The sequence below is a fragment of the Lithobates pipiens genome, unplaced genomic scaffold, assembly GCF_037356315.1.
Source record: "Lithobates pipiens isolate NorthernLeopardFrog02 unplaced genomic scaffold, aLitPip1_a1.2 Scaffold_3, whole genome shotgun sequence".
NCBI classification, from domain to species: Eukaryota; Metazoa; Chordata; class Amphibia; order Anura; family Ranidae; genus Lithobates; species Lithobates pipiens.
The window spans coordinates 124,219,665-124,291,753 of record NW_027507790.1 but is presented as its reverse complement, the minus strand read 5'-3'; the positions used below and the strand labels follow the sequence as shown (position 1 = coordinate 124,291,753).

At 42.9% G+C, this 72,089-nt stretch overlaps 1 protein-coding gene across 3 annotated transcripts; it reads right to left on the bottom strand.

Annotated features, from left to right (window-relative positions):
* Positions 1 to 12,804: 12,804 nt before the first annotated feature.
* FEM1C (fem-1 homolog C) lies at positions 12,805 to 53,559 on the bottom strand. 3 transcript variants are annotated; one of them, XM_077462251.1, is made up of 4 exons: positions 53,374 to 53,559; positions 47,259 to 47,569; positions 44,858 to 45,580; positions 12,805 to 17,269 (listed from the first exon to the last, which is right to left on the bottom strand). In XM_077462251.1, the coding sequence occupies exons 3-4, from the start codon at positions 45,399 to 45,401 to the stop codon at positions 15,960 to 15,962; spliced, it is 1,854 nt and encodes a 617-aa protein (XP_077318377.1). In that variant the 5' UTR covers positions 45,402 to 45,580; positions 47,259 to 47,569; positions 53,374 to 53,559; the 3' UTR covers positions 12,805 to 15,959. The 3 variants fall into 3 exon arrangements, with proteins under 3 accessions (XP_077318377.1, XP_077318376.1, XP_077318378.1); XM_077462250.1 differs by lacking the exon at positions 47,259 to 47,569; XM_077462252.1 differs by lacking the exon at positions 47,259 to 47,569 and having other exon boundaries at positions 44,858 to 45,447.
* Positions 53,560 to 72,089: the final 18,530 nt, after the last annotated feature.

Here is a 72,089-nt window from a genome sequence, read left to right as displayed (position 1 = left end):
GAGCCTCCTTGCCTCCGTGCCTCGCCGCCGTGCCTCGCCGCCATGCCTTGCCTCCGGTCCCGTCCCGTCCCGTGCCGTGCCGTGCCGTCCTGTGCCTTGCCTCCGTCCCGTGCCCTCTTCGTTCGGCGGCCATTGTAAAATTCAAAAGCTGCGCCGCCGCCTTCGCCTGTGATAGGCGGAACACTGAATTTCCCAGCAGCCTGTGTTCCGCCTATCACGTACATCGTATCATCCTCGTCCGTAGTACGAGGATGATACGAAGTCCGTGATAGGCGGAACACAGGCTGCTGGGAAATTCAGTGTTCCGCCTATCACAGGCGAAGGGGGAGCCGGAGGCGCGGCTTTTGAATCAGAATGGCCGCTGTCTGTCTGCTCGACACGCTGATCGAGCGGGCAGACAGCGATGACTCGAGTATAAGCCGAGGGGGGCACTTTCAGCCTCAAAAAAGAGGCTGAAAATCTCGGCTTATACTCGAGTATATACGGTATGTTTATTTTACTTATTCTCGGAAACCAGATACAGTATCTCACAAAAGTGAGTACGCCCCTCACATTTTTTGTAAATATTTTATATCTTTTCATGTGACAATACTGAAGAAATTACACTTTGCTTCAATGTTAAGTCGGTGTACAGCTTGTATAACAGTTTTAATTTGTTGTCCCCCCAAAATAACTCAACACACAGCTATTAATGTCTAAACCGCTGGCAACAAAAGTGAGTACACTCTTAAGTGAAAATGTCCAAATTGGGCCTAAAGCATCAATATTTAGTGTGGCCACCATTATTTTCCAGCACTACCTTAATCCTCTCGGGCATGGAGTTCACCAGTTTCACAGGTTGCCATTGGAGTCCTCTTCTACTCCTCCATGACGACATCACGGAGCTGGTGGATGTTAGAGACCTTGCACTCCTCCATTTTCTGTTTGAGGATGCTCCACAGATTCTCAATAGGTTTTAGGTCAGGAGACATGCTTGGCCAGTCCAACACCTTTACCCTCAGCCTCTATAGCAAGGCAGTGGTCATCTTAGAGGTGTGTTTGGGGTCATTATCATGTTGGAATACTGCCTTGTGGCCCAGTCTACACTTCAGTATGTCACAGTACATGTTGGAATTCATGGTTCCCTCATCAGACAACAGGACATGGTTCCAGTAATCCATGTCCTTAGTTTGCTTGTCTTCAGCCGACTTTCTTTTGCATCATCTGGAAGAGGCTTCCTTCTGGGACAACAGCCATGCAGACCAATGTCATGCAGTGTGTGGCGTATGGTCTGAGCACTAACAGGCTGACCCCCCCAACCCCTCAATCTCTGCAGCGATGCTGGCAGCACTCATATGTTTATTTCCCAAAGACAACCTCTGGCTATGATGCTGAGCACGTGCACTCAACTTCTTTAGGCGACCATGGTGAGGCCTGTTCTGAGTGGAACTTGTCCTGTTAAACCGCTGTATGGTCTTGGCAAACTTCTTATAGCCTATGCCATCTTTATGTAGAGCAATTCTTTTTTTTTTTGATCCTCAGAGAGTTCTTTGCCAAGAGGTGCCATGTTGAACTTCCAGTGACCAGTATAAGAGAGCAATAATAACAAATTTAACACACCTGCGACCTTGTAACACTAACGAGTCACATGACACCAGGGAGGGAAAATGGCTAATTGGGCCCAATTTGGACATTTTCACTTAGGTGTGTACTCACTTTTGTTGCAAGTGGTTTAGATATCAATGGCTGTGTGTGGAGTTAATTTAAGGCACAGCAAATTTACACTGTTATACAAGCTGTACACTCACTACTTTACATTGTAGCAAAGTGTCATTTATTCAGTGTTGTAACACAAAAATGTGAGGTGTACTACTTTTGTGAGATACTGCAAGTTCTTTATGTTGTATCGCTTGTTTTTGCAGTGTGTGTGTGTTGTGATTGCATAGACTAGTTGTAGCAGCTCCAGTGAGATTGTGTGGTTGAGCATCATGGGAAACGTAGTTCCAAAACATCTGGGGTGCCAAGGTTCACCATCACTGCTCTAGGATCTAATTCCCCTTGTGTTGAATGGTATTGTGACTATACTGGCTGCCGTCATGTTGTAAAACTTTGCACAAACTGTTGGCGCTATATTAATTTTATTTTATAATAAAAATTATTATTAGCAGAGGGCCTAAGACCTTACGGCAGCAGAACAACATGTAAAACAGTGTCTGCCGAGGGTGAAATATGGCCAACCATACCAAGACATCTCAACCCCCAAGAGACCTAGAGAGAAAAAAAAAAGGAACCAGGAGCTGTAGTGACCATGCAGTCAAGTAGATTGGCCCAGGCTGGTCTCACAAGGGGGCAAATTAGCTCCCAGTAACGGTCTTCCCCAGGCACTGAATAATAATAATAAATAAAATGGTCTCAGATCTGCCTGTAAAGATGAAGGTAGAAGAGTGCAAGGATGGAAATTAGCCCCACCAGAAAAAAAAGGAGGCGTATGGGGTAGGTGGACTGCAGATGAGAATCCTGAGCCTCCTTTCACCAGGTTCCAAGCAATGTGTTCTCACTGGGCAAAGAAAATACAATACCTGGCTAGCTTGGCATAAGGACTTCCTTTAATGTGTTTGCTGTTGGAGTATCTGCCCATTGCATGTGCTGTCCTGGAAAAAAAAATTTATATGCTATGTACAGGTTTTAGTGCCTGCATTATTGTGGAAATGGATTGTATCCTAGCAACAAGCTGCCCATATAACTTATGCTAATAGATGAAAGCCTATACAAGGTTTATAATGCATTTGTACCAGCCATCTGAATGTCACACATAATAAAAATGACAATTTGTTGATGTTGTAGAGATCGTATTAATTGAACTCGAGGTATCCCACCCTTTCACATGGGCAATTTGTGTGTTCTGCTTGCTACAGCCAAAGGATCTAAAGAAAATCCTTACAAAGGAAAACAGCCAACTTCTGTTTAGCCAAGCTGTCATATGCAGACATTAACCTGGTGCCTATAAAAACATACTGCCATATAACAACAAGCAGATGCAGTATTTATGGGCACATATGACAACTAGTACTTATATGTAAACTGGGTTAACCATTCAGGATTTATTATCTGGGACCTCTAAATATTCATCTACAACAGACTAGCATTCTTGCACCTGTAAAATCCTTCTGCATATGATTATTTCCCATTTCCAGATGTTCATGTCCAACTAAAGTGGATATAAAAAGTGTACACACCCCTGTTAAAATGTACGGTTTCTGTGAGGTAAAAAAAAAAAAAAGAGAAAAATCATTTTACAACTTTTTCCACCTTTAATGTGACCATAAACTGTACAACTAAGTTGAACAAACATATCTTTTAGGTGGAAGTAAAAATAAAATATTATGGTTGCATAAGTGTGCACACCCTTAAACTAATATTATTTTGAAGCACCTTTTGATTTTATTATAGGACTCTTTCTGGGTAAAAGTCTATCAGCATGGCACATCTTGACTTCTTTGCAAAAACACTCCAAATCTGTCAGATTTTGAGGGGGATCTCCTGTGCACAGCCCTCTACAGATCACCCCACAGATTTGCAATTGGATTCAGGTCTGGCCTCACACCTGGGCCATTCAAAAACTTTAATCTTCTTCTGCTGAAGCCACTAATTTGTCGATTTGGACGTATGTTTTGGGTCATTGCCATGCTGCAAGATGAAGTTCCTCTTCATGTTTAGCTTTCTAGCAGAAGCCTGAAGGTTTTGTGCCAATATTGACTGGTATTTGAAACAGTACAAGTCCCTCTACCTTGACTAAGGCCCCTGGTCCAGCTAAAGAAAAACCGCACCAAAGCATGATGCTGCCACCACCGTGCTGCACTGTATTTGCACCAAACATATATTTTCAAATTATAACCAAAAAGTTCAGCCTTGGTTTTAGACCATAACACATTTCCCCACATGCTTTCCAGAGACTTCAGATGCGTTTTTGCAAAATTTAGCCAGGCTTGGATATTTTTCTTCCCAAGAAAAGGCTTCAGTCTTGCCACTCTACCCCATAGCCCAGACATATGAAGAATATGGGAGATTTCTGTCACATATACCACAGAACCAGTACTTGCCAGATATTCCTGCAGCTCCTTTAGTGTTGCCGTAGGCCTCTTGGCAGCCCCCCTGACCAGTTTTCTTCTTGTCTTTTCATCAATTTTGGAGGGACGTCCAGTTCTTGGTAATGTCACTTTTTTTTTTATTTGTATTTTTTCCCTTTAATATACATGATACAAATTATCAAAACACTTCCATATTAAAGTATAAAATAGCAAATACCCCCTTCCCTTCCATCTTGATCTGTTGTCCTCATCCACTATCCACTTTAAACAGCTTCTCTCATACCCTGTGAATATTTATCTGACGTTTTATATCTATACCATCTTGCCCATGTTTCTCTATGTATTTTAGTCTTTCCCTGTTCCGCGCAGCTTAAATACTCCATATGATATTACCAATGTGGTCTAGTAGCTGTAGCAACTCTTTGATACTTGGCTTCTTAATGCACAGCCATTTTTTTCAAATAAGAGCTTTTGCTGCGTTGAGCAGGAATGGGACCAGTGTTTTTTTTATATTGTTTCACTGATTTAGTTGTTTCATGAAACAAACAGTTCCACGGGTGTTGGGGAATCCTTTCTCCTGTTATCGACTCCATGTACTCCAAGATATTTTTCCAATAGTCCTTTAGCTCTGGGCATTCCCACCATATATGGTATGTTGTACCTAGTTGTCCACAATTCCTCCAACACAGTGGAGACTTAGCTGGCTGAATTTTATTAATTCTATCTGGTGCCAGGTGCCAGCGCACCACACATTTGTAGTTTGCCTCTATCGAGGTTGTCTGATGTATAGTTATATATTGCATTTATAGTTTGCCTTTCATCCAGTTTTTTACCCATATCTTGTTCCTATTTTCCTATATAAGGTAAGATTCCCTGTACTTCTAAGCCCTTGTACACACGGTCGAGAGAATCCGTCGGAATGTGTCCTATCGGACCGCGTCGTCGGATAATCTGACTGTGTGTGGTATGCATCGGACTGATTCCGTCTGAATATCCGTCGGACCCAATTTTCCAACATGTCGGAAATATTTCCCGACCAACTGGGCCGATCGGACATACTCCGATCATGTGTAGAGAATTTTGATCGGATCAAGTGCCACGCATGCTCAGATCAAATTCCTACATCAAAGCTATTGGCTACTAGCCTGAATGTAGTCCCATCGTAACGAAATTACGTCATCACGTTCTAAAAGATCGGATTTTTCGCCAACTTTGTCCGACCGTGTGTATGCAACAGTTTCGGACAAGATCCGACGGACAAAATCCTACAGATTTGGTTGTGGAAATCTCCGACCGTGTGTACTGGGGCTAAGATGTATGAGATATTATCGGAATTAGATATCCCATGTCTTACAGGCTTTTTTGCATTACAAAGCTTTTCTAGTGCCGATAGGTCATTCTCTTCTCTAATTAGTTGGGGGATAGTGCTTACAAAATGTTTTAATTGGGAAAAACTCCCATTAATTTAAATGTGACCACCAGTGAATCATGTTTAGATCCTGTTTTGACCTAATTTTACCATAAGGTATGAGATCCTTTAATTGTGCATTACCCATTTGTTTTGCCATTCATGTCCCATTTCTTGGTGTAAAAAAAGTTGTGCTGAAAGTGAAATTAGTGGTGAATTATACTTCCAATTTTCTTTACGATGAAGTGTATCCCAGATTTTAAATACTATTTTAGTTATCTCATGAATATTTTTACTTGGTGTTCTGTATGTTGGTGGAATCCAAATCATTTTTTTTTTAGTTGTGTACCATAAAGTGTTTTCTCCATTTTTACCCATCATTTTTTTGTGTTTATATTTGCCCATTCAAGCAATCTTGCTAATATAATTGCCTTATACCTGCCCACATCTGGGAGTGACAACCCTCCTTTTATTTTTATTCTGTTGCTTATTCTGGGCTTTTTATTTTGCCATATATATTTAGAAAATATTACTTTAATTACTTTAAAAAAAAACCTCTGAGGGATTCCTATCAGGAGCATCTGGAGTTTATAGGTTATTTTTGGTAAAATCATAATTTTTAACATGTTTATTCATCATATCCAGGAAATTGACCTCATTACCAGGTTTTTTATATCGTTTTTAACTTAATTGAGTAATGAGATGAAATTGGCTTGGTATACCTGATCTATTTTAGGTGTTATTTTAATTCCTAAATATGTTATTTCATCTTTTTTCCAAGTGAAGGGGAATTATTGTTTTAGTAATTCTTCCTTTTTTTTTATTTATTCCAAAGTTTAAAATTACAGTTTTTATCAGGTTTATCTTGAAGTTCGACAGCACACCGTACTCCTTTAGCTCTTTTATTAAGTTGGGTAAGGACAGCCTTGGTTGGTCATACATAGGAGTATGTTGTCTGCATATTCTGCCACTTTATGTTCTTCCTCTCAGATTTTTACACCTCCTATGTCTATATTATTTCAAACTTTTGTTAATAGTGGTTCTAATGCCAATATGTACAATAGTGGTGAGAATGGCAATCCTTATCTTGTCCCGTTATACATCTCGAAAGCAGACGACATACTCTGATTGACCACCTCCCTAGCTGTAGGGTGCTTATAGAGGTTACAAACCCATCTCATGAATCTTGGTCCTAATCCTATACTCTGCAGGGATTCCATCATGATTCACCAATCGACTCAATTGAATGCCTTTTTGGCATCGATTGATATTAGAATAGTTGGGGAACCATATTCCTTCTCTCTATTCATTAGTAGCAACGTTCCGATACTATTATCTCTGCCTTCCTTTCCTGAGACGAACCCCGTTTGGTCAACATTTATTAAAGTATGGGAGAAATTTTTAAAATCTCGATGCCAGTATTTTTGCATCAGCGTTTAATAGTGCGATGGGGTGGGTAGTTAGAGCAACAGGTGGTATCTTTCCCTGCTTTTGAAATAAGTGTAATATTTGCCATTAGGGATTCTAATTTCCTCATTCTCCCCTAGTTTATTTATATAATTTCATAATTCTGGGACTAGTTGTTACTTATAGTATTTAATTGAAAAACCATCTGGGCCTGGACTTTTCCCCCCTGGTGTTTCCTTTAAAGCGTTATAAATTTCGTCAAAAGTAAATAGGTTTGTCTAATCTTACTGTGCTTTCCGCTGTTACTTTTGGTAAATTGACTTCTGCTAGATATTTCTGTATGTTAAATTTTCTAGTGGCTTCCTCTTCTAGTGTCTCTTTATTACTAGTTGCATATATTGCACTGTAGTATGATTCAAAAGCATTAGCGATCTCTGTTTTATACATCATTTCACCTTTCTCGCTTTTTACCTTTTCTATATAGTTTGCTGTTTTTCTCTTTTTACATAGTTTTGGTAAGTATTTCCCAGGCTTGTTCCCCCACATATACCTTTCTTTCGCCACATTTTTAAACGTCTTTCTGGTTTCCTGCTCCATCATATCATTTAGTTGACCTCTTTTTACCATAATCTCCTGTAGTGTCTTTGTATCTAACTGTGTTTTATGTTTTTGCTCTAAATTATTACTTCTTTTATTATATTTTTCATATTCATTTTCCGTTCTTTTTTTTCCCCAGCTCCAATAGAGATCAATTTCCCTCTAATATAGGCCTTGTGTGCCTCCCATATTGCTGACTTTGAGATTTCAGGTGTATTATTTATACTAAAGTTTTGTTCAATCTCGGTCTTTATAGTTCTTTCTACTTCCTCATCATCTAAAATGTGTTCATTCAGTCTCCAGAGCCCTTTTCTCAGTTCCATATCTCTAAATCTTCTTTTTAGTTACCAGAGCATGGTCAGAGACAGATTATGTCTAGCGCCGTCTCCGCTACATGCTCCGGCGTTTCATGATCGACAAAGATATAATCCAGCCTTGCACGTGTCGTGCACCGTGGAGTGATATGTATAATCCTTTTTCTTTAGGTGCATTGTTCTCCAAACATCTTATAGTTGTTGACTGTACTTTTTTTTTTTTTTTTTAATCGATCTTAGTTTGTTTTCTCAACATGATGCAGGAGACGTCGTATCAAGGCCGCAGTCCACTGTGAAGGATTAGATGTTCTTGCTTAAAGTCTGTTAGAGCATTTAGGATCCCACTTAAATTTTTGGATGTTTATTGGGGCAATATACATTTACTAATGTGTATCTAATTCCTTTTGAGCTTCCCTCTTAAAAACAAAAAACTGCCTTCTGGGTCAACCTTCCTATTTTCCAGTATGAAACTGATGTTTTTTGCGATTCCAATAGCAATACCTTTTGAATTTTTATTTGGGGAATCTGCATCGTACCAAGTTGAAATCGCACATGAAAACTGTTTTATATTTGAATCACGTCTTATATGAGTCTCCTGTAAGAAGACTATATCTGTGACGTATCTGTCTAGCTCTTTAACGATGATGTGTGTCTTTTTCCTGGGGAATTAAGTCCTCTTACATTATAAGTTATAACCTTAACGTCTTTCATTATTAGTCTTATTTAGGATATTTACTTTCACAGGTAGGTGAAAAACAGACAGATTTTATCTCCCCCTCCCTCCCTTTACGATCCCCATTACCTAACCCCCCCCTCCCTCCTTTGATGGAATCCTGACCCTCTGGTCTGGAGCACCTTTCTGGGGACCTCCATGTCCCTCTGGCCTGAGGTGGAGCTCCGTTTGGCAGCATCCAGACACATCGCACCTGGTACCGGTGACATGGAACCCAAGCCTGCCAGGAGTCTGGGTCTCTATGTCCCCCTGCTGTTTAAGTGATGCACTTATTAATTGGTGTTATATTATTATATCTCTAGCCCTTATCCCTCCCCATACCACCAGTCCTTCTTCCTTCGTGGGACAACAAAAAAAAAGTCATTTTTTTTAAAGCTGTTTTATAGTCCCAAATTCTTTCCTATGCCATCTTTGGTACAGGGATATCCAATCTTCTACAAAATTCCATAGTTTCTTCTATAAATCTCAGTCTTGCTGTCCGACCATTTTTCTTGCCGATTAGGCATGCCAGGAAACTCCAATTATATTGAACATCATTCTCTAGCAGGCATACTAATAGCGGTTTTAGTGCTCTTTTCCTTTTCGGTATTTCCTGTGCCAAATCTTGAAATATGTGGATTCGATTTGCCGCATGCACTAAGGGCGATTTCCTCCTTAGGTTTCTCCAGAGATGATTTTTATCTTCCCAGTTTTTGAAATCGCACAATAATGTCCCGTGGGTTCTCTTGCGGAAGTTCTTTTGCCTTTTTTATCCTATGGGCTCGCTCGATTTTTATTGAGTCGGTTTCTTCTTTATCCATCAAAGGATTACAAATCTTCTTTATAATTTCTATTAGATCTTCTTGATGAGAATTTTCAGGGACACCACATATCCTGATATTTTTTCTTCTGTCCCTGTTTTCCTGATCTTCAATTTTATAGGCTTGTTCCAGTTGTGCTTTTCAGTGATTTAATTTCTGCTTCTAGATTCTCAATATTTATTTTATTTCAGTTATTTTCTCCACATCTTCCACTCGTTCTAAAATATGGCCGAGACTTTTATGGATTTTTTCCATTTCAGTTTTCAAGGATTTTTCTAGAGCTGCAAACTCTCTCCTGTATTGATTTATTTTGTGGTTTTGTTTTGTGGTTTTGTTTTTTTTCCTTATCCCTAGCTTTCTCTTTTTTTCTCCTTGGTATCTACTTGACTGCTTCTGTTGGTTTGAAGTTTTTCAATTACTTGCTTCTCTATGTGTCCCGCTTGTGTTATATATTTGTTCACGGGGCCTGGGCTGGTGGTAAAACTTAAACGGGGTGATTTAGGGGTTGCCCCACCCCTCGCTGCTATCCCCCTCATTGTTCAAGAACTAACCAACCAACCAATCTCTTACTTTTTTTTTATATCAATCTATACAGGTTAGTATAGATCAGTGATGGCGAACCTTGGCACCCCAGATGTTTTGGAACTACATTTCCCATGGTGCTTATGCACTACGCAGTGTAGTGGAGCATCATGGGAAATCTTAATCTTAATTTCTCCTATAATCAGTTCCTGGTTGTAGACTTTAATTGGTTCTGTTGACGCAGTACTAAAAAGGGGGTAAAAAAGGTAATAGTTTTCTCCCACTTTCTTCTCAAAATCCACCCCCCCTCTCTCCTGCCGCTTTCCACTTCATCAGATTTTATGTCAGAGGCGAGTGAAGGCAGTATTTATATAATCCAAAAAAGATTATTATAGACTGCTAATGATGACTGCGTCCTTGTTTTCCCCCTCCTCGCCTTATCTTTTTTTTAAAAAAAGTTTACAAAAAAAGTTCACAGTACTGGAAAAGCTTCTTGAATCCTAATTGATATATTGTTATTAAACAGTGGTTTTTCAGTACCCAAAAAAAAAAAAAAAAAAAAAAAAAAAAAAAAAAACAGTTCTCCTTCATTCAACAATCTTCAGATCATTTCACTGTATCTTTTCACAGAACGTAGATGGACATGCTATGCTGCGAAACCAATGTCATGGTGTACACACTCCGCTGGAACTTCTGGAGTGTGTTTTCTTTGCTCGCTTGCCTTATGGCTACTCGCCGCACTTGCTTTACACTCTCCAGAGATGTAATCAGCTGTTCGCTGACTGAGGGGGGAGTTATCCAAGGAGATACTTGCGGGGGGCTAGTCTCGGCGCATCTGCTCTCTCTACTTACTGCCCCTCTCTCTCCAGGAGTGAACGCTGACCAGGGGAAGCCGGGGGGGGGGGAGGGATGCACGGCGTGCCACTCTCAGTTTGCCCGCTTTATCCACCCACTGTACTCCGGAGGCAACAAGTCAGCTGTTCCCTTTTCACTGCCTCACTGACAGGGGAAGCCGGTCTCCATTCACATCTGGCACTCTGTTATTTTTGGGTCAGGTGACCTACGAGGACCATCCACCGCTTAGGATTCAGCCCAGGGAATACGATCTCCGCTGCTCTCCACCACACTTGGGATACAGCTCCTTTCGTATGTTTCACTCTACGAATTAGGGTTTGCGGCTTGTATTATCTCCTCCACTGCAGGGTATATCAGGTGCCAGATTAGCGAGATGCAGGGGGGGGGGGGGCAACCACCAAGCGGTCTTAGTTCCTATGTCGGGCTGTATCAAGCTATTACAAGGACTATTGCAGGGAGCAAGACCCGGTTCTCTCCATGACCTGCTAGGTAAAGGAGGTACGCCATTACTAGGCTCCTCCCTCTCCTGGTAACGTCACTGTTGTGCCATATTTTCTCCACTTGATGACTGTGTTCAATGGCATTTCCAATGCAGTTGAAAATTCTTTTGTACCCTGCACCTGACTGATACCTTTTACCATTGAGATCCCGCTGATACTTTGGAAGCTCTGTGGATCATGACTTTTGCTGTGCGATGCACCTAAGAAAATGTCAAAGACCTACTAGAACAGCTGAACGTTATTTGGTGTTAATCAGAGACACTTTAAATTTTGGCAGAGGTGTTCTGACTCCTATTTAACATGAGTTTGAATGTGATTGCTTAATTCTCAACACAGCTAAAGCCCCAGTTAGAAAAGCGCACACACACACCACAACAACAATGAGGACAGAGGTAGTATATAAGGCCACTTTCAGAGTGAGGCATTTTTGTGCTAAAAATAGCACCTGTAAACCACCTCTTCTGCAGCCCAAGTGTGCCCTTGTAGGAGGAGGAGGAGGAGGAGGAGGAGGAGGAGGAGGAGGAGGAGGAGGAGGAGGAGGAGGAGGAGGAGGAGGAGGGAGTCCTGCAAGCAGCATCTTTGGGGTGGTGCAGGAACAATATACACTACACTCCTAAACTGCCCCTGCTATTGGCTAGCACTTTTAACCCTTTTTTGGCTACTAGGAAGGGGGTTAATAGTGCACCGCTTTACCGCCAACGCCCCAGGGTGAAAGCTTTGAAAGAACACAACAATCTCTGAAAAACAAAAAATTACTAATGCAATTATACATGCAATTGTTAGTAGTTGTCACAGCTTTGAGATAAAGCACAAGACCTCATTTAAAAAATATATATAAAATAAATGCATTACCATAGCAAGTTTAGGTTAATGCATAGAAATCTAAAATAAATAAAAAAATTACCACTAGAAGCAGAGTGGATAATAGGACTTTCTAGATCCAAGATATATTTTGTGCAATACTCATTGGTGTTTTATTGGACTACTGGAGCAGGAGACTAAGAACAATCTGTGGCTAGTCAGTAATGTAAGCATAGTTGGCTATAGGGAAAATAATTAGAGACACATGGGCAATGTATAAGGGATAATTGAGGAAATATGCAAACATGTACTATCACTGGATCAGGAACACCCGCCACTGATTGTGTGTACCTGAGTGTACATACAAAAAAAAAAAAAAAAATGCAGGAACAAAATTTTAATTTTCAGTTTTCCACTAGTAATATCCTCCATGTAGGAACTGCTATGTTTCCATTTACACCAATATTCAGCTACAGATGCAATTTCTGTCCAGGCAGGATCACCACATAATTAAACAAACTCAGCATCACCCCGATATTCACCCCTGAACGGTAGGAACTCTAGTCTTCTAAAGGGAGGCCTATCGCGCAGAAAGACTGATAGGAGCTGTCTTCTTTACCTCTGGTTCTTTTCCCTTACAAGGAAGATTGTGAAATCGCCATTAAACCTTCAAGAATTAGAAAATCTACATGTGAACTGTATTTAGTGGACATTTAACCAAAATATTTTATAATGTATACTGTACAAGATAGAGAATTAGGGACACAAACAAATCTATGTTAAATGATAATTTTCCAGAGTCGATATGAAAAAGGATTTATTATGACAGAAAGCCTCTTTCCAGGTGACCAAATATCTAAATGTAATATGTTATGTTACTGGGAATTACATGGTTAACATTGTCCAGACCAAAAAAAAAAAAAAAAAAAAACTGATACTTCAGTAATGGTGGCCTATGTGGTTATTATTTTGTTTTGTTTTGTTTTTTTAACTCTTGAAGTTTCAGGAACTTTGCTCTGCCTTTCTTTTCTGAATCTCCCTGCTTTCATACAAGGCCTGCGCATGACTGTAGCACAAGGGCACAGCTGGGAACACAGATGCAGAGATCTTGCTTGTGGTATCTACGATGTATACATATCTGAGCAAAATACAGTTGGGATACAACTTATGGCCGTGTCCGCCACACTGCACAGACAAGCAGATGCCACATTTAAATGCTGCCTCAGTAATGCAATTTCTATATCACCTCTCAACCATCAGTCTGCTCAAGGCACCATAAAGCCAGCCATATATGATGTATGGGCAAGATGAACTTGGGTACAACCAGCCTGCTGGATTTTACATGAGATTATCAATAGTGGCGAACACAATGGTTTTGTGGGAGGGATTCCCCCCGTCAACACTGTGTTGAAGGGGGGGGTATGGAAACAAGCAAAATTTCTTTCCTGCAACCAAAAAAAATGTACTCTCTGTCTATGGCTGACTTAAATCCACATCATCCCAGTTCACATAGCAGGGAGGTTTTAGAAGTTGAAATGAACCAGGTGCGATAGAGCCCAAACAAAAAGCATATTTTTTTTTTTTTTTACAGATAAAACAAAGAAAAAAAAAAACATGTCTTTTAGATGAGATTTTGTCCATTTGCCTGAAGATCTACTTCATTATTATGGAAGAGGTTTACAGAATATGGAGCCTGTATTGCAAACTTTCTGAAAATGCAAGTTTTTGGACCTTTATATTGACTCGCAGGTATCAACACTTCCTGAGTACATGACCCAGAACAAGTATATAGACCAGAAAAAAATATATATATTCAGAAGCCCTTATTTGCATACTTGTTCTCTGATAAAAAGTATTGAGCCAAGATAATCAGCATAATTGACCGGCCACTAACATTTACAGCGTGATATGTCAGCCCCCAGGTTTCACCACATGCTGGTAAAACTACTAGTTTTATTACAAGTCTAGGGAATTTGGGGAGGGGGGGGGGGGTCATGCAAAAAATTAATGTTTCTGAATATCAATTATTAAAGAGTTGTAAACAGCCAACACTAAATTCTGCCCAAGTAAGCAAGATTTTTTTTTCCCCCACTCAAGAGTTTTATTGTAAGACATTTGCAAGGCCAATAAAAATGTTATTCTGGAGCAACAGTAAAGTGCTGTGTTAAAATGAGTCACCTGAATCATATTCAAATTTCTTTCCGACTGGTCAAAACAAGAGAGCCCTTCCTGTTAAGGACAAAGAAGCATGATGGGTTGACTTGACAAATCAAAGTTATCTAGATGTATGGGCTCCACACACAAGGATGTTTTTTTTTCCCCGTTTCATAAAGATGTTTCCGCTTCTTTGAAAAAGAAAGGCATGTCGCTGATTAAGGAGGCATACCAACGCATGCATGTTACCTGAACAAATTACTGAAAAACAGAAAGAGCATAAATTAATACAAACTATAAGAAGCTCTGGCCTCAGTCCAACGTCCTACCCATTTATAAATCATACTACATATGCATTAGGATTGACCGATAATGCAGCATTCCACATATACTATTATGAATTTCAATTAAAAAGGACATTGTCAAACCTTCAGACCGATGTTAGTATTTTTTTGCACATTGGTGTAGTAATATATGTGTTTTATCACACTCTCCAAGGCTGCTTTTATTTAGTGCAGTTTTTTTCTACACTAATAATGCAGCGAGTTATAAAAAACAAAAGTGAAATGAAGGTGGCTGGCAACTGCAGAAAGAATAACCATTGTATAATGCAATTATGGACAAAGACACTATTACTTCTGGTTTTATATATGGAAGTCACTAGATTAGGATGGGGATGTTCAAATCTGTCCATATTAAAACGCTGCTCACTTTTGTTAAAAACCTCACAGCTCCAAGTTTAAAAAAGTATATTCTTGATAGTGTCCCTTTAAGAAAGGGCAATTAAAAACGTACCATTGGTCTAATTTATGTATGCCTGCAATGAGAAGTATTGGCAATAAAATGAAAGCAGAAAAGGGTAGCAGTTCTGAATGGAATCACGATTGCTATAGGGCCAAAACAGTTCTCATTTCTGACAGTTTGCTAAATGAGGCGGTATCCAAGGACAAAACGAGTAAGAGGATTTCTGCACACTCTTGTAATTTTAAGCATTAAATTTAATTCAAAGGATCTGAAGAGCCAGGATACTCAAAACCCACAAGATAACTTTTCTTGTATTTCTAGATCAAGGGAAGGCAGTTGTAAAGTGAAATGCTGTTTTGCCTGCAGAAGCCAGCAAAACTCTTACAAAATAGCCATGCTGTTTAGTGCAGAATGGAAACTGACTTGAAAACAAAACTACAAATCGTGTTCTAATTGGGCTGGCAAAATGCTGCATAGAAGTATGCTAACACACAACAGTCATGTCTAAGCCAGTGCATAGAGGAGATAAAGCACTTATGGTAATTGCAAACATTAACATGTTCATAAAGCTTTTACAAATTAGCAATGGTCCATAGAAAGATACCCATCGAAACATTGGGAGTGAAAGGCTTGAAGATTACAAGAGCGGAAATGGCCTGAACTCAGGTAAGAAAGAAAATCCACGAAACCAGCAAAATAGCAGGAAGCCACCAGAAAAAGGCATATAGAGGGAAAAAAAAAAAATAAAGTGTGCCACTCTCCCCTACTGAACAGGCAGAAAACAAACAAAAATGGAAACAGAATTTGGCAGATTGTACAAGTCGGGTGCAGAAAATACAATTTAAAAAGGACATAGAAAATCAAAATTTGATATATTTTCAGATTTAAATATGGGTAACAAATCCTTCCAGAGGAGATGATGCTGTGATGTCGGAGACAAGTGGATCATGACATTACCAGCTGAAGCATACCGATGTCTCCTATCAACAGTTCTTTATTAATAAGCCAACAGTCAAAGCGCACATCCTTCAGTTGTACTAGAGGTCCAGGCAAAGCATCATCTATGAAGCAAAACAAAGCTCTCCAGCTTCTCGGGAATTTGCTTTCTGTAGGTTATATTGTGTTTGACAATCACACGTGCAGCCAAACACTGCAGAGTGGTGTGATTGATGGGCTGGATTAAGTTCTTTGCCATTTCCTTCTCATCCAGCAAATCACAGGCAGTTTGGTTGTGCGAATTTGTAGAGTCAAAATGTGCCCCGGCTTTTATAAGCAGATTCATGATATCTGGGTGGTTGTTGAGAGCAGCAACGTGAAGTGGACTGTTCTGTTCAGAGTCTCGGACATTAACATCAGCACCACACTCCAACAAGATGGCGGTCACCTGAAGAGAAGGAAATTTGCAAACAGGGTAGCGGCCGACACAAGTGGTGTTCTTATCCACAGCCAGGTGAAGAGGGCTAAAGTTATTTTTACCTTTGGGTTGCAGCTTAAGGAACCTATAAATGTTCTGCTTTTTGAAGTGCTCTTGGTCCGGGCTGCAGGGCACTTTCTCCAGCAAACAGATCAAGTGCAAAATTATAGAAAGGGCCTTGTTCAACTGGACTTGGTCAGGAGGCATCAATGCTTGTCTGACCGCTCGGTCTATTTCCAGTACGCTTTTACACAGTATACCCATAAGGTCATCAAATGTTACTGTAGTACCAAGCAATCCTTTAGCTCGATCCTGAAGCATGAAGGAAAATAACTCAGCAAATGATAATAGGCTACTGGCTGTCATTGGACTTAAAGGATCCAGGTTGTTCTGCTGCATGTCCAAAGCATACTTCCACAGATTGATGCATCGCTTGAAGTTCCCAGAGTCAGCATAGACTGCACCCCGATATCTGATGTAATAAGATGTATCTGGATGTGAAGGGCCCAAAATTCGTTCTCTAATTAAAAGAGCTTGCATTCTCATCTCATCAGGGTCAGCAATAAGGTTATCTAGCTCTTCAGCAGTATTTACTTCCTTGGCATAATCATATGCCATAATTAATTCCTGTGGAACAGGCTTGCTAACAACGTTAGTCCTATCACTGTATCTCATATCCATAGCTCTCTTCCAATACTTTAAGGCACCAAGAAGGTCCCGTTTTTTATCAACAAATGTTGCTCCAAGAAGTTCAAGGGCATTGATACGCTCCCGCTTACTGGTCTGTGGGTGCTGAGTCAGGAAGTCCACAATGTTTGTGTGACCAGTTACACTGGCTGAGAGTAGCGGCGTCATTCCATAGCCATCCTTCTCCATTCTGGCTCCATATTTCAGAAGCATTTTCATGATTTCTAGGCTTCCAGATTCTGCACAGTCATGCAAGGCGGTGTTTCCTAAACAGGGAAAAATATAAACAAACAAAATTTATATTAAATGGTATAAACATATACAGATAAAGAAGCATGCACAACAGCAGTTACAGCTCACTTGGTAGATGGCCTGGTGTTAAATACATTCTAATGTATGCATGGAAACAGCAGTCTGCTACAGATAAGCTGGGTCTACACCTGTGTAGCAGAGATTTGAAAAGTGAAGAGAAATAGTGATCATCATACTATTGCCATAGAAGCAAACTATAAATCCCATTTACTTTAGGAAGTCAAAATCAATGTAGGCGGTAAGCAAATCTGTGGTTTGATTTCAAAGTAGATATATATATATATATATATATATATATATATATATATATATATATATATATATATATATATATACACACACACACACATACATATATATATATATATATATATATATATATATATACACATACATACATACATACATACATATATATACATACATACATACATACATACATATATATATATATATATATATATATATACACATACATACATACATATATATATATATATATATATATATATATATATATATATATATATATATATACACACATATATACATACACACACATATACACACACACAGGAATTCCAGCCACTACCTAATCTAAAAAATGCTGCCTCTCCTAACAGCTATTCTGTCTAACCTGTGCAAGAAAGATACTTGCCTATTTTCAGGGCTCTCTGCTTTGGTCATGTGATCTCCAGCGTCAGACAGTGCAGCTGCAGGGGAGAGGAGAGAGCGCTCAAAGGCTAGTAAACTTGGAGTGGTGATGTCACCCACAGGCTTACTGTGGCCCATCAATTGTTGGCGCTCCCTCCTGTCCTGATGCCACGCTGGCTGACAGAGGGGGCTGGATCACGTGACCAGATTGAGGGGGGTCTGAAAATAGGCAAGTATACAAATATTTCTTACACAGGTTAGTCAGAATTGTGTTGGGAAAAGGGAGGGGAGGCATTTTTATGAGTAGTTGGGTGGTGCCTGGAATTTCAGTTTATATTGATAGTCCTACAAAAAGTCCAAACTGATAAACTGAGCACATTGCAGCTCATAGATTCGTTTTCCTGTAACCTCCAGCCCCCATGCTTCACACTACAGTGCTGAAAATAGACAAAGAAGCAGCTAAGCAGGCGAATCCCAATTAACTGATCAGAGGTATTAAGATACTGATTCTTAAGTAAAGACTTCTTGCACAGAGGCGACAGCATGAGTCACTAATGTTTTCAGATCTGCTATGTACATATCCTCTTAGAAACGTATCAAGCTGTTTAATAGAAGGAAGAAAAAAAAACAACACACGCACACAAAAGTCCAACACCTCCTGATCTGTCCAGTTCAGGTTGGATAAGAAATGTATCTGTATGGGCCTTAAAGTGGTTGTAAAGCCTTACAAACCACTTTGACCTACATGTTAACCTAGATTAAGGCTTACCTATAGGTCCAAGAAATATCTCCTAAACCTACATGGTTTAGGAGATATTTACCAAAACACTGAGTGCGCCGCTGTCAAAGGCGATATGCCGCGTGTTCCTGCTCCCGTGCGCACGCGCGGGAGTGACGTCATCGCGGCTTCGTCGAATGACAGCGGCGGAGCAGCGAGACCCACCGAGAAGATGGATGCTCCGGACTACAGGGGACAGCGGTGACATCGCTGGGTCCTGTGTCAGGTAAGTGACACATAATGGGCTACTATGTGATGCATAGTAGTCCATTATGCTTTACCTTTGCAGGGAATCAAAGAGGAAGTAAACTCATCAGGGTTTACTTCCTCTAACCCTTTGTGCAGCAGGCCCTGGCTGACTGATCTAAACTAAATAGGATTCCCTGCTTATCTCCTACCCTAGTATAAACACATGGATACAAGGCAGAGTTCACCAAGAAAGTGGGCCTTTAAAGAGGAAGTAAACCCTAATGGGTTTACTTCTGTCTCCCTGCAAATGTAAAGCATAATGGGCTACTCTGACAGCTTGTTCCATTAAAAGGAAGCTGGAAAATAATCGCCACATCAATAAATGAAAATACTGATGCCTAAACATGCAGTGAGGTGAAAAATGTTTAGGTTTTAGAACTACTTGTTCCTCCAGATATTCTCTTACCTGCAGGCACAACACTTGTATTTCATGCAGACTTCAGCAGCAATTAGGGCAGTACTATAAATCAGAAACTAAATGCAAAATTTGCATCTCTCTGATCTGCTCACTTCCTAATGAAAAAGTATTTCAGTCTTTGAAAAAAAAAAAAAAAAAAGTCAAAAGAAACTTATTCTTAAAATGACTTGTGAAAGAAATATGGAGCTTTCCTACTCTACTTTCCAATGGCAGAAACCTTTAAAAGCTACTTACACTGCTACCAGAAGCATGAACATTTGGGAATTTGTATAATTCATTGCACACACAAATTTTAACATCCAATTCAGACTTTCCAAACCAAAATTTTCAAAGGGACAAACCCCAAAACATCTCTCGTACGTGAACAGAACTAGCAGCTTGAGTGATGTGACCCGTTTTCGTTTGAAACGTGGTACACGATCAGAATAAAAAATAAATAAAAATAAAAAGCCTGCCGTACAAGAGTTTTTGTACAATTAGTACCATCCTAAGTTTCAACTTGCTGTGAAACAATGAGATATATATATATATATATATATATACATATACACACACACACACATATACACATAGCCACCATAGGGCATAAAATGGCAGTCATTGCAAACTTTTATTTTCCACTGTATTTGTGCAACAATTTTTCAAACTTTTTTGGAAAAAACAGCAACATTAGCTCCGTTTTTTAATATAACGTGAAAGATGTTACACCGAATAGATACCCAACATGTCACGCTTTAAAATTGCACACATTGAATGTGTGCAACACATTCACGTGGTGTGACATGGCTCCCAAACAAAATTGACGTCCCCACAAAATAGAGCTTTCTTTTGGTGGTTAACACCTCTGCGTTTATTTTTTGCGCTATAAACAAAAAAAGAGCCAGTATTTTGAAAAAAAAAGCATTTACTTTTTGCTTTAATATCCCCAATATATAAAAAAACAAAAAAAAACAAACACACATTTTCCCTCAGTTTAGGCCTATACATATGCTTCTACATTTTTTTTTTTTTTTTAACCAAGATCGGGCAAGCGCTTGGTTTGCGCAAAAGTTAGTGTTTACACATCGATAATTATTGGGACCATTGTCATTTATACAGCAATCAGTGCTATACAAATGCACAGATTCCTGTGTAAATGACACTGGCAGTGAAGGGGTTAACCAGGTGGCAGTGAGGGGGTTAAGCGTGTCCTAGGGGCATGTTGCCAACTGTGGGGGGCGTGGCTGTGTTGTGCTCATCACTGATCTCTGCTCCAATCACAGGGAGCAGAGATCAGTGTCACTTGTTGCTAGGCAGAACAGGGAGATGCTGTTTACATCAGCATCTCCCCGTTCTTCCACTCCATGAGACAATCGCGGGTATCCCCGCGGCAATAGAATCCGCAGGACCCGTGACCGGAATCACGGAGCTTCCCGCTGGTGTGCCCCCGTAACCTCTTAAAGGGAAATGTACAGGTATGTGATTTTGCCTGTACGTGCCCTTCTGCCGACGTACATCGGCATGAGGCGGTCGAGAAGCAGTTAAAAATCTCCATAGGCTACTCTTGAATTTTTTCTTTTTTTTACAGGTTACATGTTTAGAGTTAGAGGTGGTTTAGTTCTAGAATTGTTGCTTGCGCTCTAACGCACGTGGCGATACCTCACATGTGTGGTTTGAACGGTGTTCACATATGTGAGACTAACGTGTGCGTTTGCTTTTGGAGCGTGACCTACCGGGGGACAGGGGAGTTTTAAATTTGTATTATTTTACTTTCTTTTATAACTTTTTTTGATCACTTTTATTCCTATTACAAGGAACGTAAACATTATAATAGGAATCATTCGTGACAGGTCCTCTTTATGGAGAGATGTGGGGTCAATAAGACCCTACATCTCTCCTCCAGGCTGAAAAGCATGAGATCAGAAAAAAATAAATAAAATCCACAATCTCATGCTTACCAGCCACAATCGCTGCTTTGTTTACAACAGGAGCCTGGACATGACATCATAATGTCACGGCCAGGCGTGCAAAGGTCATCTCTATGCTTGTCATCTGGCAGCAGCTGATTCTTTCTCCGGGTCCCCGATGGCACGGGACAGCCCGGAGAAGCACCGGACGGCGGTGGGAATGTCCCCTTCCGCCACCTCTAAGAACGATCAAGCGGCGGAACTGCCGCTATGATCATTCTTATTGCTGCACAGAATCGCCGGCTGAAAACAAGGATATCTGAATGATGCCTGTAGCTGCAGGCATCATTCAGATCGTCCCACTGAAAGCAGTCCAGGACGTTATTTGACATCCTTGGGCGGGAAGTGGAAGAAAGAAAAAAAAAAAAAAAAAAAAAAAAAAAAAAAAAGCCTTTACAATCACTAACTGCAGGAGAGGATGTTATATATTGTAGGGTTGTAAAAATATCTAAATTCTGATTCCCCCCCCCCCCCCCCCCCCCAACACACACAGCTAGCGAACCTATCTTTGGGTATTGCAGATATACCTCCTATGCTTAGAAATGCAACGACCCACATTTAAAGAGGAACTGCAGTCTGCTCACATAATTTGTAATTATTAAAAAAAAAAAATAATAATAATAATAACAATAATAATAATAAAATCTTTGCTATTCTGAAACTGTCCCTCCAACCACTTTGAATATTTTATATATACTGTGATTCTGTACTTGCCAAATTTTCTGCAGAAATCTCCCTCCACCAAGTCTGGCTTCATCTATTTTAACTGTGGGCAGCTGAAGCTGCTGCTTGTTCACCTCCTGGATTTACAGAAGTTTTGTCAGATTAGGCAACCAGTCAGAATTTGTAATGAAGTGAGGTTCCATCGTGGCCATCTTGCTACACCCCGCACTCGTCCACAGTAAAGTACAGGGAGATGGTGGCAAGCGGACACCTTGTCACACATTCACCAAAGTTTTGCATTTCAAACTTATTTTTAACAGTAAACGGAGCTTATATAGTAAAATGCAGTATTTTCTGTTTGGATGTTGACTTTTAAAAGCAGCGGCAAGCCTGCTGTTCTCACAGGTTTGCTAATGTGACAGAACACAAATCTCTGCTCTGTCAGGGGAGATGAGACATGTTTGTTCCTACTAAGTAGGAACCACCATGTGTCTCCTCTCCTAGTCAGTCCTATCACCAGTTAGAACGAACACACACACACACACACACAGCAACACACATTTAACCTCTTGATCGCCCCCTAGTGTTAACCCTTTCCCTGCAGGTGACATTTATACAGTAATTCGTGCATATTGATCGCTATATAAAATGTCAATGGTCCCAAAAATATGTCAAGTGATCTGTCCGTCGCAATACCGCTAAAAATTGCAGATCGACGTCATTAGTAAAAAAAAAAAAAAAATAAAAAAAAAAAAAAAAAAAGTTATAAATGCCATAAATCTTTCCCATAATTTGTAGACACTATTTTTTGCGCAAACCAATCAAAATAAGTTATTGCAAATTTTTTGTAGAAGAATACGGCCTAAACTGATGAGGAATTGTTTTCAGGATATTATAGCAAATTGTAAATAAACTTTCTTCAAAATTGTCGCTCTTTTTTGTTTATAGTGCAAAAAATAAAAACCGCAGGAGGCGATCAAATACCACCAAAAGAAAGCTCTATTTGTGGTTAAAAAAATTGAGTCTGGGTACAGCGTCGCATGACTGCACGATTGTCAGTTAAAGCGATGCAGTGCCAAAATTGTAAAAAGTGCTCTGGTCAGGAAGGGAGTAAAATCTTCCGGGGCTGAAGTGGAAAAGCTAGGTTTACTGTGAAAAAAGTATGAAATGTAAGACTCCGGTGGGTGCAACAAGATGTCCACTCGCCGCCTTCTCACTGTATCCTTACTGTGGACGAATGCGGGGTGCAACAAGACGGCCGCGACAGAATGTCACTTCCGTTACAAAATCTGACGGGTTGCCAAATCGGATGAAAAACAGACTTCCAGCTCTGCAGCCCCCTTATGACCCATCCCTCCTCCCTTCCTGGCAAATTCTCAGGAGAGTTATGGCCCATACACACGATCCGAATATTGTATTGTCGTCCAAGGAAGAATCGTACGATCGTCGGATCGTGCGTACACTACTTTCGACAGCCGATCTGATATTGTTCGATCAGACATGCACAAACATTTTCCTTGTAGGATTGCAGATGGTACGATTTTCATTTAGTCAGTATAGTTGTCGTCCGAAAATACAATATACAATACAAATACAAATACATTACAACATGACATCACTTCTGATTTTTTTTCCTGTCGTGCAAGAATTTGTGACTTTATTTTCCTATTCAATTTCTACTTGCGACTATTAAGCGAAAAAGTTAACACGATCTGTCGTACAATATTATATACAAAAAGTGTTTTACTATCAAAATATTAAAACAAGGGCAGAAGAATAGATGAAAAGTTGAAAAAATAAATAAAAAAATTACAGGTCCGCTTTAAGCAGCAAGACGATCAATAAATCAGATGGAAATCAGATCATATACCCGACACTTATCCCATGCTAGCTTTTAGTAATGGTAGCTACCCCTGTGCGATGAAAATAGGACAACCTTGGATTTATGGAGCGCATCAAACAAGCCTACTTAATCCGCAATGAATTATAAAGAGATGTGAAATTTATTCTCAACCAATTGTACCTTCCACTAGACATATTGCTACTGGATAGCGAAACTGAGGCGCAGTTGACACTGCAGCAACTTGGAATACAATGCAAAACCGCTTGAAATGTGAAATACCATTTTAGGCAATGAAAGCTGTCTTAATTAGCACTACTGAAGTTGCTTCAACTTTAGAAAAGATTTCTGTACTACTTCAAGGCGACTTCTATGCGACTTATGCCCAAAGACCTTAATGGAAGAAGCCTCCAAGTACGATCCTCACCTTAATTGATGTGATTTGGATTAAACATTACAGGAAGATTACACAGACATTCCCTAATGTTGCTTCAACGTTGCAGCGAAGTTGCCTGGCAAAGTCACACCAACTTTCAGGTCATGGCAGCGTGAACCAAGCCAGGCACTTTGTTTTCTTGTAATGACTTGTTTTTCTACTGATTAGTGAACTTTATATCCTCCTGGCTTCCATGTAAGCATATCTCAATCTCGCCATGATATCTTGTTCTATGAAAATTTCAAAACTACACTGCTATAGCTGGAATCGTTCTCCTGGCATGCCAAATTCCATGTACTGTTGATTGGAAAAAAAATAAAATTAAAGAACAGAAATGAAAATCTTCTAAATACTTTTAACGGGAGGGAGGGGCCAGGAGTGCCAACGAGGGACTAGAGAAGAGGATGATCAGGACTGCTCTGTACAAAATCACTGCACAGAGCAGATTAAAAAAAAAAAAAAAAAAAAAATTCTACTTAAAAAAATAAGGCCTTTAATATTACTTTAATTTGCTGCAGACCACTCAACCACCACTATAAAGATATGTTTTCCCCTCCTTTAATGCAGCAGACTACCGCAGCAAATTGATGCAGTTTCTACAATAATATGAAGTACATCCTTAAGTATAAAGTGCCTAAAGAAGGGGGCTCAGCACAACCCTGTAAGGATCCAATGCTTAACGGTCTTCTCAGAAGAGGAATATCAGTCAATTTAAAACATCCAAGATCTGTTTGCCAAAAAACCCTAATCCAAAGGCAAATGGAATGTGGCAACAAACATTCACCACCCGGAGCGGTTTGCAGGCAGCCCTGTTACTCTATATGGACACCGCAGCTGTACGAACACAGCCTGGATTGAGATCAGACTCCGGTAAGTATTGGGGGGTGGCATTCAGCCTATAGAACCACTTCAAAAAGGTGGTTCACACCATGAATCCTGTGTGGTTCACATGTGATCTGGGTGCATGTAAATGGGCTGAAATTGTGCTGGACCACAATACTTTAAGGAATGCACAGCACCCAGATCGCATGGTACTACTGTACCTGGTGATCCTGTGCATGCAAACCCACTGCGTTTTCAACCAGTGTTTGTGGCGTCGTTAAGTGAACACTAACACCTACTTCAGATCAGAAGGGCAGTGTTTTCCTGTGTTAACTGGCCTTATAGTACAGGATATTGGATCTGAACTCTGGCACATCACATTACATAAAATAGTGCACATTCGTTAAAACATGAGTTGCATTAAAACGAATGGGCAGCACTACAATGCACATTAGACAAGCAAAATACCACCGAAGCAGTAACCCTCAATATATTACTGACCTGAAAAAAGCATGCAAGTCAGACATCTTAAAGTTTAACGCCCCATTCACACTTGCAGAAAACCCATTGGGGGTTTCTGTTGATTAACTGTGGGCTGTAGCCCGATTGAAAGCATTAATGGGCTTACAGCTCCCGCAGCGAGCCAGGCGTTCGCATGTAATCACTCAGATTACCTGCAATTAGTCCGTATGATTAACCCTTGACACAGAAGGGCTTATTTACTAAAACTGAAGAGTGCAAAATCTAGTGCAGCTGTGCACGGTAGACAATATGCTTCTAACTTTGGCTTGTTCAATTAAGTTTTGACACCACCACCTGGAAGTGGATAAGCTACCATGCACAGCTGCTCCAGATTTGACACTATCCAGCTTTAGTAAATCAACCCCAGACTGCATGCGTCCAGGCCTGATTGTTCCCAGTAACCACTCCACGAGCAATTACATGCTAGCAGCTGCGATAACTGTCAGCCTCTCGTTGCCTTTAACGGGGCTGCATTCTGAAGCCAATTGCCAGGAACTCCCACTGGTCTCCAGCATGTAATTGCAAGCGTGAATGAGGCCTAACTGTGGTGAGGCTACAGTCAAATATATACATACAGGCACTGTGCAACAGTTCATCCTAAGGTTCACAAGCAGAAACACCTGTCCAAACCAGCTCAGATCACCCCCTCCTCTCCTCAATGAAGACGGTTTTCAGTTTTCTAATGTAACTAGAGCAGGTGCACTAGGAGGGGGTGTAGGGCAAGTCAGATTGCCAATTGTGAAACTAGCCTCCAGTTAGAGGTCAATGACCGCTTGTTTTAAGCCCTTATTTACATTGAATGCAGCTTTGAAACCGCACAATTTCAAAGCCGCATGTGAGTGAGACTTCAGGTGCAACTTTTGTCTATGCAAGTCACAACCGAAATCGATACAAGCAGCGCAGGAACTACTTTTTCAAATCGATGCGGCACCGTAAAGTCAGCGTCACATCAATTTGAACATGACCATTGCCAACAACATGGTGCGACTTGTTGCTCCAATGTGAACGGGGCCTTAAAGCGGGAGTCCACCGGGACTCCGCGTTTTTTTTTTTTTTTTTAAAAAGCCAGCAGCTACAAATACTGCAGCTGCTGACTTTTAAAATAGTGACACTTACCTGTCCAGCGCGCCCGCGATGTCGGCACCCGAAGCCGATCGCTAGGTCATCTGTCGGGTCCTGTCGCCGCCATCTTGGGTATGGGAATCAGGAAATGGAGCCTTTCGGCTTCATTTCCCGATTCCCTACTGCGCATGCGCGAGCCGCGCGGCGCAATCCGGACGGTCCCCGCTGCCTCTGGGAACTGTGTGTTTCCCAGCAGGCAGCGGGGCACTTGCGCAAAGGGGCGGGCAGTTGCGTTAAGGGGCGTAATCTACGCCCCTTTCCGCAGACAGCTATCCCGGAAGTGGGTGCAGTTACCTGGATTATCCAGGTAACTGCACCCCCCTCACCCCTGAAAGGTGCCAATTGTGGCGCCGGAGGGGGGGGATTCCGATGAGCGGAGGTCCATTTTAGGGTGGACCTCCGCTTTAAAGTGGACGTAAACTCCCCTATCGTTTTCAGCCAAGGAAGCTGCCATCTTTGCCTCCGTTTAATCTTCGAATGCTATGGTGCTGCACATGTGATTCGTTATGACACCAGCCATTGGATGGTTTGATAGTTTGGCTGAGAGCAAAGCCAACGTGCAGTTAGCATTCCCGGCATGCTTTTTTTTTTTTTTTTTTTTTTAACTGTTAAAATCTATGGGTTTACTTCCACTTTAAGCTTGTTTAACGAATACTTTAAAGGTGGTCTGAACAGGCTACAGACATTTAAATTTGTCCCACATATGCCCACCCTTTCAGACACTTTGAGGGGCAAGACAGGCTTTGTAGCCTTCGTAGGCAGTTATGAACACGAACGTAGTGGCTTGCCACTCCTGAGATACCTCCTCCTAGATCCCAGGGCTTAGCGAATATCTGGGATGAAGCAATGACATCAGATTTTCAAGCAGCAAATTTTTACAAAAGGTGTTACATTTTACACAAAACATCATACCAGTTTTAGGTTAGTAACTGAAAATAGGAATAATTTAATTAACCTCCTGGTGTTCAGCAGTAAGTGATCAATCCAACATTTTAGAACCCCCCACAAATATTTGATACAGAATTCAATAACTGAAAATGCAACCACACAGAAGAAAGTTGCCACGGAAAGGGACACTTGATATTCATATACAGCACCAGCAACTGGAAACTGTAGCAGTTGGCTTTTATGGTAGATCCAAATAATTTTTTGCAGTTGTGCAAAAAAAAAACAAAAAAAAAAAAAAACAAAAAAAAAAAAAACCCAACTACAACCACAAACCAATTTGTGTGTAGCTGTTGAGCAAACGCTTACAAACTGCACAAACTTTTCAAGTTCTGAATACGCAGACACGCCCAAAGTAGGAATGTGCTTGTACCTAGGCCAGAACCTTTTGTACAGTACTCTATTTACATAGCAGCTTGCCAAGTATTTCACAGACTTTAACCTCCAATGTTTGCAATATACTCTAGGAAACAAATTGGCATTGGAATGCCAGAGACTTTTCCAAGCACTTCATCAACGGAAAGACAATAGAAACAAAGCTAGAGAATAATAACTGTACACTGGAAACATTGAGGGGAAATTCGTCAAAATTGGAGCATACAGAATCTGAAGCAATGGTGCAAGGCTTTTCACTTTCTAAGGCTGCATTTACACTTGAGCGTCTTGTAGGTTGAAGGCTGAAGCGAAAAAAAAAAAAAAAAAAAAAAAAAAAAAAAAAAACCATACTCAAAGTGGGTGGGGCCAAGTGTGTCGGCAGGGGACCTGAGAAGGGGGAACAGGGCTGCACAGAGTAGGCAAGAATGTCTGTTAATAAAATACAAAACAAACCTTTACAATAAATTAGGGCTGCAACTGATTATTTTCATAATCGATTAGTTGGCCGCTTATTTTTTTTCGATTAATCGGTTAATAACCTTAAAAAAAAAAAAAAAAAGTGGGTCAAATTGACGTTCAATTTCAACCACAGTGACAGGAAAATTTGGAAATAGAAAACTTCAGTCAAAGTAATTTGCAGACAGTGTATGTGTTTTTTGTTCAGAAATTAAGTGAAAATTTCAAACAAAATTCTTCCAGTGAATGTACAAAGATTTTTCATCTGAATATTCTCACCTGAAAATTGATCCGTGTGGCCAGCAGAAGGCTCGGTGCACACCTATGCAGTTTTTGCTTTTGATCAGTTTCTGCAGTGCTGTTTGCTGTGCATTTTAGATTTTTTGAGCACGTGATTTTACAGCAATTTTTTTTTGGGCAGATTCAATAAACCACAAATTGCTGCAGCTTCTCCGTTGAAGTATATTGAACCAAAAAAAGCACAGTTTTGCGTTAAAAGTCCCTGACTTTCCAAATATGCAGCAGCTGAAAAAAAAGCACAGATATGAACGTGTCCCATAGGAAACCATGTAACTGTAGTGCGTTTCTGCAAAAAGCATCATTAAAGATATAGAAGTAAACCAGGCCTAAGCCCTTGTACACACGGTCGGACGTTCCGACGGAAAATGTCCGATCGGACCGCGTTGTCGGATAATCCGTCTGTGTGTGGGCTTCATCAGACTTTTTCCGTCAGAATGTCCGACCAACAACGTTTGAGAGCTGGATATAAAATTTTTCCAACAACATGATCCGATCGGACTTTGTCTGATCGTTTGTAGAGAATTCCGATCGGACACGCATGCTCAGATGAAATTCCTAGACCAAAGCTATTGGCTACTAGCCTGAATGTAGTCTAGTCGTAACTAAATAACGTCATCACGTTCCGAACAATCGGATTTTCCGACAACTTTGTCCGACCGTGTGTATACAACACCAGTTTCGGACAAAATCTGACGGATTTTGTTGTCGTAATGTCAACAACCACCACAGACCCCCCCCCTATCAGGAGAGCCACCAATCGGCTCTCCTCTACTCAGACGCAAGTGAGGAAAAGCTGATAAAATGTCTCTTCCCGTTTACATTGTGATTGGACACGGCTGATCACATGGTTAAGAGACTCCGTCAAAGGCATTTTACCGAGATCGACACGCCGCAACACTGATCGCAGCGCTGTGCGCCCCCACAGGCACGCGCTGGCAGTTATGACATCCAGTCAGGATAAATGAACCACTGCAACAAAAATATAGTTACCTTCCCCTTTAAACTGGTTTAGATTTTTTTTTTTTTTTTTTTTTATAGTGGAAAAACACCCAACACACATACACAATAGGAAATGTGATTCAGTGCAGTGTATGCATTACAAAAACTATACAAGTTTAAACAAGCTCCCACTCTACCACCAAGACTAAAGGACCAATTACAAGTTCCATGGGTCATTTTTTCCAATGTGTCACATAGAAACCAAGAAGTCTACAGTGACTCAGTAGTTTCTATGGGTGTGACGTACACAGCGTATTTTAATGTTCATAGTCAGAATCCATTCTGAAGGCACCCAATTAGAAAGGAAAATGCTTAAATTGTATGTACTTGCAAAAAGATTAGGTGGTGTAAATTTAACCCTTTAGCTGGCAGGGTTTGCGCACGTTTTTGCGGGGGGTTTGCACAAGTTTAAAAAAATAATTTTAGGCCTAAAGATTGTATAAAACCCCAAAAACATTATCTGTTTTTTCTGAACGTAGACAGCCTACAGAATAAAATAGTGGTAGTTTCAATTTTTTTGTGTTACATGATATTACAGTACTGCAAAGGAAATGCAAAATTTCAGAAAAAACAAACAAAAAACAAAAAACACAAGTTAAACTTATGGCACTGGACCACACTAAATTACCCAATTTTTTGGATAAAACGGATGAGGTTGCACCGAGTAAACAGATACTCAGTTAGGTTTGCATGTGCCTGTGTCGGGGGGGGGGGGGGGGGGTTGGGTCCTGAGCCCCTTACCAGCAGGAATGTGGAAGTAATCTTACAGCTAGAAATTGGCTCGTCACAGCTTGACAAGTTTGCTTTGAATCTAGGAGCCAGCTATACAAGTTAGGAGCCAGTTTTTGTTACGAATGGAACATGTAACATGCTCCGGAAGGTGAACTTATCCTTTAACCCTTTCATAGCCAGAGAAGTTTTTGAAAATGTTTAAAAATCATTTGAGGCCTGAAGATTTCATAAAACACCCAAACGTTATTTATATACAATTTATATATTGGCAGTACCAATGTCACACGATATTACCGCAAAAAGTTCTAGGAAACTATTTCGGTAACAAAAATCCCCCACATAAGTTATTTAGGGGGCACGAAGATGCAATTACAATTTATTTTGGGGTAAAATATGAAAGCTGAGGTTGCATTGAGTAAACAGATACCCAACATGTCAAGCCTTAAAAACGTCAGTACCCTATATGTTCAGTGGACACTTTAAAAGCCCCCCCAGAGGTCATCAGTTTAGCGTTATGAAGGAGGTTTTTGTTTTTTTTACTTAAAGCGGAGCTCCACCCGATTTTACTACTTTACATTAATAGCATTTACACACTTCAAATAGTTCTAAAATGGATTTTTTTCTTCTCCTAAGGGTTGTTAGGAGGCTTTTCAGTGGTCTTTCCGGTCTCTGCCACCCATCATGTCCGGCGGCGCACTGTATCCTGGGAGCCATGTGTCCTTATTCATAGTAGGTAAGGTTGAAAAAGAGAGAAGTCCAACCCATGTGTGTGATTATATGTCAGTATTACATTGTATACCCCTATATGTTGCAGTCGTTCAGGTGCTCATCTAATAGTTTCTTGAAACCATCAATGCCCCCCGCTGAGACTACTGCCTGTGGAAGGGAATTCTACATCCTTGCCGCTCTTACAGTAAAAAAACCCTCTACGTAGTTTAAGGTTAAACCTTTTTTCTTCTAATGTGTGGCCACAAGTTTTAACTCCCTTAAAAACTCTATTCCCAGGAGTCTGTGCGGATGGCCACTGCTCGTTCTCACGAGATTCACAAAACTGGAAGCGACACAAATTTCTTCGTTGCCTTCGCAATGGGGTGGGCACTTAAACGACGCCGCCCATTGTGATGGCAATGAGGAAGTTTACTGCATTCCACGCTGTACATACTGAGCATGCGCGGGAACACACGGTCCATGCTGGTAGCTCAGCATCACTGTATCCAGGCACTGTATGCTTGTGGGCTTCACATGCCCACAAGCAAGATGAGAACTGTCAGTAAGAAATTTTAAAACTGTTTTTCATACGAAACTGAGGGATATATATTTGACAAAACGAGTGTTACATTGAAATTCTATAAAACGCAAGAATTGTTTAAAAAGAAAAAAAAATTCCAATTGTCCTTGGAACACCACTTTACCATTACATAAAAGGACAACTGATGATTTTTTTTTTGGGCGACAGGTTTTCTAAAAGACCCCGCTTGCCTCCCCTGTGCTCCACTGAATGTAATGCAATGCAGATCGCACTGTATTACATTCTTCCCCAGCCTTGATGGCCAGGGCAACTCTGAACAGGGACCTGAAAGTGATGCCACATTAGAAGCGGACCAGGGTCAACAACTAGAAGGGGAGTAGAGCAGATGTGTGGCTGCCCTTTTCCCTCCCCTCTATCTGGCGGCACCCACTATGCCGGTAAAGGGCCCACAGATGGGCAAGGGGAGCCTGAGTTACATAGTGGGGGACGGGGAGCATTTGGGTGGCAGCCCATTCTGAAACTTTGTTGCCATGGCAACCTGGGGTTTGTCGAGCCCTGCTTCTGGGCTGTGTAAAACCCCCCGCTGTCAGGTCCATACGATGCATGAACCTGGCAATGAAACCATGCCCTCTATTTTAACCCTTTCACTGCCATCGAAATATGGCCTATGCACGCAGCTTTATAGACTGCTGATTCATGCTGTACAGGCCACAGCTTCCTTATAAATTAGCCCAAAAAATGTGGCAAAATCTTGCCAGTGTGAAAGGGGCCTATGGGACAATTTACTTCAGTGGCATGCTTTATGGTGCACATAACCCATGTGTGCAGAAATGGGTTTTACACAAGTTCTGCAATCCATTGTTACAATACATCATAGTGGTTAAAACTATTTTGCCGTTTTAATTTTAAAATTACATTCATTCAACTATGTGCAGCAGAGCCTTGGGGCACTGCATTGAAATAAAATTGTGCATATGCATGCGCAGCTCAGTTTACATGCCACAGAAGACTACAAGCAGGCAGGTGTATGTTATTGCAGAAGAGGCACCGCATTTCTTCTGCAATAAAAAGCCTGTAAGTTTGTGTCTTCAGTTCAGCTTTAAAATTAACTTTCATTTAAGCTTAACTGGAAAAAAAAAAAAAACACACACACACACACACACACACACTATAGTTTATCTCTAGAACTTAAAAAGAAAGATTTTGCAACAGACACAGCAACAGCATCAAATGATACTACTTCTGCATAAGAAGAATGCTGGACAGTACTAAGAGCAAGCCGGTGTTCTGCCGTATAGTGTCCGGCCATCATATAGCGTCCGCCTCGTACTGCGCATGCGCAGTACGGAGAAGACGAAGCTTCGCAAAAATTTCCGAAGCTGAACAGCGCCTGCGCCGTGAGTGGAGGTGGTGGCCCCACCATCCAAGCGGACATAGGGTTGTGAGTATTAAAGAGCCCCTCGCGGGCGAGCTTCGCTCGCCATGCTTCGGGCTCGGCCTCGCTGCGCTCGGCTCTTTTTTATTCCTACTCTATGTCCACTTGGATAGTGGGGATAGAACCTGGACTCACGGCGCAGGCGCCGTTCATCCTCTGCAATTTTCGGAATCTGTGTTGCTGTGTACTGCGCATGCGCAGTACACAGTGGACACTATCCAATGGAGGACGTTATTAGACAAGACACCGGAACAACTCCCCAACTATTCCACAGCATAGGCCACTGGCTAGGGGGTGGGCAATATATATTACAGCACGATACATAACTTACATTTTAACAGGTTAATTTTTCACGTCGACATTTTATTTGAAAGTCACTTCTGCATCTAGGCCAGTAGTAGGCAACCCTCGGCACTGGTGTCACAAGCGGCAGGCGAAGCCTCTTTTGCCGGTGTTCTGGTATATAGCGTCCGTCCATCGGATAGTGTCCACCCCATACTGCGCAGGAGCAGCGCGGAGCAGAAGGAGATCCGTAAAATCTCCGAAGATGAACGGCGCTTGTGCCATGAGTAGAGGTGCTAGCCCCACCATCCAAGTGGACATAGGGCTGCAAATATTAGAGGGCCCCTCGCGGGCTTCGCCACGCTTCGGGCATGGCCTCGCTGCGCTCGGCTCTTTTTATTCCAACTCCATGTCCACTTGGATGGTGGGGCTAGAACCTGGACTCACAGCGTGGCGCCATTCATCTTCAGCATCTGTGCGTCCCATGTACTGCGCATGCGCAGTACACAGCGGACACTATCCGATGGGGGACACAATGTGATAGGACACCAGCACTCAACTCCCTCCCCATCAGCAGTGCAGGGAAGTGCCAGTGACACACTAATGTATCTCAACTACCAATCTCAGAAAGAAGGGATTTCACTGCCATGGTGTTTTTTTTTTTTTTTTTTCCAATCAGGTGACAGTTTGTGGAATTACCGTTGAGCTTCCGGGAACTTTGTTGAAATTATTCCTGAACCTGTGTGTCACTTATTACTGAACCCCAGCACTCAGTGTCCCTTTAAGCCACGGCCAGTATTCAGCGGCGGCGCAGATGAGCAGGAAGGTACAGCAGCGAAATAGATTTGCAGGGGGACAGTGATCTGAGGTGTGAAGGTGTATGAATTGGGGCTGATCTTAGGCGTAAGTGAAGGATGTTAAACTTCTCACCACTAAAGTAGTTTACATTTACTTTAGAAAAAAAATCCTTTTCGTGTTTGAGAGAGTCAAGTTAACTTTTTTGTTATAAAACTGGCATGCTCAATTTCTTTGAAAACATTTTTCGGCACGCTGTGCTCAAACGGTTGCCTACTCCTGATCTAGGCATACCGTTACCATCAATAGAGGTATAGAATATCCCTACAGCTGAAGAATAGGCTATTGCAGAAACAAATTTAAAAAGCACATCACACCTTTGTTTACTACAAAGCCTTGAAATAGCCCAAATACGTGTCAAGGAGTCTTGTGTTAAACTGGTCAGCACGATATAGATTTCAGGTACAGCTCTTTCTGTGCTTAGAGAAATAAATTACATGTAAGAAGAAAGCTTGTACAGATGCCTGTCCAGAAGTTATTTTTGAAGCTGCTGTTGCCACACAAATCCTTGTCACGTAATAGTACTTAAAAAAGAAAAAGCTGATCCCTGCTGGACTCCCTTCAAAAGTTTCAGAGTATTCCAGCCTCAGATACTGGATAGTAAAAAGGTCTGCCCTAATCCAAACATGAACTACATACAAAAAGTGCTGGAGATGTCAAATTATCTTAAAAAAATGCTCAAGCCACAACCAAAGTTTTATGGCCAGAATACTCAAGCAAAGGAAATCTGGAGCAGTTGCCCAGAGTAATGCTTGGTATACTCAATGAGATCGAATGAATTGACGTTCATTATTTTTGCATGCTAGTTTCATATTGAAAATTAAGCGTTTACTAAAGTTACGAAAATTCTGGCAATAAAAATTCGGAAGTGATATGTATTGTATTTTCGGACAACTGTACCGATTAGACAAAAATCGCATAATTTGGTAAAGTAAACAAAAAATTTTCCTACTTGTCCCATCGGATAATTTTGCATGCATGGTTGTGATGGTATATAGCTTCAGAGAGAGATCAGATTAACGTACAAATCGATTTTTAGGATGTGTACCGGTCATTAGCATTTAGCTGATTAGATATAAGTAATCGGTACTTGTACCCATTGAAAAAAAAAAAAAAAAAAAAAACACAAACGGTATCGGTGCATCCCTAGTATTCTCCCAGTGTTTTTGTATCAATGATGATTCACTTATAGTAAATTACACATTCACTGCTTTATAAATATGCTCCTGTAAATTCCCTTTCCACACTGCTGAGACTTGGGATCTGACTTGTGAGATCCCATGACATATGAAATCCCATGTTAGTCAAATGAGAGCTGTCTTAATTAGCACTACTGAAGGTTCCAGTACTACTTCAAGGCGACTTCTGTCCAACTTGTGCCCATAGACCTTAATGGAAGATCCTCATCAATACTGATGTGATTTGGATCTGAAATTACAGAACGATTACCAGGCATTCCCATAAAGTTCTCTCCTAAAGTCGCATCAAAGTAGTACTCAAGTCACAAGCAAGTCGCCTGGCAAAGTCATGCTGTATGTAGAGCAACTTTCAGGTCATAGTGTTAACCAAACATATTGAGCTACTTATATAAGTACAGTCCAGTATTTTAATGAATAACTGGAGACTTTCCTACACCAACACTAAAGCAATGTACACAATCTTGCTAGAAAGGATAAAAGTAGTAATAGAAGGGCTGAAATACTTTCATTTCACAGACAGACAAAGTGCTTTGGGAGGCTCCCTCCAGTGCTGCCCAAAAGCCTAAAAGAAACCAGCAAAAAGATACAGTGCATCTGGAAAGTATTCACAGCGCTTCACTTTTTCCACATTGTTATGCTACAGCCCTATTGCAAAATGGATTCAATTCATTATTTTCCTCAAAATTCTACAAACAATACCTCATAACAATGTGAAAAGTTTGTTTGAAATCTTTGCAAATGTATTAAGGAAAACAAATAAATCTCATGCACATAAGTATTCACAGCCTTTGCTCAATACTTTGTTGAAGCTCCTTTGGCACCAATTAGGGCCGGTTCACACTGCGAGCCGCGGCGAGGCGTCTCCGACTTCCTCGCCGCGACTTGCAGGGGGGGTCAGCGGCGACTTGCAGAGGACTTCTGCATAGAAGTCAATGCAAGTCGCCCCCGAAGTCGCCCCGAAGTAGTACAGGAACCTTTTTTCTGAGTCGGAGCGACTCGAGTCGCTCCTCTCAGAACGGTTCCATTGTACTCAATGGGGACAACTTGCGGGAGCGAGGCGAGGCGAGCCGTGTCGCCTCGCCTCGCGCCGCAGTGTGAACCGGCCCTTACAGCCTCTAGTCTATCGAGTATGATGCTACAAGCTTGGCACACCTATTTTTGGGCAGTTTCTCCCCTTCTTTGCAGGATCCCTCAAGCTCCATCAGGAGTCTCTGGCTGAGAAAACGATGAATTTAGTCTACTGTGGAATAAGGATGTAACATAAAATGTGGAAAGAGTGAAGCGCTGTGAATACTTTCCAGAAGCACCGTATGCAGGCTTCAAAATAATTTTGGCATTGGCAAAGAACTGCCTGGCTGTTAATGAAAATGTACTGACCGAAAAAAAAAACCTCTCTGGGATTCCTTGAAAACAGAACTCCAGAAGATAGAAATGAATAGCCCAAAATGGGGGGGGGGGGGGGGACAAAAAACACACCACCACACACACCCCAAAACGACTTCCTCCGAGCCCAGGTCATCTAAGACCCACTCCAACATGTGACTGGAAAATTAAATCATTAAAGCAATGAGATCATCTGTCATTCTTATTTCACTTCCAATCTGCTTCTCGACAGCAAATAAACTGATTGGCTCCTTGTACTGGTTCTCTCACATACTCCAGTCGTGTTGTACAGAAACCCAGGGAATAAAATGGCGGTCATTGCAACTTTATCTCACATGGTATTTGCGCAACAATTTTTCAAAATTTTTTGGGGAAAAAAAGTTTCACTATTTAAACAAAACAGTAAAGTTAGCCCAATTTTTTTCTATAATGTTAAAGATGATGGTACGCCGAGTAAATACCGTATTTATCGGCGTATAACACGCACCCCAAGTTTAGGAGGGCATTTTAAAGGGAAAAAAACAAAACAAAAAAGAACAACTTACATTTAAATGCTCATCAATGCAGCCTTATCAGCGTCCATCATTGCACAATGATCAGTTCCATTTGGAGCCTTGCTCAGTGTCATTTGCATGTGGCATGTAAATGGCCTTGCCCAGCGCCATTTGAAGCCTTGCCCAGTGTTTAAATTTCCCGCCGCCGAGATAAAGCCTGTGTACTCGGCTCGTCTCGCAGTCCAGCCCAGTCTGGGCAGCATTGCGAGCTGAGCCGAGCCCACAGTACAGTCAGCTCGGTCTTTCAGCAGCGCTCGCTGCAGAGACAGTAGGGAGGCGGGACGGCGAGTGCAGCCAAGCACTCGGCTCGGTTCTTTCCGGCTCACAGACAGTGGGGATCGGCGTATAACACGCACCCATGATTCTCCCACCGATTTTAAGGGGAAGAAAGTGCATGTTATAAGCCGATAAATATGGTAGATACCCAACACATCACAATTTAAAGTCGTGCACACTCAAACTTCAGTACTCAAAAATCTCCATAGGCGACGTTTTAAAATTTACAGGTTAGCGTTAGAGGTGGTTTAGGGCTAAAATTGTTGCTTGCGCTCTAACGCAAGTGGCAATACCTCACGTGTGGTTTGAACGGCGTTTACATATGTGGGTGGGACTAACATGTGCGTTTGCTTCTGAGCGCAAGCAACTGGGGACAGGGTGTTTAAAAAAAAATTTTACTTTTTTTTAAACTTTCTTTTACAACATTTATCACTTTTATTCCTATTAAAAGTAATGTAAAACATCCCTTGTAATAGGAATCATTTGTGACAGGTCCTCTTTATGGAGAGATGCAGGGTCAATACGACCCCACATCTCTCCAGAATGCAAAGCATTAGATTGAGGGGGGGGGCTTTGTTTACATCCGTGGCCCGGACGTGACGTCATAACGTCGCACCCGGGCCTCCGACAGTCAGAGATGACCGGTGACCATCTCTAGGCTCTTCATCCGGCGGCGGACGGACGATTTTTTCTCCAAGTCCCCGATGGCACGGGAGAGACCGGAGAAGCTTATAACATCACTTTTGGTTCACAGCCGATGTAAACAAGGCTCTTTTTTTTTTTTTTTAAACATTCTTTCCATTGTAGGAGGAGAGATGTGACGTCTTACTGAGCAGATCTCTCCATAAGGAGGACCTGTCATGCCTTATTTCTAGCACATGGGATGTTTACATTCCTTCTGATAAAAAAAAAAAAAATAAAAAAAAAAAAAATCACTTTTATTCCTTTTTTTTTTTTAATGGGACAGTGAAAAAAAATAAAAATAAAAAGATTGTTATTTTAAGGGGCCCCGCACACGTGCAGTGGTGAATGCATATAAGTCACGCCCATATATGTAAACTGTGTTTGTACCACACAAGACTTATCACTGTGAATGTCATAAATTCTGGCTCTTGATCTCTTCTGTAACTAAAAACTGGCAACCTGTAAAAAATGTTAAAGCGTTGCCTTCGGAGATTTTTAAGTTCCATAGTTTGGCGCCATTCCATGAGCGTGCACTATTTTAAAGCATGACGTTAGGCATCCATTTACTCGGGGTAATATCTTTCATATTATACAAAATAATTGGGTTATACACCATTTTTTTAAATTCATTAAAAGTATATTTTTTCAAACAGAAGAATACAATTTCAGCAAAATCCCTCTTACTAATGCCTGCACTCAGCTACATCCAGACTGGTGAAACAGTAACTTATGTAAAGCCCTTTTAATTTGCCTAAAACCATAGTCGACCAAGGCCGAAACTAATAGATTATGAAAATAGTTGTCAGTTATTTCATAATCGATTAATCGGCCTGCATACAGAATGCATTATTTGTTTACATATCAGGAAATACAGTGCAACACACATACAACCAAGTGCCTGAGAACTTGTGAATGTGAGGAGGAATGACTCATGGGACATGTAGCCCTGGGCAGGAAGTGAGTGGTTCTAAAGGCAGATTTTTTTTTTTTACCTTGCTATAGGGGCACTCTATACTATACTTTGCAGCTTGTTATAGGAGCACTCCGAAGGCAGGAGGAGCCAGAAGCGTTGGTAGGGGACCCCAGAAGAGGAGAATCAAGTAGGGCTGCAACTATTTTCATAATCGATTAGTTGGCCGATTATTGTTTCGATTAAATCGGTTAATAACCTTAAAGTGGGTCAAACTGACGTTCATTTTCAACCACAGTGACAGGAAAATTTGGAAATAGAAAACTTCTTAGGAATTGTCAGACAGTGTTTGTGGTTTTCGTTCAGAAACTGCATTCATTTTAAAAAACAGAATGTTAAAAACAAGTGAAAATTCCAAACAAAATTCTTTCATTTAGCGAATGTACAAAGATTTTTCATCTGAATATTCTCATCTTAAAATGAATCAGTGTGGCCAGCATAAAGCTCGGTGCCTTTTCTTTGGGCAGATTAAAAAAAAACACAAATTGCTGCAAAAAACGCATTACATGCTTTTCTGCAGCTTCTCCGTTGAAGTACATTGAACCAAAAAAAGCACCGTTTTGAGTTAAAAGTCCCTGACCCTTTCAGATGTGAACGTGTCCCATAGAAAATCATGTAAATGAACTGTAGTGCATTTCTGCAAAAAGCACCAACACACACATAGATGTGAACCAGGCCCAAGACGTTTAATAACATAATGGGGTTAAAAAAAAAAAAAGAAAAAATTGGCCCTTTATAGTAGAAGAAAAAAAAAAAAAAAAAAGCAGATCACTACTTTTCGTTCGGGTTCTGTTTTTTACTGTAGTAACAGTGAAAGTAATATTTACAGTAGCGATTTGCTCTTTTTGTACTATAAAGGGCTAATTTTAGTTTTTTTTTAACCCGATTAATCGATTATGAAAATAGTAATCAATTTCATAAATCGATTAGTTGTTTCAGCCCTACTAGTAATGTCAGTGATCTGCGATTTTAGCGGTACTGTGACATACAGATGGGACACTTGACATTTATACAGCGATCAGTGCTATAAATATGCACCGATTACTGTGTAAATGTCACTGGCAAGGAAGGAGTTAATACTAGGGCGCGAGCAAGAGGTTAACCGTGTGGGGTTTGGACTGACAGAGGGGACAGATCGTTGATCCTACTTAGTAGTTGGGTACAGTGAACGACCGTGCAATTGTCAGTTAAAGCGACGCAGTGCCAAATCGTAAAAAGTGCTCTGGCCAGGAAGGGGGTAAAATCTTCCAGGGCCAAAGTGGTTAAAAGACTGTGCAGGGATGATCAGCATCTGAACCCAGTGAAGGTGGAGTTTATGGGTTTATGCTGAAAAAGCCCCCCCCCGCTTATACTCAAGTGAGGGTCTCCCGCTGTATCATGCAGTTTTAACTGTTCGGTGGCTGTCCACTGTAACAAAGCCCTGCCTCCTCTTCATCCGTGATATACGGAACATCGATACAATGCTGGGAAAACTAATCAGTGTGCCGTCTATCATGGACAAGGAGGAGGCAGGGCTTTGTTACAGTGGACGGCCGCCGAACAGTTAAGACTACAGTTGCATGACACAGCGAGAGACACCCACTGTTTGTAATCAAAGCTACAGGTGGGCACACAGTAAGGCTGCAAATGAGCACCGTTTACCAATAGCTGCTGCATTTCCCACCCTAGGCTTATACCTGAGTCAATAATAAAATTTTCCCAGTTTTTGGTGTTGTAAAATTTGGTGCCTCTGCTTATATCCAGGTCAGCTTATACTCGGTTATTCGGTAATTGCTTTCACTGTTTCCCAGTATAAATGAATCCCTTATAGTAGCCATTATCTTCTCTTTTTGTACTATAAAGAGCTAATTTTCGTTTTTTTTTTTAACCCCATGACAGGCGATAAAAAAAAAAAAAAAAAAAAAAAAAAAAAAAAAACACACGCGGCTGCTTCTATCTTGCCTGGTTCACACCTATGCAACTTTTGCAGAAACGTGAATTGGATGTGAGGAAACCTGCATGTCAGTGTTACATTAACTAACTTAGAAGCTTCTGTACAGCACACATGTCAGAGTTGATTTAGGGTCATGAGCGCTGGAGCAGCGCCATGTGCGATTACTGACATTTCAGATCAAAAAGGTCATAGCATGTAAATCAATACAAAGTAAATATAAAGCTTGCATTAGTCTTCATTATGCAAAATGTACTGAATGCAGTTTGTAGCAATATAGTCATGGGACCATTTCTAGTACAAGCTTACTTTTTCCCCACATCAGCAAGAGGGGACTACAAACCATGTAATCGTTATCTGCTGCACGCCTGGGGCTATGGTTTTAGTCAAAGCCAGAGGGTTGGGGATTGCAGCACATAAAAAGTGCCTTATATTTTTGATTGTCAGTCACGGCCTCATTTCTTCCAACTTAATTAAAAAGGATTTGCATATGGCTGTCTATGAACAAATTACCTCACTGTCACAGTGGTCCTGTTGGGCACTGATAGTTTTCCCAGACTGAGAGCTGTCTTTCAACACAAACAGCAGCCACCCAACAACACAAATTAGCCCAATTTTTTGGTACAATATGAAAGATGATGTTACGTCAGGTAAATAGATGCCTCACACGTCATGCTTTAAACTTGTGCATGCTACGATACCCAATCTACGATCACCAATTATTCAATTCTCCAAATTTTTACAGGTTACTTGCTTAGAGTTAGAGTCGTCTAGTGCTAGAATTATTGCTCCTGCTCTAATTATCGTGGCAATACCTCACATATGTGGTTTGACCACCATTTAGATATGTGGGCATGACTTACGTATGTGTTCGGTTCTGTGCGTGAGCTCGGAGGGACGGTTGCTTTACATCCCTCCCCCCTTTTTATACTGTCCCTTTAAGGCCGGAATGTGTAAGTGACATTGGTTGTTGCTTCATTCCTTCAAGGCCATGGTGCAGGTTATCTTGCCCTCACTCAGTTTCTTGCCCAGCCACGGAAAGCATCGGATCGGCTCCGGGCTAACTGAAAAGTCAGATAAGCCCGGAGATTACCAGGAATCAGTGGGAGGGGGGCACCTTTACCGTCCCCTCTAAAAGAGATCCTGTGGCAAACCCAGCATTGGGATCACTTTTACGTGAAAGAGAATCACAGGCCCCCCCCTATATATATATATATAAAAAAGATAACAGTATAGAATGTTAACGTTTGAGAAATATAAAGAAAAAAGTGATGAGATAGAGATAGAGATAGAGAGAGATAGATCACACACACACACACACAGTGGCCCTGAAGAGGTAAAAAAAAATCTAATTAGTACAATGGAATGGGATGTGTCCCTTGTGCTACTGTCTCCCATGTGAAATCTTCCTTCTTCGGTGCGCCCAAATCCAGCAACCTTCTGCTGTGGCAAAGGTTAAAAGAACTGAGGAAGTTGTGACAGTCACCCATCAAGAGTGCACAACTACTATGACCACCCTTTCACCACAACTTTTTTCATTAGAGGAGATACTATTGTTTCTATGAACGAAATGCGATCTATGAATGGAGGGAGAGGAGCTTTCAATCATCTGCCCATCCTCCATTCAGCTTTGATGAATGGAGGAGTTAAAAGAAAAGTGCAGGCATAGTGAAGACCTCTTGAAGAGTACCTGTCAACTGCCTCAAGTCTATTAACCCCTCAGGCACTGTAAGATTACAACAGCAGGGGCATCAGAGGAGGAAGATTTTACCTAAACCAGGAGACGACAGCACAAGGGATATGCGTATGCATATATGCTGCCTAAATGGCTCTTCATCTGTGGGTCAGCATATATGCCCCACTGTGTGCTTGCTGGTATCCTGCTGTTAAGCGCACTCCCAGCACAGAGACAGAGCTGTCACCAACCGCTTTGGGACTCGATCGGAAACTGGGGGAGACCAGTTACCAATCACCTGATTGCTGCGATAGCCTGTGAGGGGCTAGCATAGTGATCAGTCACTGTACACATAAATGCTAGTTGTCTGCCTGTAGTCAGTGCTCCTGATTAAGCATGAGCTCCGGCGTGTTCACACAGCCCACGTGCAGAGCCCGCCAGGAAGTCTGCGCTGCGCTAATCACAGGCAGCAAGACATTGTCCCGATGCGCAGAGATCAGGAAATGTCTCACTAACTGCGATTAGCGCAGTACCGGTTTCCTGGTGGGCTCTGCGAACATGCCAGAGCTCATCCTTACTCCTGAGCTACACTTTTTTGGAGACAATGACTCAAAGGACTGAAGACGGAGGAACAGCAGCACATCCAGACAACTAAGAGGACATAAGGAAGCCCAAGGCTTAATGTACATGGCACGTTTTACAACCTCTCCTGAAAGATGTAACTCGACATAGTAACCAACATTTAAAAACGTAAATTTTTCTGTGTTTACCTGGCGCTTTTCGTTTACAGGAGTTTTAAATTTGACTATTTGAAAAAAAATAAAAATAAAAAAAAATAAAAAAACACTGATTCTAAACGCCTGTAGAAATGTGGCTAAAAACGCAAGTTATTGCGTTTACAAGCGTTTGGCGTTTCAAATCCCTCTGAAAATCCATCCCGAATGCATTTTTTTGCTTTACAAAAAAATGCTTTGAAACTCAACCGCCTAGAAATGACTATAAACGACCCTGTATACATGTACTGATAAGATAACAGACGAGCGTTCAGGGGCAGCTGGGAAAGTCCACCTGCTCCTAAACGTTTGTTTACTAGTAGCAGTGTGCATGAGGCCTAAGCATGTCTCTTATGAGAATTGAGCAAATCAATGATTTAGAAAAACCTAGAGCATGCAGGCAGTGCAATCAGATCGTCATACACGAATGCTTACTCAAGGTCAGCAACACAAAATGTAGTGATTTTAGAAAGAAGATACCAGGATTGGAGATTTCCAGTAAGCTGCCAATAAACACACAGATTGTTCAACACCATAAAAAAAAAAAAAAAAAATCTCAGCCTATGGGTTAGGCTTCTCAGTTATTCAAAGCATTAGCCCATTCCACCGAGGAAGCAGAATATGCACAACGGAAAAAATAAAATATTAAAAAGGGGAGAGATTATGTACACATACACACTGCACTTCGTATAATTATAATGGCAGCCTTATAGGCATCACAAGAGTAAACCTCCGATTATCAGAATTAGGGAATTAAAACTATCAGAAAAGCTTTACGTATTCAATACTCTAAACTGTCTATGAGAGCCAAAATAAGCTCAATGGCAAATATGACGGTAAGAAAAGATCAGATCCCTTTATATGTGGTTACCTTAATTCACACAAAAACCAAATGCTGCTTCAAAAAGGATCACTGTATCACGTTTTATACATTTTTTACAAGGGAATTAGGGGAAGGGGGATTCCAATCCCTCTGATTATTAACGTAGAAGCTGTTTAATCATATGGAAGCAATATTACCTTTCACACTTTTCCTATTAACATCTGCTCCCTTTTCTAGCAGGAACTGGGCTATCTCTTTGTGACCTTTGTAACAGGAGATCATCAAACAAGTGTGGCCATGACGGTTGGCCACCTCCAAGTCCGCTTTGTGCTCTATTAGATATTTCACAATGTCCAAATGCCCATCAAAGCAGGCAGCCCGCAAAGGCGTAGAGTTTGTGAGGGTTGTGTTGTTCACGGAAGCTCCATGATCCAGTAGCGACTGAACCACTTTAAGGTGGCCGGCTGCAGATGCAGCCCACAGTGGTGGTGCTCCTTCTATGGTCTCCCCATCAAAATTGACAGAACCCCCGATTTCCACAGAGGCACTGCACTGATCCAGAAGGTAATCCACCATGTCTAGGTGACCATAACGGGCTGCCATTAAAAGAGGTGTTGCCCCATTGGTTTTCTCAGACATCAGCAAAACAACTTCATCTTTGGCCTTGTTTTCCAGCAACTTGGAAAGAAGGCGCAGCTTGCCATCACGGGCAGCATTGAATACTGCAGTCTTGAGATCCATGGTTGTTCTGCTATGACAGCCTTGTGTGAATCAGAGAAGCCCAGATCTGTTCAAAATGGCAGCCAGAGTTTTCCAGGAAAGGCACGAGTTAAAAAAAAAAAAAAAAAAAAAATTATATAATCAATGAGTTCCACCACGTCTCAAGAGAAGCATAAATATGGGCTGACAAATGCATAACGCTGAATAAAGAGAAAGGAGAGAAAGAAATGGTTAGCTTGTTTAACAGATTACTAGTCAACCTTAGAAACACTTCGCATCACATGAACATTTGGTTTAAAGTGGTAGTAAGGGCTAATACCAGTACTAAATATTCTTTAAAAAAAAGATGAATAATAAAAAAAAATATATATAAAAAAAGTTTCCTTTCCCACCACCCTACACTACATATCCTGTATATAAAATTGTGTATTTACCCATTTATGATTTGGTCATGTGATCCAGCAGCTCTGGCTCCCCTGAGTAAAGGAGCGCTAGACAAGAGTTGTGAATTCCTAGCTGAAACATGGCAGAGCTACTCACTGGCACTGCAGAGCTGGAGCTGCAGGATCACATTGGAGTATGAAAAATAAGCGCGTACACATTCTTGTTTATACAGGTTTGGTGGTGGTGGGATGTCAGTATGTCTAAGAACAGTTAATATTAGCCTCATCTTCCATTTATGTAAAGTTATGTAACAGAACAGCATTTGAGAGCCATACAAACCTACAGAATGCAATCATGACTTAAGTACTGCAAAATTCTTAAAGCAGTGTGCTCTTATCAATGTATGGTGCTGGCAGCGACTGTCTCGTGCTTTTGTTCCTACTTCCCCACAAGAGCTGGCAGAACATATCTTTCAAGAATAAAATCATAACTTGAAAAGCAGTATTCAGTAATTTGGAACAAGCTGCCTTTATACAAACTGCTACATATTCCAAATACTACATCTGTTCACATAAAAAGGTTCACTCATTTTCATCCTGGTATGCTAGCAACCTACAGTATAATGGATGGGCACAGTAATTCCAGCACAAGGGAGTTTATTTACTCAAAGCAAATCCACCATGCACTAGGAAGTGAACTTGGAAGTGCAGTTGCTGTAGATCTGAGGGGGGACATGCAAGGAATTTGCATGCATGTGATTGGATGATAGAAATCAGCAGTGTCCTCATTTCAAATCTTCCCCTTAGAGCTACAGCGACTGCAGGTCCAAGCGCACTTGTAGTGCACAGTGGATTTGCCTTTTGTAAGTGAAGCCCACATGACTAATCGTGTGAGGAGAGAGGGATGACCTCACAACCTTTATCCAGGTCTCTAAACATTCACTGGTCTGAATACAAGACAACTGCCGATTTCTGTCAGAGACACAAGGAAAATCAGCCATGGTTGCAATTTCCAGATCCTTTCAGCTAGTAAAGTCCTACTTGCAATACGGTTTGCTTTTGCTACTATACTAAGACTACTCTAAGTAAAAACACACAGTTGCAATACACACAGTCTGAGCATTAGTCACATTCTTTATGCATCGCTTCTGTATTGTTTACATGGCAACCAATATGGAACAATGACAGTTATCATTTGGCTCAGGTATGTGTGTTACTAGCAGAGGTAGAAAATGAATAAACATATCATGAGACTATTGAATGTAAGGCTTATTAGCAGCTTTTTTGAATGAGAACCAACCAGAATAGGATTTTTAACAATGTGTTTTGTCTTATAAATGTTGCAAATTAAGTTAAAAAATAAATAGGAAAAAAAACATCTCTTTATGTAAGGTTTTTGGCTTGGGCACCAACATATAGGCAGGACTAAAATTAGAACATATATATATATATATATATATATTTTACACACACAGTTGCTCATAAGTTTACATACCCTGGCACAATTTATGATTTCTTAGCCATTTTTCTGAGAATATGAACAAAAACTTTTCACTTATGGTTAGTGTTTGGTTGAAGCCATTTATTATCACTCAACTGTGTTTACTCTTTAACCACTTAAGCCCCTGACCATTTTCCAGCTAAAGGACCAAGGCCCTTTTTGCGATTCGGCACTGCATTGCTTTAACTGGCAATTACGTGGTCGTGCGACGTGGCTCCGAAACAAAATTGAAGTCCTTTTTCTCCCACAAATAGAGCTTTCTTTTGGTGATATTTGATCACCCCTTCAGGTTTTTATTTTTTGCGCTATAAACAAAAAAAATAAAAAAAATTGTAATAAGCCTTTGAATGGTTTGCGCAAAAGTTATAGCATCAACAAAATAGGGGATAGTTTTATGGCATTTTTATAAAAATAATTTTTTACTAGTAATGGTGGCGATCAGCGATTTTTATTGTGACTGCAACATTATGGCAGACACGAACAATTTTGACACATTTTTGGGACCATTGGCATTAATACAGCAATCAGTGCAATTAAAAATGCACTGATTACTGTAAAAATGTCACTGGCAGTGAAGGGGTTAACCACTAGGGAGCAGTGTAGGGGTTAAGTGTGTGGTTTTTTTTTTTAACTGTAGGGGGTGTGGCTTGGCGTCCGACGTCACTGATCGTCTTTCCCTATAACAGGGTACAGACGATCAGTGACAGCCTCAGTAGGAAGCACGAGGAGGTTTGTTTACACTTACCTCTCCTCGTTCCTCAGCTCTGTGACCCGATCGCAGGACACTGGCGGCAATCAGGTCCACAGGTCCCGCGGCCACGGAGCTCAGGACTGTGGGCCGCCGGCTGCGTGCTCGTGACCCACGGCTGGGCACTTAAAGGGCAACGTACCTGTACATGCTTGTGCCCAGCCATGCCATTCTGCCGACGTACATCGGCGTGAAGCAGTCCTTAAGCGGTTAAATCATAATGGCAACAGAAACTACCCAAATGACTGATCAAAAGTTTGCATACCCTGGTGATTTTGGCCTGATAACATACACACAAGTTGACACAAAGGGGTTTGAATGGATATTAAAAGTAACCATCCTGACCTGTGATCTGGTTTGCTTGTAATTAGTGTGTGTGTGTGTGTGTGTGCGTGTGCGTGTGTGTATAAAGGTCCAATAACTTTCTGGACTCCTGACAGACCCTTGCATCTTTCATCCAGTGCTGCACTGACATTTGTGGATTCTGAGTCGTGGGGAAAGCAAAAGACTTGTCAAAGGATCTGCGGGAAAGGGTAGTTGAACTGTATAAAACAGGAAAGGGATATAAAAAGATATCCAAGGAATTGAGAATGCCAATCAGCAGTGTTCAAACTCTAATCAAGAAGTGCAAATGCCACAAAGTATCCCGCTTACAATATGCCAAACAAGCCTCAAACCTTCTGGTACAAAGTAATTTGGAGTGATGAGACCAAAATTTAGCTTTTTGGCCACAACCATAAACGCTTCATTTGGAGAGAAGTCAATAAAGCCTATGATGAAAGGTACACCAATCCCACTGTGAAACATGGAGGTGGATCGCCGATGTTTTGGGGATGTGTGAGCTACAAAGGCACAAGAAATTTGATCAAAATATATGTGCAGCTTTTCCCATCTGTGAAGATAAAGAGCCTCATCCACAAATACCACAAAAGACTTCAAGCTGTCATTGATGTTAAAGAGGGCAATACACGGTATTAAGAACTGGGGTATGTAAACTTCTGATCAGGGTTCCTTTGGGTAGTCTCTGTTGCCATTATGATTTAACTACTGGGAGCTCTCTCCTGACTGGACGTTCAGGAACTTCCTTCAGAAGGAGGGGGAAATCGCCTGCGCAGTGGCACGACCCTGATGCACTCGTGTCACCCGGACACAGCGCATCTCGGATCGGCAGGAGGGCTCTGTGATTTGCCCTCCTGATCACATGATGGCCGTGTCCAATCACAGCAGTCATGTGATGTAAACAAACTGCCGGTTGCTAGGCAATCAGCTCTCCTCACATGGAAGTCATCGCTGAGGAGAGCAAATCGCTGCAGCCGGCTGGTGACCAGTGAGTATGAGCTGTTTTTTACAGCTTCTTACTCACTGATCACCAGTCTAGTGTAAACACACATGTCCCCCACATATGTCCCACTAAAATCACATGTCCCAATGATTATCTGCACACACATCCGTGATCACCTGTACACATCTGTACATGATCATACAAATTATAATACACTTAACGGAATTTTTTTTTCCCAAAAACATGTAGCAGAATACAGTTTGACTTAAATTTATGACAAAATTCGATTTTATTGGATTTGTTTTAAAATAGAAAGAAAATGTTTTTTTTCCCCAAATTTCCGCTCTTTTTTTTCACTTATATCGCAAAAAATAAAAAATGGAGTTGTGAATAAACACCACCAAAATAAAGCTTTATTTGTGCAAACAAAATGATAAAAATGTAATTTGGGTACATGACCGCGCAATTCTCATTGAAAATGCGAGAGCGATGAAAGCTGAAAATTGGGCTGGGAAAGAAGGGGGCGAAAGTGCCCTGTATTGTAGTGGTTAAAAAGCGTAAACACAGTTGATTGTAATAAATGGCTTCAGCCAAACACTAACCACGAGAGAAAGAAGTTTTTTTGTGTTATTCATATTCTCTGAAAAGTGGCCAAGAAATCAAACTGTGCCAGGGTAAGTAAACTTATGAGCGCGCGCACAATAAATATATATATTACACACACACACATACATATACACATATATACACACTTCAGACAGTTACACAGGCTATGTATATGGCCCCTTTCACACTTTTGCGATTTGTTCTGTGACTTGGGACTTCAAAGCCTCGTGACAAATCATATCCCATGATTTCCAATGAGTACTATTCATATCTGTGCGACTTCAAGTTGCACCGAGTTCGATGTAGTCCTTGTACTACTTTGGTCCAACGTTGATGCGAGTTGAGGTCCACAGACCACAAGTTTACACATGCATTCCCTGAAATTGCATGACTTAAGTCACATCAGTGTGAAAAGGGTCTATGGTCGTTGTCCTATTGATGACAGCACCCCATTTTTTTTTTATGTGTTCTCTAAGATTTTTGTACAATTGGATGGGAGTTGTAAAAAAAAAAAAAAAAAAAAAAAAAAGTTGTATAATTGGGAACACAAATATATAGCGCGTGCGTGTTCTCAAGTTTGACTACAAAGGTGTAAATAATACTTTAAAAAAAAACAAAAAAAAAAACACTTTTTCAGCTGTGATTGCTTTGTGAATTCAGCTTATAACATTGATGGAATTGAAGAGATTGAACTGTGCCCAACTATAGATCTACTGGAACAGGAAAGTGGAAATTATTCATCAACAGATAAATGCAACTACCAGCTCTTCTGCGACCCGGGTCATACGCCACCAACTACACCGCGACCCGGGTTATACATTACCAGCTCTTCTGTGACCTGGAATATATTCTATGACTCTGAATATAGACAATTATATACTACCAACTCCACATGACCTGGATTATTTCTACCAGCTTTACCATGGCCAGGAAAGTTACTAACAGCTATGCCAGGTCCCAGATCAGCATTACCATGATCTGGATATGTAATATGAACCCCAACATAACCCAGATTAGTACTACCAGCTCTACTATGACCTGGATAAGTACTACTGGCTCTTCCATGCTCCATATGAGTAGTATATCACCACCCCATTGTGCTGCCTCAGTACTAACAGCCCCCCCATACCTGCCTCGGTACCAGCAGCCCCCCCCCATACCTGCCTCTGTACCAGCAGCCACCCCCCCCCCCATACCTGCCTCTGTACCAGCAGCCCCCCCCCCCCCCCATACCTGCCTCTGTACCAGCAGCCCCCCCCCCCCATACCTGCCTCTGTACCAGCAGCCCCCCCCCCATACCTGCCTCGGTACCAGCAGCCCCCCCCCCATACCTGCCTCGGTACCAGCAGCCCCCCCGCCCCCAATACCTGCCGCGGTACCAGCAGCCCCCCCCCCCATACCTGCCTCGGTACCAGCAGCCCCCCCCCCCCATACCTGCCTCGGTACCAGCAGCCCCCCCCCCCCCATACCTGCCTCGGTACCAGCAGCCCCCCCCCCCATACCTGCCTCGGTACCAGCAGCCCGCAGCCCCCCCCCCATACCTGCCTCGGTACCAGCAGCCCACCCCCCCCCCCCCCATACCTGCCTCGGTACCAGCAGCCCACCCCCCCCCCCCCATACCTGCCTCGGTACCAGCAGCCCACCCCCCCCATACCTGCCTCGGTACCAGCAGCCCACCCCCCCCATACCTGCCTCGGTACCAGCAGCCCACCCCCCCCCCCATACCTGCCTCGGTACCAGCAGCCCACCCCCCCCCCCATACCTGCCTCGGTACCAGCAGCCCACCCCCCCCATACCTGCCTCGGTACCAGCAGCCCACCCCCCCCCATACCTGCCTCGGTACCAGCAGCCCACCCCCCCCCCATACCTGCCTCGGTACCAGCAGCCCACCCCCCCCCATACCTGCCTCGGTACCAGCAGCCCACCCCCCCCCCATACCTGCCTCGGTACCAGCAGCCCACCCCCCCCCCATACCTGCCTCGGTACCAGCAGCCCACCCCCCCCCATACCTGCCTCGGTACCAGCAGCCCACCCCCCCCCATACCTGCCTTGGTACCAGCAGCCCACCCCCCCCCATACCTGCCTCGGTACCAGCAGCCCACCCCCCCCCATACCTGCCTCGGTACCAGCAGCCCACCCCCCCCATACCTGCCTCGGTACCAGCAGCCCACCCCCCCCCATACCTGCCTCGGTACCAGCAGCCCACCCCCCCCCATACCTGCCTCGGTACCAGCAGCCCACCCCCCCCATACCTGCCTCGGTACCAGCAGCCCACCCCCCCCCATACCTGCCTCGGTACCAGCAGCCCCCCCCCCCCATACCTGCCTCGGTACCAGCAGCCCCCCCACCATACCTGCCCCGGTACCAGCAGCCCCCCCACCATACCTGCCCCGGTACCAGCAGCCCCCCCACCATACCTGCCCCGGTACCAGCAGCCCCCCCACCATACCTGCCCCGGTACCAGCAGCCCCCCCACCATACCTGCCCCGGTACCAGCAGCCCCCCCACCATACCTGCCCCGGTACCAGCAGCCCCCCCACCATACCTGCCCCGGTACCAGCAGCCCCCCCACCATACCTGCCCCGGTACCAGCAGCCCCCCCACCATACCTGCCCCGGTACCAGCAGCCCCCCCACCATACCTGCCCCGGTACCAGCAGCCCCCCCACCATACCTGCCCCGGTACCAGCAGCCCCCCCACCATACCTGCCCCGGTACCAGCAGCCCCCCCACCATACCTGCCCCGGTACCAGCAGCCCCCCCACCATACCTGCCCCGGTACTAGCAGCCCCCCCACCATACCTGCCCCGGTACTAGCAGCCCCCCCACCATACCTGCCCCGGTACTAGCAGCCCCCCCACCCCATACCTGCCCCGGTACTAGCAGCCCCCCCACCCCATACCTGCCCCGGTACTAGCAGCCCCCCCACCCCATACCTGCCCCGGTACTAGCAGCCCCCCCACCCCATACCTGCCCCGGTACTAGCAGCCCCCCCACCCCATACCTGCCTCGGTACTAGCAGCCCCCCCCCCCCATACCTGCCTCGGTACTAGCAGCCCCCCCCCCCATACCTGCCTCAGTACTAGCAGCCCCCCCCCATACCTGCCTCAGTACTAGCAGCCCCCCCCCCCCCCCATACCTGCCTCAGTACTAGCAGCAAGCGTCGTATGACATAAACAATAGCAGACACCGATTCCTGTCCCATCCCCCAGCCTTGGTCCTGACCATCCGGGGTGCAGCAGCCTGTTCAGGGTGAGCGTAGGAATCCGTAGAGGACTATGGCGGCTCCTGGGAGTGAACTTCCTCCGTACAGTCCGCTCTGCCCTCATAGGACTCCGTGTGTAAGGAGAAGGAAGTTGTAGGCATAGAGCGGACTGTACTTCTCCCTCCCCCATAGAAAACACAGTGTAGGCGGAAGCAGACGGTCACCCGCTCCCCCGCAGATATATACGGACACTGTAGAAGAGACATTACCGCGGCCATGGTCGCTGCCTGTAGCCCGGCTCTCCCCTCCCACGTCACCGGTCCACCGATCCAGCCTGCGCCAAGCCGCGGCCGGTATGACGGTTGCAGGCGGGGTTCTCCTCCGTCTGATAGCAGACGCACCTAACCTGCTAGCCACCGCTCGCCACTAACAGAACCGCCCTCACCCAATGAAAGGCGGAAGGCGTGGCAGGAGAATGAATCGCGCACATTCGCCGAGGGCATGCTGACGTAGCTACGTCTCGGGTTTGGTTGAGATGACAGCGACGTCGAATGGTTGGGCGGAGGGAGGGAGACGACAATGGTGTGGGCGGGGTAGGGGGAGATCTCGGAGAAGCGGACTGGCTATAGCTCTGGAATGTTGGGATTGGTGGTGTCAGAACGTTCTCTGTGTGAGGGGCGTGCTGCTAGTTCTCACAGAGTTCCTGACAGGCGAGAGTACAGGAAGTATATCCGTGAGGGGTTCACATTCACCTGGACTTGGTGTCTCATAGCTTCTATAGGCCAGTTCTAATGAGACCTCATGGACATTGGTCATTTAGTGCTGATGTATGAGCTCCTCAACCTCAGTACATTCACAGACTGTAAAAAATCTGTGACTTTTAGTTTTACAACTCCATAAATGGCAGGCTGATAATTTGTCACGCTGTGCTGACTTGTTATATGTATTGTCAGTGTTTCAATGTTGTGTTTATACTGTTTAAATATTGATTGTCTTAGTTCTTAATAGAAGTTCTGTGATTTTTGAGTTTTTCAGTAAAAAATATGCTCCATCAGCAGCGATGGCCCATCTTTTAGGGGTGCATGGGCGCTGCCCGCCCATCCATGATTCGGGCCCCCTGATCTACATACAGGGCACCAGACGCATGGATTCCAATGGGGGGGTTGAAGCATGTGATTAGAGCTATAGGCTTCAAAAAAGTGTGGGCTCGGGCGCAGAGCACTGTGCCCCAATCCCACACAGTTGTGTGACAATAGCAAGTGAATATTTGCTATTACCACACTGACCCTCATCCCAGCCAATCAGGAAGCAGGTCTTGAGACCCATCACTCGGTTAGCTAAAAGGACTATCGAACGCCAAGGAGGAAAGGACGCAGGGGCCACGCTGCCCACCACCAAACCAGAGGAGGTGAGGACACAGGAGCCGTCCTGCCCGCCATCAAAGCTGTGGAGGGGAGGACACAGGAGCTGTGCTGCCCGCAGTCAAAGCTGAGGAGGAGAAGACACAGAAGCCGTCCTGCCTGACATCGAAGCTGTGGAGGAGAGGGCATAAGATCTGCGCTGCCTGCCGCAGAAGCCAAGGAGGAGGGGACATGGGAGCCGCTGCCCGCAACCCGCTTGCTTGGAGCCTGCAACCCGGCCGCTACCTAGATGGACTAATTGCCTGGGGGGGGGCTACTGCTAGCCGACCGACCAATGTTTTCCACCCCCCCCCCCCAAAAAAAACACCAGCCTCCACTGTCCATTAGTAAAAATGCTGTGGGAGGTTGGCAACCCTGGATCCTGGTGTTCAAAAGGCACAGCCACACCCTTTGGAAGCCTGTACAGCTTCTTGGACAAATGGCTGAATCGCAGACTGCATGTATTCCAGGCATTCCTTCCTGAGTACGCTTGGTGTACCATCCAGCCGCAGTAGCTGTCAGCCTCTCATAGAGTTTACAGATTGCCAACGATGGTAAGCCTGTGCCTTATGTCCGCATCAAAGCACCAGGATCCATCAGGGCTAAATGGCCAGTGTGCATGATGCTATAAGAGGATATCCAAGCATTATATCCACACAGGTAGCAACAACAGTTTAACCACTTGCTGCCAAGCGTATGTATATAAATGTTGTGGGCAGCAAGCAGTTATACCAGGATCATGGCTGTAGCTGTTATTTTTTTAGAGCCAGTGATCAGCTTTCCAGTAAAAGTGATCCTAGCAGCTTTACAGCCACTCCAATAGCTTTTACAAGGCTCAAAAGGGCCCACCACCGTTCCCAGGCTCTCCCTTTCGCTGGAGTGCCTGGGGCAGGGTTAGCTGCCCATAAAGGAGATTGAGAAACATCCAGTCTCCAATCTCCTTTTGTGACTAATTAAGTCAGAAGCGACAAGGATTCACAGCTATCATTCCCTGGCTGGTTCAGCCTGGGAAGCATCTGACTAAACAGATCTGTGTTGGATCAGATGTTATGAGGGGTAGGGGAGATATAAACAGTACCTGTCTGTCAGAAAATATATTTGCATGCACGCAGGCGCATAGGCCTAAGAACCACTGGCCATGTGACGGGTACTACTAGTCCTTTGTGTCAGTGCCGTTTGGTCTGTTGTGCTCTGGAACATCTGTGCGTCAGTTCTGGTGTTGATCCTCTGTTGCCGACCTCATCTGTACCTAACTTTGCCTTAAATCTGCCTGTACCGACCCCTGGCTGGCATTCTTCTGCCTGTTCCTTCCTTTGTATGATCTTCCTTGCTGTTCCCAACCCCAGCCTGATTCCTGTCCACTCTGCTGCTTGCTGTCTGCACTTGGATCTGCTCAAACATGGCTGACCCCGACTGTCAGACCTTGCCTTGGCTCTTATACCTGCATCTGCACCAGCTGACCCATGCATGCCTCTGGTCCTTCCGCTTATGTGCATTCAGCCAGTCATCTCTATGCACCCCAATGCACATCAGCACCTCCTGGCAGAAGACTTTACAGGCAGTTGTGCTGCTCTGTGCTTTGGTGTACCCTACCAGGGCTCCTGAGCCAGAGCTGTAAGAGAGGCCTACCTTTGCCCTTCAGACTTCATCACCAGGTACATTACAGTACAGAGCGGCAATGTCAGAGCCTGAAAGAGGGACCTGTCCACAGGATGAAATTTGCCAGCATATTTCTGTGCTAACTCAAGCTGTCAAGAGCCTACAAGGGGGGTATACACAGCTTGAGAGCCGTTTCCAAGCCTTGCCCGCACCTGTGACCACAACAACTACAACCAGTATGGTCTCATCAGCTCCTTCTACAGCCTAGACCACTGCTTCCTACTGTGATGATGTTGCCTCCTGAGCTAAGGGTTCCCATGCCAGAAAGGTTTTCTGGTGATCAGACCAAGTTTTGCAGGTTCTGCAACGCATGTCAGCTTTATGTTGCATTGCAACCCCAGCACCTTTTCAATGGAAGCTACCAAGGTGGGATTCGTTCTCTCCCTGCTACAATGGGAAGAGAGGGACAACTCAACTCCCAAGGTTTCACATAGTGATCTCCAGAACCTTGAGGTAAATTGTACCCCTCTGTCCGACACAATGTTTGCTGGGACCCCGTGGAGTCTAACAATTTCCTTCACAAAACTTTGAGCTGTTTCCAGGGAAAATGGTGTGCCTTTCATGGGTAGGAAGTGGGCCATCTTAGATAATCGGTCTACCACCACAAAGATGGTGGAAAAACCATGTGATGGGGGAAGTTCCACAATGAAATCGATTTAAATATTCTTCCAAGGTCTTTCCGGGACAGATAGTGGTTTCAGCAAACCCCATTCCTTGGTTTTACTATTCTTGCTCTGTATGCATGTGTTACAGGACTCCACGTAACCCTAATGCAGCGTACACTTGACCGGACTTTCCGGCAGACTAGGTTTAATAGGGTTTAGTCCGTCGGACAACCCGATCGTTTTTTGAAAAAAAAATCCGACAGACCTAGAAATAGAACATGTTTCAAATCTATCTGATGGACTCAATTCCGACAGACTAAAATCGTGAAAACCGTTCGTCTGTGTGCTGGTTCGACAGACCAAATAAGACGCAAGGGAAGCTATTGGCTACTGGCTATTGAACTTCCTTGTTTAGTCCCGTTAACGTCATCACGTTCAAAATGAACAGACTTAAGCTGGCCATACATCTATAGATTATCTGCAGATTTTCTATGGTTAGATGGAAAAAGTGGGAGATTAATCCATTCACACAGTTTAGCGAACATGGAGAAATCTGTTGCGCTTTTTCCATCTAACCATAGAAAATCTGCAGATAATCTATAGGTGTATGGCCAGCTTTAGTCCATTCGTGTGTGGCCAAGTCCGTTCGTTCGGAAAGTCGTCGGAACCAGAAAATAAATATAATAAAGTGCTGAACCATAAATTATGACTGATAATAGTCCACTATATGAACCATGCTATTTTCAATTATAATGATAACAAAAAAATATATTGTAAATGATCAAATAATAGCAATATGTCATATCATGTATAAATCAAAGTGCAACTGTGCTACAAATATAGTTCCACTATAAAATAAAGCGCCAAGTGCTAAAACTTAGAAGTGCAAAAAAATGAACAAGAAAAGTGACTGGTGCACACACCATATATGTAGAATGATCAAACCCAGGGCCGTCTTTAAGGCAGGGCAAAAGGGGCAGCTGCCCTGGGCCCTGTCATTGTTGTGGGGCCCAAAACAGCTGCCTCATACTTGCCAACTATCCAGGTTTAAATTCCCTCGTCCCTTGAAGTTTTATTCCTGTGCTATGTCCTAATATCTGTGTGAAGTGCTGGCACTAATGCTGCCCAGCTCTGCCCTATTGTTGTGTGCAAATGACTCACCTGCAGACCCTGTGCTTACATATAAATAACCGGCATTCATATGTAAATAGCGATGACAATACTAAGTAAATAGTTGCGGCTGGCGGCATTGATATGTAAGTAAAGGCGGCATTCCTATGTATATCATGCTCCCCTGCTGTGAGCAGGTGATGTGCTGTAACCTCTAGCAACTAATCAGTGAGCCATAATGTGTGCTGTAATCTCTAGCAACTAGTCAGTAAGCAGTAATGATATGCTGTAACTGCTGGCAACCAATCGCAATTGCTGCCTGATCTCATACAGAAAACTGATTTTAGGTCTAGCTGCTATTTATTGTATGTCTCAGAGTAGGTGGAGAGAGAAATGGCATGGGGGGGGGGCCAAGAAAAATTTTGCCCAGGGCCCAATCTATATTAAAGACGGCCCTGATCAAACCAAATAATAAAAACTCAAAATCAGATCCGTTAGAATAAAGTGCTTTGTGCCAATAAATCCAAGCAATGGATCAAAAAGTAAAACAGTCTAAATGGTGAAATAAGTGAAAATGTTGCTGACGTAGCATTCAGACAAAAGACATTCCAACATTATGTGCTGTGCAGATCATGCAGGCAATTCAGTGCCACACTCCTTCTTTTCCCTCCGTGGGATAAATGGATGGGTGTCCCCTTACCTTACCGCTGTAAGGTTACATCGTATAACAACATATATTGGCCGCAATAGGGGTTTCCTCACTTCTTGTGCCTGATGTCTTAAGGCAGGTATACCTCATAAAGTGCAAGAGATGGTACCAAATAGTGTAGTAATTTTTGTATTTTCCATCTCACGGGTTAAATTAGATGAGTTCAAGTGGGGTACCCCCTAAAAAAAAAAAATTAAAAGTCAGCAGCTACAAATACTGCAGCTGCTGGCTTTTAATAATCGGACACTTACCTGTCCCGGGTTCCAGCGATGCGGGGGAACGAAGCCCCCCCCTCGCTCCCCGCTCCGCTCGCGGCGCCGTCATGCATACTGTGGGCACCCGGCTGTGGCTTCACAGCCGGGCACCCACTGCGCATGCGCGAGCGGCGCAGGGCGCCGTGATACGCCGTACAGTCACCTGGGACACGTGACAGGTCCCAGGTGAATGTGCGGCGCGAGGGGAAGTGATGTCACCAGCCCGGGCAATGAAGAAGGCAGACTACGAGGGACCCCCTAGCAACCGGTATTTAGAGGTGAGTAAAAAATTTTTTTTTTGCCAATTATTTTTTTTTGATTTTTTTAAAGAATTTTAAGTAGTTTTATTTTTTGGGGGGCAACTCCACTTTCAGTATGTGGTGAAAATCGCCAGTCCTGGAGTCTCATAAATGTCTTCCCTTTGCAGCCTGGGTCACTGGTGTGATCTTTCAGGGATCCAGAGAATGCTGGGAACCAGGAGGCAGGAAACAAGAAGCAGCTGGTTGTGACTTCACAGGAACAGGAAATGTGATTGATCACAAAATAGAGTTTGTAAGCATTGCGGAATGTCCGTAATTTACTGCGATCACCAGTAAATCTTTCAGGTGTAGGAACCCTGGGTTCTGGAGGTAATATTGCCACTGCAGAGGTAGTTCCACAAGGGATAGTCTCAAGGATAGCCCTTGTTTTCCCCGGGAGAGGATATTTATTTTTTTGCCACTTGGGGCAGGGGCTCAGACTCAAGCTGTGGTGCACTAGCCCCAGGAGGCAATCTACTTATGCTTTCTGAACTACGGCAGCAGTTCAGCTCCTTCTCAGCTCCTTCCAAATAGCTTTTTTGGAGAAATTTACAGCTCTGACATATTTTAGACTTTAGATACTCCCCTCAGATAGACTTTTTAAGCTCATGAGAAAAGATTGTTAGTAAATCTAAAAATTAGAACAGGAAGTTCCACTAATAAGTAAAAAGGTTTTACACGCACTCATTCTTCATCTATCAGTGCAAGAATTAAATTACAAATTTTATCTATAGGTGGTACAGAATCCCAGTTAAAGTAGTACACATGAGCCAGGGGACCTCACCAAATTGTTGGAGAGGCTGTACTCAACCAGGAGCACTTATGCATTTATTGTGTCCCAAAATACAAAAATACTGGAAAGATATTTTAACATGGATAAATAGAATATCATCTATAATATCACCCACAATATCACAGTTAGTAAAGATCCCCCCTCCCCCCCCGTGCTCACAGGCAAATGCAAATGTGCACGTAGGTCCTGCATGCGTATTTAAATGGTGATTGCACCACGCGTGAGGTATGGTCATCAACGTCAAAGTGAGAGCAATAATTTTAGTAACAGAGCTCATGTATAACTCAGTTAATAACATGTAAAGCCCTTTAACCAATTAAGCCCTGGACCATATTGCTGACCAAAGACCAGAGCACTTTTTGTGATTCGGCACTGCGTCGCTTTAACTGACAACTGGCTCCCAAACAAAATTGACATCCTTTTTTTTTTTTTTTGATCACCCAGGCAGCAAATTTAAAGGGATGTACAGGTACACCCATTTGCCCAGCCATGCCATTCCATCGGTTAAAGCATCTCCTGTGGACAATTTTACTATAGTTTGTCACCATTTCACAGGCATGCACATTTTTTTTTAAATGTTGACATTTTTGGTATCTATTTTACTTGGAGCAACATCATTTTTTATATTTTAAAATTAATTTAAGTGTATTTTTTCCTGAAAATTGGATTTTAGAAAATATATGTTTGGGGATTCTAAGTAATTATCTAGCAAAAAAATGCTGATTTTCTTTAGCAACATCATCAGGGGGCTGGTGTTTCTTCCAGGTCCTTGCTGGGCCGGCTGCAAGAAACAGAAAGAGCCCCCTGGTGATGCATACACATAGTACAGTAATCTGATAATTAGGGATCTAGGATATGGGTATATCAGGAGGCTGTGGGTGAGGGGGACATTATTGTTGCCTAGGTGAGAATCCCAGAAATTCTGGAAGATGTCCTACTCAAAAATATGTATTAGGATTAAAAAAAAAGGCTAATTGTGAGAGTGGGGAGTTTTTTTTTGTTTTGTTTTTTGGATCAGGGTGGATTTGATTTAAATCAAGTCGATTTAAATCATGATTTAAATCACTAGTAAAAAGGCTTGATTTAAATCATAATTTTTAAAGAGCAACAATCATCTCTGTCCTGCAGTGGCTCCTCCTCTGACCCACTGTTGACTCACCGACAGTCCCATTCACTTTTTAATGGCTGGTGATGCAGCAGTGACACAAGGTGAGGGATGTGGCGGCAGCAGGTGAATGGATGCCCGCTAACAGGTGCTGCTATGATGGATCTGAAATGACAGGTGCTCTTTTAATATAAGGACTTATTCTTGCTGGTAGTTAGAATCTTTAATAGTTTCAAACAGATGAAGGTTTATAATTTAGGCTAATAAGCTGTCAGGTTAGTAAAACAGCAATTATCAGAACCGATTCAATTATACAGTTTGTAGTGTACATAGATTTGCAAAACGATGGGAAAAAGGAATATTCCTGAACTTTGGTTTATCTCAATGTTACTGTGAAATTGTGTGAATGCATCAATGCAGAGCATGTTATCTCAGCTTGCAGAGCTTGGATTCATTGAATGAGTTTACAAAAAATGTAAATATTGCAGAATATAAAGCATCACGCTACACAACTAAGCTCCATTTTATGCTGAATAAACTAAATTATTAATGTATCTTAAACAGAAAACTTTAGATCGATTTTTACTCCAAAAGCATTTTATTAAAAAATCTGATTTAAATAAAAAAAATATTTTTTTTTGTTTTGTTTTTTTAAAGCATTGATTTATATCCACTCTGTTTTGGATAGGGTGGTTATAACACATGCCAGATTTTTTTCCGAATGGTCACCAATATAAATAGAGAGGGTGAATCTCCCTATCAGGAACACAGAAATAAATAAAAACCTGCAATGAAGAGAAAACCAGCACACTAATAAGTAGATGCTGAAGCAGGATATTCTCGTATCTCAAGTCCCATATAGCAAGAGAGTTACACCAATGGTAATATGGGACTTCAGGAAATCCTTCTTCAGACTCTAGTTTGTGTGCAGGTTCTCTCTTTACTACTGGATCTTGTATAGTACCCCCATAAAGCCATACACCCCGCCTTCACAAGGATTACCTATAGATGTCTGTGTAGTATGGTTTAAAGAATTGTTAGGCCTTGTTCACACAGAACGTACTACACTATACAGTATCCCAACTGACATCAATGGGAGTGCCTGCATGGAGATACACAGAGCACATGTGCAGGTAAACATGGGCGCACGGTATAGTATTCCCCCTTGCGAATGAGGCATAAACACAAGGTTGTGACCATTACCTTTATCTCCAGTGATTGCGTGATCATCTAACCCATATCAGAGACATCACCACAGATGACACGGCATTCCAGTGCTACTAGTAACCGGTTACTAGTGGGACCACACATTGAGGACTATTCTGGTGTCCGCAGCATTAATGTGGTAATAAACCCTCTTTTCACCTAGTGATCTGCCAGTAACACATTGTATTAGAGTGCCTACTCTGGAGTGAGGAGCAACAGAGACACCTTTGGAGAGCAGCATTGTTTGTGTGTGTGTGTGTGTGTGTGGGGGGGGGGGGGGTACATGTACAGAAACATTTTTTTTTCCACTTTGGGCTAAATGTTTTACATAAATGAACAAAAACTGGACATTGTAAGTACTCCAGTCAGTGTTAAATGGTTTGTTTATGCCTTCCAATTGCTACATTTGCAGGACAGCTTGTTCTGTTGAAAAACAACAGGCTTACTGGCTAGATCACCAGGTAAACATAAAATAAATAAAAAAATAAAACAAACGCAGCCACCACATCTTGGTAAACTCCAGTATATTAAATGTTTTATTTTGCGCTTAATACCAGTTTAAAGTGTAACTAAAGGCAAACCTTTTTTTTCCTAGTTCAAAAAGGGATTTAAATACTTTTCAGATTTGTAGTGCTGCCTATGCCCCTCTAAGCCTGTGTTGTCGGATAATCCGACCGTGTGTGGGCTCCATCGGACTGTTTCAGTCGGAATATCCGACGGACAAAGTTTTAGAGCTGGGCTATAAAATTTTCCGAGAACATGATCCGATCGGACTTTGTCCGATCGTTTGTAGAGAATTCCGATCAGACAAAGTGCCACGCATGCTCAGATCAAATTCCGAGACCAAAGCTATTGGCTACTAGGCTGAACGTAGTCCCGTCGTACCTAAATTACATCATCACGTTACGAACAATCGGATTTTCTGACAACTTTGTCTGACCGTGTGTATGCAACACCAGTTTCAGACAAAAGCCGTCGGACAAAATCCGACGGATTTTGTTGTCGGAATGTCCGACAGTGTGTACAAGGGCTAAGGGAGATTTACCCACTTTATTTGTTCTATTTACCATTAGCACTAAAAACCTTTGCTTATAATTGAATTAAGGAAACATGAAAATTCTCCCTTGCAGTGAGGCTGCACCCGCATTGCAAGGGCTATCTGCTCATTCAGGTACAGGAAGTATGGAAATGTAGGTTTACTTTTACACTGTATGTGCTCCTACACTGGTCCCAGCAGTGTTCTCTCCCCTATGCTCCAGTGGTCTTAGGTCCAAGACCGAAGTCGGGTCAATAGCCCTGATAGCTATTGATGTGAGGTACAATCCGCTGCAGGAGCATGGTGGCGTGTTCTCTGCCAGGGAGCAGTGGATGGGGTAAGTATGTAAAAGTATTTCTATTCTCCCTTGGACCTAAACAAGATGTTAATCCTTGCAGAGCAATCACAGCCCCACTGCAAGAGGGAGAATTTTCAGATTTCCCAGCATGAGGCTTTGAGATTCGGTCTATCTCCCCACCAAAACAAAAAAAAAAAAACATCTAGAGTTGCTCTGTACAATAGAAGTTTGTGATTACCTATCTTTCCAGAGGGTAGGCAGTCTGAACTTCTCTGTCTTCCAGCACTGCAACTTGCACTTGCATCCCCCACTTCACACTGTGATTTCATCCTCCCACCCCTATGTCCCCACAGAACACAGCAGTGACATGAATGTCAGTGGAAAGAACCAGTGAGCTCTGCAAAGGACATACAGTTTTGTAAGAAATGAAACCTCCCAGAAGTGTTGATTTCCCAGCAGACCTAGCAGGATGATTACTCCTCAAAGATGCTGTGTTTGGCAGCACATGCAGCTGGAGTAAAGTAAATATTTACATTCGTTTTTATAGGGAGCAGCGTTATTTTATTTTTCAGATCAGCAAAACTTTGAGGAAAAATCACTGGGAGGCCTTGGTCAAAAAAACATTCATTAACCTACCCAAACAAGAGTGCATATTGGTAAATATTCAAAAAACAAACTACTAACACCTGGTAATCCTCCATCATCTCTCCCTTTGAGTGTCAGGGATAAATCCTTCCAATAACAGGAAACATTGTGGTGTCGCACAAGGATGGGAAGAACTATGTTTTTTTTATGTTTCTTTGTTTCGCACAAGGATGGGAAGAACTATGTTTTTTTTATGTTTCTTTGTTTCGCACAAGGATGGGAAGAACTATGGTTTTTTATGTTTCTTTGTTTTATTTTTTCAATATTTCTTCCCTCTTTTTCATCCCTATTCTGCCTCATCTTCCCCTTGCTTTCCCTTTTTATCCACTTTTCCTATCTTCCCTCCCCACACATCACCTGCACATCACCTGTATTGAGTTTTGTTTGCCTCCCTTCTACCTACCGCAAAGTGTTCAGATACAGTATGTGGGACAACCCAACACATCCCCTCTTTCTCCATCATTCATTCACAGCTTTTTTTTCTCAAGCAAATGTAAACTGCACACTTCATGCATGTCTCGAGATTGTCGTAGCTTTAATAAGTTTGCTATAGTTAAATAGTTTTGGATCAATTTATTTATTTATAACTGTTCTTGTACTGTATCTCACAAAATTGAGTACACCCCTCACATTTTTGTAAATATTTTATTATGTATCGTTGCACTGACAGTACTGAAGAAATTACACTTTGCTACAATGTTAAGTAGTGAGTGTACAGCTTGTATAACAGTGTACATTTACTGTCCCCTCTAAATAACTCAACACACAGCCATTAATGTCTAAACTACTAGCAACAAAAGTGAGTACACCCCTAAGTGAAAATGTCCAAATTGGGCCTAAAGTGTCAATATTTTGTCTGGCCACCATTATTTTCCAGCACTGCCTTAACCCTCTTGGGCATGGAGTTCACCAGAGCTTCACAGGTTACCACCAGAGTCCTCTTCCATTCCTCCATGACAGCATGAGCTGGTGGATGTTAGAGACCTTGCGCTCCTTCACCTTCCATTGAGGATGCCCCACAGATACTCAATAGGGTTTAGGTTTGGTGACATGCTTGGCCAGTCTATCACCTTTACCCTCAGCTTCTTTAGCAAGGCAGTGGTGGTCTTGGAGGTGTGTTTGGGGTCGTTATCATGTTGGAATACTGCCCTGCAGCCCAGTCTCCGAAGGGAAGGAATCATACTCTGCTTCAGTATGTCACAGGACATGTTGGCATTCATGGTTCCCTCAATGAACTGTAGCTCCCCAATGCCAGCAGAACTCATGCAGTCCCAGACCATGATACTCCCACCACCATGTTTGACTGTAGGCAAGACACACTTGTGTTTGTACTCCTCACCCAGCTGCCGCCACACACGCTTGACACCATCTAAACCAAATAAGTTTATCTTGGTCTCATCAGACCACAGGACATGGTTCCAGTAATCCATGTCCTTAGTCTGCCTGTCTTCAGCAAACTGTTTGCAGGCTTTCTTGTGCATCAACTTTAGAAGAGGCTTCCTTCTGGGACCATAGCCATGCAGGCTAATTTGATGCAGTGTGCAGCGTATGGTCTGAGCAATGACAGGCTGACCCCCCTCCCAACCCCTTTAACCTCTACAGCAATGCTGAAAGCACTCTTACGTCTATTTCCTAAAGACAACTTCTGGATATGATGCACGTGCACTCAACTTCTTTGGTTGACCATGGTGAGGCCTGTTCTGAGTGGAACCTATCCTGTGAAAGAGCTATATGGTCTTGGCCACCGTGCTGCAGCCCAGTTTCAGGGTCTTGCCAATCTTCATATAGCCTAGGCCATTTTTATGTAGAGCAACAATTCTTTTTTTCAGACCTTCAGAGAGTTCTTTGCCATGAGGTGCCAGGTTGAACTTCCAGTGACCAGTATGAGAGAGTGAGAGCGATAACACCAAATTTAACACATCTGCTCCCCATTCACACCTGAGACCTTGTAACACTAACGAGTCACATAACACTGGAGAAGGAAAATAGCTAATAAGGCCCTATTTGGACAGTTTCACTTAGGGGTGTACTCACTTTTGTTGCCAGTGGTTTAGACATTAATGGCTGTGTTGAGCTAGTTTGAGCGGACAGCAAATTTACACTGTTATACAAAGTGTACACTCACTACTTTACATTACATAGTAAAGTGTAATTGTGTAAAGTGTCACATGAAAAGATATATATTTACAAAAATGTGAGGGGTGTACTCATTTTTGTGAGATATTTACTATACAGTGCCTTGCAAAACTATTCATACCCCTTGAAATTTTCCACATTTTGTTATGGTACAATCAAAAACGTAAATCTATTTTTCATCTGAGGGAAATCCTAAAAACATGACCTGTTGGGGTGCCTTGAGGACTGGAGTTGTGAAACACTGTGATAGACCAACAATGTCACATAATTGTGAAGTAGAAGGAAAATGATAAAAGGTTGTCAATACTTTGTAGAACCACCTTTCGCTGCTATTAACCACTTGGGATCCGCGCTATTGCCAAATGACGGCATTAGTGCGGACCTACATTTCCGGGACACGTCTATTGACGTCGTCCCGTGTACGAGCGGCCTGCGCGCCCCCTGAGGGGCGCGCGCGGCGCACTCTGTGATCGGTGAGTCCATGAGACTCGCCTGATCACCGATCCGTGCAAGGGGTCGATCCCGACCCCTTATCACGTGATCAGCTGTCAGCCAATGACAGCTGATCATGTGATAGAACGGAGCCGGTAATCGGCTATTATTCCTCCTCGCGCTGACAGCGCGAGGAGAAAAAAAAAAGCCGATCACCGGCGGCCGTGATCGGGACATCAGTCCCGATCACGGCCATCAATACAAGGGACCACCTGCCACCTGCCAGTGCCCACCTGCCTCCCGCAGTGCCATCCTGAAGTAAAATAAAAAGCAAAAGTAAGTGCCCCCCCACAGTGCCACCCACAGTGCCACCCCACAGTGCCACCCAATCTGCCTCAAAGGTGCTGCACCCCAGTGCCGCCCATCAGTGCCCAGCAGTGCCGCCCATCAGTGCCCAGCAGTGCCGTCCATCAGTGCCCAGCAGTGCCACCTATCAGAGCCACCTATCAGTGCCACCTATCAGTGCCCATCAGTCCCATCTATCTGTGGTACCTATCAGTGCCCATCCGTGCCACCCATCCGTGCCATCTTATCTGTGCCCATCTTTGCCCATCAGTGCCGCCTTATCTGTGCCCATCGTGCCGCCTTATCTGTGCCTATTAGTGCCGCCTTAACTATGCCTATCAGTGCCCACCAGTGCAGCCTATCAGTGCCCACCAATGCAGCCTATCAGTGCCCACCAAGGCAGCCCATCAGTGCCCACCAATGCAGCCTATCAGTGCCGCCTAATCAGCGCACTTCAATGAAGGAGAAAAATGACCCGTTTGCAAAATTTTATAACAAACTATTAAAACATGATTTTATTTTTTTGCATCTTTTTTTGTTTGTTTAGCAAAAAATAAAACTCCGAGCTGTAACTAAATACCACCAAAAGAAAGCTCTATTTGTGGGAAAAAAATGATAAAAATTTCATTTGGGTACAGTGTTGTATGCCCGCGCAATTGTCATTCAAAGTGCATCAGCGCTGAAAGCTGAAAATTGGTCTGGGACTGAGGGGGGGTTTAAGTGCCCAGTAAGCAAGTGGTTAAAGTCTTTTTGGGTATGTTTCTACCAGCTTTGCACCGCTAGAGAGTGACATTTTTCCCTTTTCTTCTTTGCAAAATAGCTCAAGCTCTGTCAGATTAGATATAGAGCATCTGTGAACAGCAATGTTCAAGTCTTGCCACAGATTCTCATTTGCATTTAGATTTGGACTTTGACTGGGCCATTTTAACACATGAATATGCTTTGATCTAAACCAGGGGTCTCCACACTTTCTAAACAGAGGGCAAGTTTTACCGTGCTTCAGACTTAAGGGGGCCGGGCTGTGGCCATTGGGCATAGAAATTGTCAGTGCAACTTTGGAATTAAGTGTAGGAATTCCTCCCACTGACACCTATTGTTGGTGTCAGTGCGAGAAAGAATTTTCCATCATCAGTGTTAGTGGGAGGATTAGTGACTCATCATTGGTGTCTGTGGAAGGAATAGTGCCACATCATTGGTATTAGTGAGAGGAATAGTATCCGATTGTTGGTGTCGGTGGAAGGAATAGTGCCCCATCATTGGTTTTAGTGGAAGGAATAGTGTCCCATCAGTGGGATGAATAGTGCCCCATCATTGGTGTCAGTGGAAGGAATAGTGCCCCATCATTGGTGTCAGTGGGAGTTATAGTGCTCCATCATTGGTATCAGGGGAGGAATCGTGCCCCCATCATTGGTGTCACTGGGAGGAATAGTGGCACTTCATTAGTGTCAGTGATAGTAATAATGTCCCATCACTGGTGTTAGTGGAAGGAATAGTGCCCCATTATTGGTGTCAGTGCAAGCAATAGTGCCCCATCATTGGTGTCAGTGGAAGGAATAGTGCCCATCATTGGTGTCAGTGGAAGGAATAGTGCCCCATCATTGGTGTCAGTGTGAGAAATAGTGCCCCATTGTTGGTTTAAATGTGAGAAATAGTGCCCCATCGTTGGTTTCAATGTGAGAAATATTGCCTTGTTGTTGATGCCAGCAACAGGAAGTATACCCTATTGTTTATGTCAGTGAAAGGAATAGTGTCTTGCATCAGTGGCAGGAAAAGTGGCCCAAGGGCCAGATAAAGCCAAGCAAAGGACTGCATCTGGCCCCCGGGCCACAGTTTGGAGACCACTGATCTAAACCATTCCATTGTAGCTCTAGCTATATGTTTAGGGTCATTGTTCTGCTGGAAGGTGAACCTCCATCCCAGTCTTAAGTGTTTTGCGGACTCTAACAGGTTTTGCCCTGTATTTGGCTCCATCCATCTTCCCATCAACTCACACCAGCTTCCTATCCCTGCTGAAGAAAAGCATCCCTACAACATGATGCTACCACCACCATGCTTCACAGTGTGGATGATGTGTTCAGGGTGATGTGCAGCACCTTCTTCCACGTGTTTGCTGTTTCCCCCCACATGGCTTTTGAAAACTGTAAATGGGACTTCTTATGGCTTTCTTTCAACAATGGCTTTCCTCTTGCCACTCCTCCATAATGGGCAGATTTGTGGACTGCATGACTAATAGTTGTCCTGTGGACAGATTCTCCCACCTGAGCTGTGAATCTCTGTAGCTCTTCCAGAGTTACCATGGGCCTCTTGGCTGCTACTCTGATTAATGCTGTCCTTGCCCAGCCTTTCAGTTTAGGTGGACAGTCATGTCTTGGTAGATTTGCAGTTGTGCCATACTCTTTCAATTTTCGAATGATGGGTTGAACAGTGCTCCGTGAGATGTTCAAAGCTTGGGATATATTTTTTTTTATAACCTAACCCTGCTTTAAACTTCTCCATAACTTTATCCCTGACCTGTCTGGTGTTTACCTCTGCCTTCATAATGCTGTTTGTTCACTAAGGTTCTCTAACAAACCTCTGAGGACTTCTCAGAACAGCTGTATTTATATTAAATTACATACAGATGGACTGTATTTACTAATTAAGTGACTACTGAACGCAATTGGTTCCACTAGATCTTAGTTAGGGGTATCAGAGTAAAGAGGGCTGAATACAAATGCACACCACACTTTTCACATATTTATTTGTAAAAAAAAAAATTGAAAACCATTTATCATTTTCCTTGCACTTCACAATTTTTTGCCACTTTGGGTTGGTCTATCACATAAAATCCCAATAAAATATATTGACATTTTTGGTTGTAACATGACAAAATGTGGAAAATTTCAAGGGGTACAAATACTTTTTCAAGGCACTGTAAGTTATTTTAATGGATAGATAAAATCTTTGATTTATGAATAAATGTTTACTACATGGCAAAATATTTCCAGAGCATTATGAGTTCCCTTAAAGTAGTTCTAAAGCTATTACGTTTCCCTGCATTAAGGTAAAATAATGCCTCACCTCCCTAAATACTTGCGTTCTATCTTGATCCAGCACTGTGCCCATCTGCAGAGGAGACTGTCTGTGTTCCTCTCTTCACACAACACATAGACAGCAGCGGGAGCCAAATCCTGTGAGGAGGGAGAGGGGTTGTGGCCGAGATGCATTGTGTGTCTATGGATGCACACAGCTTGGCATGGGAGCAGCCCACATGTCTGCTCCCAGAGCAAGCAGCTTGCTATTCTGGCAGACGTAGAAGAGGATCAGAGAGCACTGGAAGGGGACCCCTGAGGAGGAGGTTCGGGGCTTCTCTGTGCAAGAGCAGGTAAGTATAACATGTTATTTTAATTGACAGAAAAAAATATATATATTTATTGTAAGCTCTAACGAGCAGGGCCCTCTGATTCCTCCTGTATTGTAACTGTACTGTCTGCCCTCATGTTGTAAAGCGCTTTGTAAACTTTTGGCGCTATAAAACTCCTGTATAATAATAATAATAATAATATAGCACCCTCTAGTGCTAGACTAGTGTAGGTAGTGTGTTTTTGTAACTCATGGTAGTTGTATGAGTCTGTAATTGGGTCGAGTTACTGTAGGTCAGGCTGGATGGCTCTACAGGTCTGGCCTTGGGTATCTCCCCCAGGTTTAGAAGCTTGGAGAAGCATCTAGAAGCCAGTGGATGCCAGGAGGTGCTAATCTGCATACTTGAGGGAATCTGGTCAATACCCAGGCAGAAGACCCTGGCAGGGTGGCTGGATCAGACCTTAAATATCGTGGAGTCTGGCCAGCCGAGGAGTCGGGTTGAAGCTGGAGTGAGGAAGCTGTGTCATGTGGCCTGGAAGGGGACTTTGCCTTCAGGCACGGAGCTGAAAAAGGAAGCTGTGTCGTGTGGTCTGACAGGGACCCCTGGGTTGAGAGGGGCTCTGCCTCCAGGCTGGGAATTGAGAAAAAGAAGAAGTACTGTAGCGATCTCCACTATCCCATGGTCTCGGTTGGGAGACACCCTGGCTTGTGGAAAAGGACCCGTACAGCAGGAGTCCTGAACAGTCGTCTCTTCTAGGGCAGCAGGATTTGCAGAGATAGCGTGAGCACTTCTAATTCCCCAGGGCAGAAAGGGAGTTAACCGGTTCCCGACCAGCACACGCCGATGTAGGTCGGCAGAATGGCACGGGCAGGCATATTGGCGTACAGGTACGTCCAATCTTTAATGCCGCCCTGCCATCGCGAGCGTGCCGCCGGAACTAGTGACGCTGATCTCTGGACCATGTGACTGGAGCAGAGATCAGTGTTCACTAAATTAAAGCCCAGCCACCAACAGTTAGTAACACACCCCTAGGAACACTTAACCCCTACACTGCCACCCCCTGGTTAACCCCTTCACTGCCAGTGTCATTTACACAGGAATCAGTGCATTTATATAGCAGTGATTGCTGTATAAATGACAATGGTCCCAAAAATGTCCGATGTGTCCGCCATAATGTCGCAGTCACAATAAAAATCGCTGATCGCCGCCATTACTATTAAAAAAAAATATATATATATAAAAATGGCATAAAACTATTCCCTATTTTGTAAACACTATAACTTTTGCTAATTGCTTATTGCGATTTTTTTTTACCAAAAATATGTAGAAGAATACGTATCGGCCTATTTTTTTAATAATTTTTTGGGGAATATTTATTATAACAAAAAGTAAAAAATAATGCGTTTTTTTCAAAATTGTCGTTCTATTTTTGTTTATAGCGCAAAAAATAAAAACCGCAGGGGTGATCAAATACCACCAAAAGAAAGCTCTATTTGTGGGAAAAAAAGGACGTCAATTTTGTTTGGGAGCCATGTTGCATGACCGCGCAATTGTTAGTTAAAGCGACGCAGTGCCGAATCGCAAAAAGTGGTCTGGTCTTTGACGAGCAA

Excerpts from the sequence above, each read along its gene's own strand:
- FEM1C (XM_077462251.1), bottom strand. The coding sequence starts at position 45,401 with ATGGATCTCAAGACTGCAGTATTCAATGCTGCCCGTGATGGCAAGCTG. Across the intron at positions 17,270-44,857 it reads TAATAGGAAAAGTGTGAAAG|GAAACACCGCCTTGCATGAC; the intron begins GTAATATTGCTT and ends TTCCCTGTTTAG.